At 45.6% G+C, this 72089-nt stretch overlaps 3 protein-coding genes and 1 long non-coding RNA gene across 5 annotated transcripts in view; 3 read left to right on the forward strand and 1 right to left on the reverse strand.

Annotated features, from left to right (window-relative positions):
* Positions 1–351, forward strand: part of LOC139562950 (putative solute carrier family 22 member 31) — a 16145-nt gene extending 15794 nt beyond the window's left edge. For both annotated transcript variants that reach the window (XM_071381146.1, XM_071381145.1), the window contains one exon: positions 1–351. This exon is cut by the window's left edge and continues 2579 nt beyond it. The gene's annotated coding sequence lies outside the window, so the exon portion shown is untranslated.
* Positions 352–21946: 21595 nt separating this feature from the next.
* LOC139563141 (uncharacterized) lies at positions 21947–22586 on the forward strand. Its single transcript, XR_011672498.1, has 2 exons — positions 21947–22107; positions 22209–22586. It is a non-coding gene; the product is annotated as an uncharacterized lncRNA (long non-coding RNA).
* A 2394-nt stretch (positions 22587–24980) lies between these two features.
* LOC139563133 (sulfotransferase 2B1-like) lies at positions 24981–27448 on the forward strand. The gene is made up of 6 exons (XM_071381440.1): positions 24981–25234; positions 25597–25805; positions 25930–26056; positions 26152–26249; positions 26767–26947; positions 27102–27448. Exons 1-6 carry the CDS (start codon positions 25096–25098, stop codon positions 27230–27232), a joined length of 885 nt encoding a protein of 294 aa, XP_071237541.1. The 5' UTR covers positions 24981–25095; the 3' UTR covers positions 27233–27448.
* A 39871-nt stretch (positions 27449–67319) lies between these two features.
* LOC139562754 (haptoglobin-like) lies at positions 67320–70335 on the reverse strand. Its single transcript, XM_071380744.1, has 4 exons — positions 70140–70335; positions 69701–69810; positions 68278–68546; positions 67320–68096 (listed from the first exon to the last, which is right to left on the reverse strand). Exons 1-4 carry the CDS (start codon positions 70142–70144, stop codon positions 67521–67523), a joined length of 960 nt encoding a protein of 319 aa, XP_071236845.1. The 5' UTR covers positions 70145–70335; the 3' UTR covers positions 67320–67520.
* Positions 70336–72089: the final 1754 nt, after the last annotated feature.

Below are 72089 nucleotides of genomic sequence, written 5' to 3' on the forward strand. Positions count from 1 at the left end.
TTGAGCCAGATGGGATAATAGACACTGTTGTTGAATGAAGCACACTGTTCTAGCCTGGCCTTTTTGCATATGTCAAAATGAAGTTAATTGTGCTCATTGGACAGTGTTCCATGAATGTTCTAGGGCTGTATAGGAACAGGGAAAAGAAGAATGAAGTACAGCAGTTGTCTCAGCCAGGGCCTGAGAAAATCACATCTGGAACATTCTGTCAATCATTTGGGATGCTCACTGTTGTCTCTCATCCATGTCTCAACCATAAACCCTCCTCCGTAAGCTTTTCAGTCAGTTTAGTATTTCCTTTGTCACATGTCTCATGGTACAACACTGAAATAAAATCTAATGATTACACAATTTTCCTGATTATTTATTTACTGACGGCTACATTTAACCATTCAATTTAAACTCTACAATGTAAAGTAGCCTGGTCATGGATTTACTTGGTATAAGGTCAACAGTGATGTGTATAACACCATTTCAGAATAACTTACTGGTTTAGTAATGTTAACATTTCTATGTACAAATCTGTCAATCACAGTTCATGGACTCCATCACCAATAGAACTTGTGAAAGATGTGACCACAGAACTCAAGTAGTAAGGTGTTACTATGCCTTGAGCAGCCTACTGCCATAGACAAGGGGTGATAATACCAGCATGGTCTATTTAGAGGGGGCTTATAGAGACCAGGACAGCAGGCTGCTCAGAGTCAGTGTTAGTGCCAGGGCCAGAGTGCTGAGGGGGAGAACTGTCCCAGCACTGTCTGGGTTGGGACAGGGTAGCCATAGCTGGTCTTGTAGTCGTTTTTCACTTCTTCATAATGGATGGGAAGATCAGCTGGCTGTCTCGTACCTGGAAGATAGTTCAGAGTCAGGGAGGGTAACAAAGCACTGGAACAAATAGTGCATTAAAAATGCCTGTAATCTCTGTCTATGCCACTGTATTTTGTATTGCATCAGCCCTTTTTAAATAGATCAAATCAAATATATTTATAAAGCCCTTCTTACATCAGCTGATATCGCAAAGTGCTGTACAGAAACCCAGCCTAAAACCCCAGCAAGCAATGCAGGTGTAGAAGCACTGTGGCTAGGAAAAACTCCATAGAAAGGCCAAAACCTAGGAAGAAATCTAGAGAGGAACCAGGCTATGAGGGGTGGCCAGTCCTCTTCTGGCTGTGCCGAGTGGAGATTATAACAGAACATGGCCAAGATGTTCAAATGTTCATAAATGACCACCATGATCAAATAATAATAATCACAGTAGTTGTCGAGGGTGCAGCAAATCAGCACCTCAGGAGTAAATGTCAGTTGGCTTTTCATAGCCGATAATTAAGAGTATCTCTACCGCTCCTGCGGCCTCTAGAGAGTTGAAAACAGCAGGTCTGGGACAGGTAGCACGTCCGGTGAACAGGTCAGGGTTCCATAGCCGCAGGCAGAACAGTTGAAACTGGAGCAGCAGCACGGCTAGGTGGACTGGGGACAGCAAGGAGTCATCATGCCAGGTAGTCCTGAGGCATGGTCCTAGGGCTCAGGTCCTCCGAGAGAGAGAAAGAAAGAGAGAAAGAGAGAATTAGAGAGAGCATACTTAAATTCACACAGGACACCGGATAAGACAGGAGAAGTACCCCAGATATAACAAACTGACCCTAGCCCCCCGACACATAAACTACTGCAGCATAAATACTGGAGGCTGAGACAGGAGGGGTCAGGAGACACTGTGGCCCCATCCGATGATACCCCCGGACAGGGCCAAACAGGAAGGATATAACCCCACCCACTTTGCCAAAGCACAGCCCCCACACCACTAGAGGGATAACTTCAACCACCAACTTACCATCCTGAGACAAGGCAGAGTATAGCCCACAAAGATCTCCGCCATGGCACAACCCAAGGGGGGGCCCCAACCCAGACAGGAAGATCACGTCAGTGACTCAACCCACTCAAGTGACGCACCCCTCCTAGGGACGGCATGAAAGAGCACCAGTAAGCCAGTGACTCAGCCCCTGTCATAGGGTTAGAGGCAGAGATTCCCAGTGGAGAGAGGGGAACCGGCCAGGCAGAGACAGCAAGGGCGGTTCGTTGCTCCAGAGCCTTTCCGTTCACCTTCACACTCCTGGGCCAGACTACACTCAATCATATGACCCACGGGAGAGATGAGTCTTCTGTAAAGACTTAAAAGTTGAGACCGAGTCTGCGTCTCTCACATGGGTAGGCAGACCATTCCATAAAAATGGAGCTCTATAGGAGAAAGCCCTGCCTCCGGCTGTTTGCTTTGAAATTCTATGGACAATTAGGAGGCCTGCGTCTTGTGACAGTAGCGTACGTGTAGGTATGTACGGCAGGACCAAATCGGAAAGATAGGTAGGAGCAAGCCCATGTAATGCTTTGTAGGTTAGCAGTAAAACCTTGAAATCAGCCCTTGCCTTAACAGGAAGCCAGTGTAGGGAGGCTAGCACTGGAGTAATATGATCAAATTTTTTGATTCTAGCAGCCGTATTTAGCACTAACTGATGTTTATTTAGTGCTTTATCCGGGTAGCCGGAAAGTAGAGCATTGCAGTAGTCTAACCTAGAAGTAACAAAAGCATGGATACATTTTTTGCATCATTTTTGGACAGAAAGTTTCTGATTTTTGCAATGTTACGTAGATGGAAAAAAGCTGTCCTTGAAATAGTCTTGATATGTTCGTCAAAAGAGAGATCAGGGTCCAGAGTAACGCCAAGGTCCTTCACAGTTTTATTTGAGACGACTGTACAACCATCAAGATTAATTGTCAGATTCAACAGAAGATCTCTTTGTTTCTTGGGACCTAGAACAAGCATCTGTTTTGTCCGAGTTTAAAAGTAGAACGTTTGCAGCCATCCACTTCCTTATGTCTGAAACACAGGCTTCTAGCGAGGGCAATTTTGGGGCTTCACCATGTTTCATTGAAATGTACAGCTGTGTGTCATCCGCATAGCAGTGAAAGTTAACATTATGTTTTCGAATGACATCCCCAAGAGATAAAATATATAGTGAAAACAATAGTGGTCCTAAAACGGAACCTTGAGGAACACCGAAATGTACAGTTGATTTGTCAGAGGACAAACCATTCACAGAGACAAACTGATATCTTTCCGACAGATAAGATCTAAACCAGGCCAGAACTTGTCCGTGTAAACCAATTTGGGTTTCCAATCTCTCCAAAAGAATGTGGTGATCGATGGTATCAAAAGCATCACTAAGGTCTAGGAGCACGAGGACAGATGCAGAGCCTCGGTCTGACGCCATTAAAAGGTAATTTACCACCTTCACGAGTGCAGTCTCAGTGCTATGATGGGGTCTAAAACCAGACTGAAGCATTTCGTATACATTGTTAGTCTTCAGGAAGGCAGTGAGTTGCTGTGCAACAGCTTTTTCTAAAAGTGTTGAGAGGAGATCTATAGATCTATGGAGGCTTGTGTGTTGATATCAATCTTGTGGAAATAGTGTGTAACTTTTACTGTAGTACTCACATGCTCCACCTCTCTGAACACACTCAGCAGCTCTGCCACCAGAGCAGGGTCCTTAGACACATCCTCCAGAAACTCCGAGACCCTGACAGACAGCACAGGTAGAGAGGGGTGTGTTTGTGTCAAACTGAAGCCAATATAATGCAATTCTTCTGCACTCCTACCCCAGGAGAATGGGTTTCTTTCCACATAAAACATTTATAAAATGTTTATAGCATTTATTTATAAAAATAAAATAAAAATAAAAATGTTTTACTACTACTACTACTCAGACATGACTTTTGACATTTAAAAAAAAAAATACTACTACTCAGACATATTACTTTAGACTTTTTTACTGGTATATTACAATGAGCAACTTTTACGATAATACACTTTGCTCAATCAAGTTCATTGGTGTTTTATTGTAACTAGGTGAATAACTCCTAGGTCAATTCGCTCTACTCACCTGCCCAATCCATCATAATCCCCACCAAAAGCAATGATACTGTGTCCAGCCACGGTCTTTATGTGGTCAAAGTGATTGCATTCGGAAAATATTCAGACCCCTTCCCCTTTTCCAAATTTTGTTACATTACAGCCTTATTCTAAAATTGATTTGAAAAAATGCTAATTTATACAAAATAAAAAACAGAAATACATTATTTACATAATTATTCAGAATCTTTGCCCTCAGACTCGAAATTGAGTTCAGGTACATCCTGTTTCCATTGAGATGTTTCTACAACTTGATTGGAGTCCACCTGTGATAAATGCAATTGATTGTGGACATGATTTGGAAAGGCACACACCTGTCTATATAAGGTCCCACAGTTGACAGTGCATGTCAGAGCAAAAACCAAGCCATGAGGCCGAAGGAATTGTCCGTAGAGCTCAGAGACAGGATTGTGTTGAGAAGGGCCTTGGTCAGGAAGGTGACCAAGAACCCAATGGTCACTCTGACAGAGCTCCAGAGTTCCTCTGTGGAGATGAGAGAACCTTCCAGAAGGACAACCATCTTTGCAGCACTCCACCAATCAGGTCTTTATGGTGGAGTGGCCAGACGGAAGCCCCTCCTCGGCAAAAGGCACATGAAACCCCTCTAGGAATTTGCCAAAAGGCAACTAAAGGACTCAGACCATGAGAAACACGATTGAACTCTTTGGTGTTAATTCCAAGCGTCACGTCTGGAGGAAACCTGGCACCAACCCTACGGTGAAGCATGGTGGTGGCAGCATCATGCTGTGGGGATGTTTTTCAGGGGCAGGGACTGGGAGACTAGTCAGGAATGAGGCAAAGATGAACGGAGTAAAGTACAGAGAGATCCTTGATGAAAACCTGCTTTTAGTTTGTGTCTGTTTTCCAAAGTATTGGAAAGATCTGATGGCTTTTCTAACTTCCTTTTGATATCATTGTAGTTTTAATATCACTATAGACATTACCACTATTCTTTTGCAGTCTTATTGCTTACTTTTCTTTGTCTTTGCCTAAAACAACCTGTCTCAACCTTCCTCTTAGCCCTTTCTCATCCTCCCCTCAGCCTATATTCCCAGACACCTCCTTTTCACTCTTAAACCCCTTTTCTGTTCTCTGTCTGTTTTCTCAATCCATGTTCTTCCCCTTATCCCCCCTGTCACATACCCCTTCATCCGATCACATGTCCACTCACCACCACTCTCAGGTCCAATTCCTTTATACAACTCACCCTCCTCAGCATCCAATCCCCTCAATCTGCCTGCTCCCCTAGTACGTGTCCTCTCACTACCAGACTCCCAATTCTCTATTCCCTCGTCTCTCACCCTTCTCCCCTGACTCATCACCCTCCTCAGGGAAGGGATGATGTCCAAGGAGAATGAATGACTAAGTTCCTCATATGTATCCTGTAATCCACTATCCCCTTGCCCCTCTCCCCTTTCACTCACCACCTTCCTCAGGACGTTGTCAGGCACGTTCCTCTTGTGTGGGCACACAGTGTAGGCAGAGGAGTGGCTGAAGATGACTGGCGCTTTGGACAGGTCTAGAACCTGGTTCATCACTTTCTCTGACACGTGGGCCAAGTCAATCAACATCCCAATGCGGTTCATCTCAAATATCAGTTGCTGTCGGGTGAAAAACCATTATGAATGTTTCTGCCAGGACTGGGGGAAATGACCCTCTTACTGTGTCACCCTACTGGTGTTATAGAGACAATTATATGTGATTCATTCAGCCTATCAAACCAAATGGTATGGTTTGTAGCTTGGATAGTTTGTCAAGAGAATGTACATGTTTTCATCCAGTGTGTTTTATACAGGTGATTAAAATACTGCTATAACATAAATGAAGGCAAGCTGTAGATGAAAATACGTTTTTGAGGGTAACCCAATAGTTTCTGAGGAAATGCCCATTTGATTAAAACATTTACTTGGAATACCTATGTTTATGACAGGCATTTACATCTGATTTCCAAGTAAACTCAAAAGCAGAAGTATTACAAGCTGCGCCAAATAGTATAGTAGATTTGACCCATGATATAAGTGGGTATTTCCAATGTGTGTGTGTGTGATTCAGTTTGATAGACAAACCTTTCCAAACTCAGAAAGTCCATTGTGCTGCGATGACTTGGCTCCCGAATCCACTAGCCAATTATCTGCCCTGAGGGGAAAACACACACAACCACAGTAAAACACTAGGCCCGCTTCTGGAAGTGATCTTTCTCTTCCACTTTCCTATATCCTGCTAGTATGATATGAATCAGTGAGGGGCTGAGGGATTCTCTAGGCTCTGTCGTAGTCCAGGGCCATGGTTTGATTAGCTAGCCCATCTGTTTAGACGACTCTCCCAGAATATGATACCTCTGAAACAGGTGGCGACAGGAATCCCCTATTTTCCCCATCACAGAATTCAGTGAAATACAGTCTTTTTTTGTCTATTAATAAGCAGTTTCAGCTGTTACCTGTTGTGTCTCATTCATTTATATTCTTGTAATTTCTATCTTAGCTGTATGTGCTCTTTGAGAGAGCATCATATGGTGTGTAAAGCGTTGATATACTTAGGAATCTCAACTATAAAGTGCTACAAAAAAAATGTTGAGCACCTTGTCACTTATTAAGTATAATCTGTGGCACCTAGTCCCCAGACCAGGGTGGCCCTGTCGTCAGCAGGGTAGCAGAGCCTACTCACCATGGTGTGTTGCAGCTGTGGGTAAGGGTGAGGTAGCGGACCCCCGAGTGGTACTTGGTGCGCAGGGTGCCCAGGCTGCTGTCCAAAGAGTGTCCTCCTTCCACCCCGATCAGACTGGCCGTCCTGTTCTGACTAAAGGCATCCATGATATCTGTGGTAAAATAAATGATTGATAATACAGGTGGGAAGTGAATACAACTTTGTTATCTATGGTATTTCACAGTGGAGTATTCTAAAGGGATTTCACTCTCATAACCAAATGTATGGCTCCATTCAATCCGTATTGCGGAAGTTCAGCTCTACAGTGTGATTGAAATTCAGCGGAGACTGCATTCACGGTAAACGCTGCATATGTTTGGCTCAATCGGAAATTACCTTAAAATGTATATTGCGGAATCTACAACACTTCTGCTTTAGATATTGAATAGAGCCCTTACTGTATAACTTTTGATCACCTTTTTTGTCACCTTTGCTGCTGGTAGCAAACATGAAGGCTTCTGGGTATTTCATACACATTCTGTGGATGACGTCAATCTGCTCAAGAATTTGTCTGGCGGCATTTTTGTACTGAGTCTCACATGGTACATATGCTGCCCAGAACTGCAAGAGTACAATAAACATTTGATCAGTTTATTATTATGTTATCATGGAATACAGAGTTCCCCAACTGGCAGTTTTATTTGTCCACCCCAAGTTTTCTGAGAAATTTTTTTTTAAATTGTTGGACATAAAAAACTGTAAAAGTACCATGAAATCAGCTCCAAGTGATTTTAATCTGGGAAATCTGTTCCCAAGTATTCCCACGCATAATAGAGAGAGGCATGTGATCATATACAGATGTAAGCAAGGTTTGGAATGATTATGTTTTAGTCAAATATTGTGTATTATATCTGGGCTTCTTGCAGTCAATTTGCAGTCTACAAATGATTAGTAATCATGTTCCGGACCCGCAACCATCCGCTCAAGAAAAAAAATTGTCCCGTGGCTGAATCTAGTTGATGATCCCTGATGTAATACATGTACTATTATCAACCACCCTCACATACACCTTTTTGTGAGTCCTTGTCGGTTTGTGTGTGTGTGTGTGTGCGTTCGTGCGTGTGTGCGTGGGTGCATGCGTGTGTGTATCTGTGCTGCCAGTCGTCCCTCCCTGATCTTGGGGATATTGGTGTGTGTGTTGTTGAGGGTGTACAGATCCACTGTATTCAGCTGGTTGTTAAACTTCATCCTCATCTGCCAGGGCAGGTCATATTTGGTGTTCACTGTGTTCCCTTCCTCTGTCCCCAAAGTGTCTCTTTGTGGGTCAGGCTCAAATACAGAGAGAGTTTATTATGCCTCCTCAGTTCCTCTGTCATTATCACTTTGGTTGTAAAGTAAACACATGAAGTTAAGCATATTGGTTAATGTCTAACGTTCAGTACAACTCCCTCCAGTAATGATATAGATGTGGATTAACGTTGGACACTGCCCGATACCCAATGATGGCATGACTGGTGGAACCAGTCATGATTAAGCATCTTTAGTGTCAGCTATATAAAAACGCCTTGCGAGGGCATCTGGCTGGGTGAAGTTCAAATTATAATGTGGAATGTTTTGATAAAATGTTTGATAAATGAGGTAAACCGGTATGCACTGGGTTACTATTGTAAAGTGTTATTGTGAGTGTTTTGTTGGATTTTTTTGTGACCGTGTTACATAGTTAGATAGGAGACATGGGTACTCTGTAGGTAGTTTTGCACATTTGGATAGACGTAAGATAATCTATACCATAGTAATCGCAGTAGGCGATATCCCAGTGTGGATACAACACCCCGTTGTGGGACCACTAATTAGACAATATTTTGATAATGGTATGGTATTCCCTGTTCATATAGACAGGGTTTAAAATGTAAATAACAGCGCTGACCGATTTTTCCTCTTCCTCTAAACGGGAGTCACTACCTGGATTTGTCCAACAGGATGTGCTCATTTTAGTTTCTACAGATGGTGCTATGGGGATGGAAATGGTTATTTCTACCATGCCGACCATTTGGAGTAGTATTAACATGATGAGTTGTTTCATACTGATGAAAAATGTACTCTGATTTAGATTGCTGAGAATTTCTTAAAGATGTCTTTTTAAACCTTGGAATTTTTCTTTTAAATTGAGAGAAATCTCAAAATGGGAGAATGTGATAGAACAATTACATATTTACCTGATTTGTTTGATATTAATAGTTAATTTAATAGATGATATACTAATAGATGATATACTTAATTAACTAATAGTACAACATTTATGTTCTATTAAATGTCTGTGTGAACTGAGATGAACCTAAAAACCTACAGCTGGCATTCCATAGATAAGATGTGTTGGGTGTAACTGAGATAAAGAGAGCCTGGAGGAATAGAACAAACCCCTTATTGTGTCTAATCATTCTTGCATCTGAGAAACAACACCAGAGGCAGATTGCAACAGGATGAACCCAAAACTGCATTGTCTGTAAAGGTTAGGCTACTGGGCCCAAAGGTCCGTTGACTGTTGGGTTGACTAGTCTCATTATTGCAGTAATTAATCGATATTAAATAAAGATATTAAATAAAGATGATTGTTTGAAGAAATGACAAAGTCTTTCTCAGTATGAATTTCCACGACACAATGCAACAGGTACAGTAGCCTAGCGGTTAAGAGTGTTGGGCCAGTAACCGAAAGGTTGCTGGTTTGAATCCCTGAGCCAACTACGTGAAAATTCGGTCAATATGCACTTTAGCAAGGCACTTAACCCTAATTGGTCTAGATAAGGGCATCTGCTAAATTGCAAAATAAAATAAAAATAAACATAGGTAAAAATATAAATGTGATTGGCTCAGTGTTCTGTCACTCATGGGGACTCTATGTCACTGCCAAACCTAAGGGTAGAGCTCGAAAATTCAAGCCCCTTGGGTGCTGCCATAGAGTTACATTAGAAGTGCCCATCCAAGAAGGCTCAAGGTCATTGGCCACAGATAAAATTACGTCAAATCACGTTATATGTACAGTAGCTTTGATTGGACTGATTATGTCATCATCATACTTTCTAAATCTTAGCTAGCAGTCATCATGAATCAAGTCAACAATCTACTGGCAAATCCTTTTCAATCCTTGTCATTATGAAGAGAAATAATGTAGATAAATTATAGATTAAACATATCGGTGCTCATCGGCCATTGGACAAACATTACACAACAAGTTGGAAATCGCTAATTCAACAATGAGTGGTTTGGAAGGAATCAGTGACGAACTGCAAGCATTGCAAAGCAATCACTAGCCTGCTATTCAGTGGAATATGTGTGTGGTCCCAATTCTGGGTTTAAGGGCTTTTCCAAGCTTAAAATGATAAACATTCAGCATTGGCCATGCTGTCAATCCAGCATGATTTCTGCCGCACTCAAAACAAACTGTTAACTCAGAACTGGGAAATCTGACTTCAGTGAGTTCAAGACAACTGGGAAGTTGGTAAAAAACAAGCTCTGACTGGGAAAATACATTTTAACGGTCATCCAACTCGGAATTGTAAGTCGGGAACTCGGGCCTCTTTCTAGAGCTACGACCTGAAGATCACTGACGTAATCATGATTGGACCGTGTTTTTTCTCAGTTCCCATTTATCTTGAAAGCAGCATAAATCCAGAGAATGACAAATTTTGATGACAAAATTTGCCCACAAAGGACTGCCGCACCACCTTCCTGTTCAAGTGAGAACAGCACAACAAGAGTCCAAAAATGTCTTGTACGCTGCTGCATAAATGATGTAATATGCCAGGGAAGATATGTATACTGTAGCTAAGAAAGTAATACTAAGTATATGTTGTGCAGTAAGCTGTTAGTAGCCCATGTGACTCACCCTATGTAACGGCAGCCTTCCTCCTCTTCGTCTGAAGAGGAGGTGTAACAGGGATCGGACCAAGACGCAGCGTAGCTTGTGCTCAACATGTTTAATTACGAAAGAATAAACGTGAACACTTAACACAATACAAAATAACAAACGTGGCAAACCGATACAGCCCTATCTGGTGCAGAGAAAACACAGAGACAGGAAACAACCACCCACAAAATCCCAACACAAAACAAGCCACCTATATATGATTCCCAATCAGAGACAACACAACATCTGCCTCTGATTGAGAACCATATTAGGCCAAACATAGAAACAGACAAACTAGACACACAACATAGAATGCCCACCCAGCTCACGTCCTGACCAACACTAAAACAAGCAAAACACACAAGAACTATGGTCAGAACTTGACAGTACTCCCCTCCTGAGGTGCGGACTCCGAACGCACCCCCTAAAACTCAAGGGGAGGGTCTGGGTGGGCATCTGTCCGCGGTGGCGGCTCCGGCGCAGGACGAGGCCACCACTCCACCATTGTCTTTGTCCCCCTCCTTAGTGTCCTTTGAGTGGCGACCCTCGCCCCCGACCTTGGCCTAGGAACCTTCATAAAGGTCCCCCTAGATTGAGGAGACAGCTCAGGACAGAGAGGTAGCTCAGGACAGAGAGGTAGCTCAGGACAGAGAGGTAGCTCAGGACAGAGAGGTAGCTCAGGACAGAGAGGTAGCTCAGGACTGAAGGGCAGCTCAGGCTCGGGACAGACGGGCGGCTCTGACGGCGCTGGGCAGGCGGCGTTGGACAGACGGCCGACTCTGACCTGCTGAGGTGCACAGTAGGCCTGGTGCGTGGTGCCGGAACTGGTGGTACTGGACTGGAGACACGCACCTCAAGGCTAGTGCGGGGAGCAGGAACAGGGCACACTGGACTCTCGAGGCGCACTATAGGCCTGGTGCTTGGTACCGGCACTGGTGTTACCGGGCTGAGGGCACGCACCTCAGGGCGAGTGCGGGGAGAAGGAACAGTGCGTACAGGGCTCTGGAGACGCACAGGAGGCTTGGTGCGTGGTGCCGGAACTGGAGGTACTGGGCTGGAGACACGCACCACAGGGAGAGTGTGTGGAGGAGGAACAGGGCTCTGGAGACGCACTGGAAGCCTGGTGCGTGGTGTAGGCACTGGTGGTACTGGGCTGGGGCGGGGAGGTCGCGCCGGATAGACCGGACCGTGAAGGCGTACAGGAGCTCTTAAGCACCGAGCCTGCCCAACCTTACCTGCTTTAATGCTCCCCATAGCCCGACCAGTGCGGGGAGGTGGAATAACCCGCACTGGGCTGTGTTGGCTAACCGGGGACACCATGCGTAAGGCTGGTGCCATGTATGCCGGCCCGAGGAGACGCACTGGAGACCAGACGTGTTGAGCCGGCTTCATGGCACCTGGCTCAATGCTCAATCTAGCCCGGCCGATACGTGGAGCAGGAATGTACCGCACCGGGCTATGCACACGTACAGGAGACACCGTGCGCTTTTCCGCATAACACGGTGTCTGCCCGTACTCCCGCTCTCCACGGTAAGCACAGGAAGTGGGTGCAGGTTTCCTACCTGACTTCGCCACACTCCTCTTTAGCCCCCCCCCCCAAGAAATTTTTGGGGTTTCTTCTCGGGCTTCCAGCCACGCTTCCGTGCTGCCTCCTCATACCACCGCTCCTGGGCTTTAGCTGCCTCCATCGTTTCACGAGAGCGGCGATTTTCCCCAACCTTAGCCCAGGGTCCCTTACCCTCCAGAATTTCCTCCCATGTCCAGGAGTCCTGTGTAATGGGCCGCTGCTGCTGCTGCTGCTGCCCGTAGCCACGCTGCTTGGTCCGAGATTGGTGGGTGGTTCTGTAACAGCAGCCTTCCTCCTCTTCGTCTGAAGAGAAGGTGTAACAGGGATCGGACCAAGACGCAGCGTAGCTTGTGCTCAACATGTTTAATTACGAAAGAATAAACGTGAACACTTAACACAATACAAAATAACAAACGTGGCAAACCGATACAGCCCTATCTGGTGCAGAGAAAACACAGAGACAGGAAACAACCACCCACAAAATCCCAACACAAAACAAGCCACCTATATATGATTCCCAATCAGAGACAACACAACATCTGCCTCTGATTGAGAACCATATTAGGCCAAACATAGAAACAGACAAACTAGACACACAACATAGAATGCCCACCCAGCTCACGTCCTGACCAACACTAAAACAAGCAAAACACACAAGAACTATGGTCAGAACTTGACAGTACTCCCCTCCTGAGGTGCGGACTCCGAACGCACCCCCTAAAACTCAAGGGGAGGGTCTGGGTGGGCATCTGTCCGCGGTGGCGGCTCCGGCGCAGGACAAACTAGACACACAACATAGAATGCCCACCCAGCTCACGTCCTGACCAACACTAAAACAAGCAAAACACACAAGAACTATGGTCAGAACGTGACACCCTAATAATTTGGCCTTTTTTCCCCTCTTAATTTTGCCTAGTGTTCTGACTTGATGGTGCACATGTAGCCTATAACTTGTTTTAGAGAAATGTAGTCATTGAAATATTGTAAGAGCTTTCATTGTCTGTTTATATGCCCCCTTTATTTATCCTACGGTTCTGACTTGGTGTACAAGTCAGAACGGCCCATGTTCTGAATTCTGTTGCTGTACATTTTCAAAAGTGCTGAACAAATAGTTATATAGACTACGTCCGTCCTAGCTCACTCATTAATGTCTTAATCGAAATTACTGATGACCTCTTATACACTTGTCTTCCTCTTATGCCATAGTTTGTACATCTCAATTGTCAGTAGAAACCACATTTGTTTAAGCAAGTCAGCCATATCAGCTATGTTTTTTTTAAAGGCTGAATGAACTGTTTCGCTGCCAGACAACGCTCCGCTGATATCCAGGTGTAGCAGTGGTAATGTGTTGGGACTGCTGTTGGGACTCTGCTGTTGGGACAGCTTTATGTAGGCCCTAACAGTTTGTGGTCAAACTTTGTCACCGTTAAAGTGCAATTAATGTACTGTTTAGTGTTGTGTTGTGTAGTGGCTTTGCTGGCATGCATCCCCCAACATGTTTTTTTGTTTGCCTCACCAAGATTTACATAGACTATAGCTGTAGGATCTTAATTTAACCACCCTGTTGTTGCAGGAAATGCCCAGCACAGCAGGAAATTCAAACTTTATTCAAGGTTTAAAAAGGCTTATAAAGTTTTTAATTTCCACTTAAAAATGTCAGACTTGATTTGTCCTTACTAAAACTTTATCAACCCCTACAAAAATGTCCATAAATTATAGTCCAGACAATAATTCACATTTCCTGTTGCTGCAGGATTATTTTCCTACTGTGAGAAACTGGTCACATTAAGATCCTTTATCTGTACCTTATAGCAAGTCCCTTGTGGATCCTTGGCTGTATAAGTGCTCATCTAGACCACTCGTGTTCACAGATGATTGTGGCCCGTGTTGAGCAGAGTGGTCTGTGTACGTCCATGTTTCTGGAGCCCCACTCTGAATTAAGGCATAATGAACGGTTGACTCAGCTAATCCAGGCTTTTCCGTGGTATTTTCGAGACCTTTTCTCTCATCCTCTCACTGTTCTACATTGTTAGGCCTATATGGGATCTGGAAGATTGGGGGTTCAGGTCAGGAACATTCAGACATGTTGAGTTTACACCTGGAAACTTTTGCTGCTAAATAGCATATGATACATTACAGGTATTCCTAATAATCCTAAATGGTAAGCCTTAGACAAGTAAGCCTTATCCAAGCCAGAACGACACATAGGGGCAGGAGCAAGAACACCCCATGGACATGACACTAGTCGGTCGCAGGACCTCAACCCCAATCCATTTCCTTAATGCAGAGTGCCAAGCAGAGAGGCATGAGGTTCAATCCCTGGTATGACTCGACCAGAGATGGAACCCCCAATCTTCCAATCTCAGTGTAGACACTAAACACAAGGCCACGGTGTTGGTTTATTCATTTATGACTGAATTAATCGTTTTATGGGTACCATTAGCTTATCTTCCTGACTATTGTGAGGACCATCCCATAGCGTCAATGCCATACAACACTCATTTCCGTGGCCTCCAACTGCTATTAAATGTTAGTAAAATGCTAGTAAAACTAAGTGCATGCTCTTCAACCGATTGCTGCCCGCACCCTCCCGCCGGACTAGCATCACTACTCTGGACGGTTCTGACTTAGAGTATGTGGACAACTACAAATACCTAGGCGTCTGGTTAGACTGCAAACTCTCCTTCCAGACTCACATTAAGCATCTCCAATCCAAAATTAAATCTAGAGTCTGCTTCCTATTTCGCAACAAAGCCTCCTTCACTCATCCTGCCAAACATACCCTCGTAAAACTGACTATCCTACCGATCCTTGACTTCGGCAATGTCATTTACAAAATATCCCCCAACACTCTACTCAGCAAACTGGATGTAGTCTATCACAGTGCCATCCGTTTTGTCACCAAAGCCCCATATACTACCCACCACTGCGACCTGTATGCTCTCGTTGGCTGGCCCTCACTACATATTCGTCGCCAAACCCACTGGCTCCAGGTCATCTATAAGTCTTTGCTAGATAAAGCCCCGCCTTATCTCAGCTCACTGGTCACCATAGCAACACCCACCCGTAGTACGCACTCCAGCAGGTATATTTCACTGGTCATCCCCAAAGCCAACACTTCCTTTGGGCGCCTTTTCTTCCAGTTCTCTGCTGCCAATGACTGGAATGAATTGCAAAAATCACTGAAGCTGGAGTCTTATATCTCCCTCTCTAACTTTAAGCATCAGCTGTCTGAGCAGCTTACCGATCACTGTACCTGTACACAGCCAATCTGTAAATAGCACACCCAACTACCTCATTCCCATATTATTACTTACCCTCTTGCTCTTTTGCACCCCAGTATCTCCCAGTATCTCTCTATCTCTCCAGTGTTAATGCTAAATTGTAATTATTTCGCCTCTTGGGCCTATTTATTGCCTACCTCCCTACTCTTCTACATTTGCACACACTGTCCATAGATTTTTCTATTTTTCTATTCTTTTGTGTTATTGACTGTACGCTTGTTTATGTGTAACTCTGTGTTGTTGTTTTTGTCGCACTGCTTTGCTTTATCTTGGCCAGGTCGCAGTTGTAAATGAGAACTTGTTCTCAACTGACCTACCTGGTTAAATAAAGGTGAAATATAACAATAATAGCCTCTTATGAATGGTTACTTAGAAGTCTATTCTTAAAATAACAGTGTTTGGAGGTAAAATGTTAATTTGAATCAGATTACAGTCAGCTCTCTATCAGGAGCAGGAAAAAGTGCCTTGCGAAGGTCACGACTTGTTTGCATTATGATAATCAACTCTTTGATAAAACATCCTTAGAGCACCCTCAGGACTCTTCGCTCATCATCAACAACTCTCGTCCTTGAGTCAATTAAACAGTGGCAAAAATATAACTCAACACTGTAGGACTCCAGTCACCCTCGTCATGAATCAGGAAAATCCTTCAGTCTGGCAGAGAGTACTGTAGTATTAAAGCTAGAATCCTTACTTGAAACAATAACAAAGTGGCCACCCTGCCTGTGTTTTGGTAAAAAGCTGAGGGATGGGTTTGGAGAAATGTAACCACTCTCAAACTCATAGACAGAGCTATGGATGCAAGGACGGACCATCCATGATATCAAAATTATAGTTTTGGGCTCAATTCAATCTGTATCGCTAAAGCATTACAGAGTGCACAATATAAATGTAAAGGTAATTTCCGAGTGAGCCAACATACGCAGTGTTTACCGTGAATGCTGTCACCGCTAACGCAGTAACATCGCCTTTAAATTTCAATCATTCTGTAACCCTGAATTTCCAAAGAGGAGCCCTTAAAAACGTCTTAGGGCTGCAATCCCGGTAACGGGATCGATATGACAACAGCCAATGAAAGTGCAGGGCGCCAAATTCAAAAAACTGAAATCGCATAATTAAAATTCCTCAGACATACATGTGTCTTATACCAAGTTGTCTACGCTGACATTTCTGGGTATGTCTCGCATGTAACATAATAATACTAAAGATTCTAATCATTTTTATATTACTTTTTATAATAATACAAATCTGTCAACCAAATATATTTCTGAAAACCCCTTTTTGCATCTTCAATAGTTGTCACATTGTGTTTTACAGATACCCTGTCTATAAAATCTAAGACCTATCAACACTCAGGAGTCAATGTTCTATCTCTTGTCTTTTTCATAGCCTGAGAGAGAGAGAGAGAGAGAGAGAGAGAGAGAGTATATTACCTAAAGTTGTCGCAGCTGCACACTATGTAACACATTATATCGATAATTGCCTAAAATTGTATTTCATTGTCTTTCATAAATGTTGCATTACCTGATGTTGAAACGTTGTTAAATATTTGCTACTTTGGTATACATTGAGTGGAAGGGTATACTTTGAGAGAGAGAGAGAGAGAGAGAGAGAGAGAGAGAGAGAGAGAGAGAGAGAGAGAGAGAGAGAGAGAGAGAGAGAGAGAGAGAGAGAGAGAGAGAGAGAGAGAGAGAGAGAGAGAGTAATATTACACACTTAAATAATAGCTCATCATTCACACACATACAGCCCTGTCTTTATAGTTGTTCATAGTTTATTATCATAGTTTGATCATAGTTTTGTCATAGCTTCTAATTATCGTTTCTAATCACAGATTGAATATAGTTGGCCATGGTTTCTAATCATACTTTCTGGTCTGAGAGGTCTGATTTAATAAGCGGTTCAAGTGTAAGAAATGCTGTCTTCATTGACCTTAACACATAGCTATAATACTGTTATAATGCCTTCCTTATTAAAGCAGACTTTGTTGCAAATATCTTGCTACACCCCACATTTCAACACCATCTGCCCGTAACAGATACAAACCTCACTCCCCCACGCAGGGGAGGATGGCTGACTCAGACCTTTTATTACCACTGATAAGGGAGGCATGCCATTATACGAGCACGCACACGCACACGCACACGCACATGCACACACACACACACACACACCCTTGCTTTAGGCTGGGTTTCCAGGAACAAAGAACAGTGCCAGGAACCAATGAGGCATATATAAGAATATTTTACTAATCTTACCTAAGTCATTATTAAGAGTAGGTAAGGTTGATACCTGGCCAGAGCCAGGTATCAAACGGGAGAGGGGTACATTGTGGTCTAGGATAGGATGGGGCCTATTGGAGAATAAACTAATTTAAAATTTAAAATTACTAGCTAACAAATAGGCATAGAAGTTAAATATATAATCAGATAGAACAAATGAGAAACTGTTTGTTAGCCAAACCTGTATGTCCAGGATGTTATGCGTTACAGGTGAATTAAAGGAGAAGGTGTTTCACTCGACCTGGGGGCATATCGCACTTGGAGGGTGAGACACACTGACACTGCCGAATGATCACAGAGTTAAGGAGAAGAACCGTTGCTAATAGAGCTCGGGGATCAACTCCTTAATGAAGAATCCCTGACCCCGACCTCTCAACACTGTGTACGTTCATAGAAGTGAAAGTGTTGCTTGATCTCTGGCTGATGATGTGTTCTCTGGGAGAGGGTGGGGTTTTTACAGGACTGCTTGTAGTCCTGAGCTGTCTGATTAGGATACGATGGGGATGTTACCATCACAGTGCTGCCAGAACCACCACCAGTTCCAACGGACCAGGGTTCAGCCGGCCTCCTCCACCACTTCAAGACCAAGTCCCACGCCATCACCTAAGCTCTCCAATCTGGTACAGGTAATAAATGTAAAAGACATCTCAGATAGTGAACAATTGGGGACTGAAACTGGTTATGAGGAAAGGGAGAATATGTGGTTGGCCTATATGAGATACACAGCCAAAACACTTAATAGAAAGGACTGTGTCGTATGTGGACATGCCAGACCTATTCTGGCTGCTCACCCATTTGCCCTAAGCAATGGGAAAGGTTGGATGTGCATATTGGAAAGTTTCTATTATAATAAGCCAAATTCAACCCTGTGTAAAACTCTGAGTCTTGTGTTCCCAGAAGTCCCTCCCACAAGACACCATGGGGGGTTAAGGCATATGGGGGATATTACAGCTGTATCACTGGTACAGGTAGAGGTATAGACTATGGGAGGCTCCCTACTACTGCCTGCATCACTAATGTCACTATTAACTAGAGGTGTTGCTGATGTATGGTGGATGTGTGGACCTGCCAGGCGGTTGACCCCACATTTTGAAAGGAGATTGTCAGGGCACATGTGCTTTGGCCAGTCTGATAACACCATTGACTATTATTGAGGTTGCAGCTAACCACCTCCTGGGATCTGCACATGACACAAAGGCTCGGGGCCAACCCAGGAGACGCCAGAAACGTGACGCTCCTTGGTCCGAGAGTACAGATAACATCCACACCAACCTGTTGGGGTCCCAATAGGGGTCCCCCACGAATTCCAGACATTAAACAGGAATGATGGCCTGTGGCATTTATTGCCCATTATTGGCCCAGCTATTGTTGATGCTAAGCAGAATGCCTGAATCAATTATATCTACTATAATCAACAATGATTTGTTAACTACACCCACACAGCACTTACGGGGATGGCTGAACAATTGGATGCTACCTCTCAAACCAGTAGCAGTGCTAGTCTACATGTCCAGTGCTAGTCTATTTTGACTAGCACTGGACATGATTCTGGCCAACCAGGGAGGTGTATGTAAAATGATTGTAGAACAGTGTTGCACGTTTGTCCCTAACAATACTAGTCCGGATGGGAGCATTTCAAAAGCTCTGAGTGGGTTGGCAAGGTTATCAGTGGAGATGAAGGGTCTTGCAGGTGTGGAGGAGAGTGGACTGTTCCCCTGGCTGGGTGGTTGGTTTGGTAAGTACACTACAATGATGGTTACTGGATTTCTGACTCTAGTTGTTGTTTTTCTTATGCTCATGTGCTGTGCTGCCTGTATCATACCTTGTTTGAAGAAGTCTGTTACAGATGTGGCAAGGAGGCTGATACGGAATCAAGCTTTCGCAGGAGAGTGGGCCTGACAGAGGAGGACCCTTGGTTTGCTGTAGTAGAGGTTGTCGAATGAATAAAAAGTGATGTTTGTCCTCCCTGTTGTGAAGGTTTGATGTTCCCGGGTGGCGACGAGCCCACCTGGTACAGGTTGTATAGAGGGATGGACCTGAGGGTTTAACATTTTCTCGTTTTTTGGTTAATAATGTGTGATTTTGGACTCAACAAGGCTTCGAGGCGGTCCATGGCCAATTGGCAGCTACATCCCTGATGGCATTTCAGAATAGAATCGCGGTAGATATGTTGTTGGCTGAACGCGGAGGTGTTTGTGCCATGTTTGGGGAGCAATGTTGTACTTTCATTCCCAATAATACAGCGAATGATGGTAGTCTTACCGTCGCCCTAGAGGGTCTTCGCACGCTTAATGAGAAGATGAAACAACACTCCGGAGTTGACACTACTATGTGAGACTCCTGGATGGATGCGTTTGGTAACTACAAGACCCTGATCTCCTCTGTCCTAGTGTCCGTTGCTGTTTTTGTGGCTATCCTAACCCTTTGTGGTTGCTGTTGCATTCCATGCGCTCGCACTCTGATTACTGGAGTCATTACCTCTGCTATTGACCCAAAGCAGGTCGATAGGGGTCAGATGTACCCACTCCTTGCTATTGAGGAAGCTGAGCCTGAGTATCAATTTGATGACTAGTGATGGCTAGATGGTTTACTATTGTCACGTCTCTGGTGAGACGTGAAGAGGGGGAATAAAAAATTTGTCTACTGACAAATTTTCCCCGGTTTGTATTACTATGTTTTACTATTGTCACGTCTCTGGTGAGACGTGAAGAGGGGGAATCAAAAATTTGTCTACTGACAAATTTTACTGCTACACCCCACATTTAAACACCATCTGCCCGTAACAGATACAAACCTCACTCCCCCACGCAGGGGAGGATGGCTGACTCAGACCTTTTATTACCACTGATAAGGGAGGCATGCCATTATACGAGCACGCACACGCACACGCACATGCACACACACACACACACCCTTGCTTTAGGCTGGGTTTCCAGGAACAAAGAACAGTGCCAGGAACCAATGAGGCATGGACACCAGCGTGGAGGGAACGGGCCTCCACTTACAGCGACCAGTCAGGAGCACGAACTACAAGAATCTACCTACGTCATTTACTGTATAACTTGAACTGCACAATATGTTTCGGGTCTCTTCTTCCGATAGTTCCCTAAGAACTAGACGAACGGGGCCGTGCAGCACGCTTTGCCAGATATTTTTACCTCTGAATAAACTGTCTTTATAATACCTTATCCACCTCGTCCAGCGTCTCAACTTGGTCTCATTTCTCAAGTAACGAATCATCAACACAAGTAGACCCTAAGGGGGCAGAAGCTATTGTTTACATACAGTATGAATAAAAACAATGTTTCATTGTATAAATAGCCTTCATTTTTAAAAACATACATGTAAATGCCTAGAATTAATGCCTATCATTCTTAGATAATATATATACAAACATCACCTCTAATATTCAACTCCCCTTCAAAAAAGTTCCATGAGGAAGGAAAGATTCACCGATTATTGTTTTATCTGTCCTGGGCTGCTGGCTTGTGTTTGGAGTTAGGTTAAGGCCTTCAGTACAAGCCCGCAGATTTGTCTCTGTTTCATCTGCTCTTCCGTAGTCGGGAGGGGGGGGGGGGGGGATTTACGCCGAAAATAGTGTATTAGTGAATGGGCTACGTAAAGGACCGGGCGCAGTTTGCTTCTGAGAATCCCCGTCTAACTCTGTCGGTTCCCAATCCATTATGCCCTGTAGCCTCTGGGTATCATACAGACGTTCGATAATGTTAACCTGTATTTATACGAAATAGATACATTTTAACTTATAAGAATACGTCCATTTAACATATTGCCTAAAAAATATATTTAAAAAACAAATTATCTCGTAAAATTCTGTGTCCATCCGTTGCTCTTCGGAATTCCATTCTAATGAAGGCGGTTCCATATCATTTATCCCCGGGATGCAGTTGGCTTAATGTTGCATATCCTGCGAACGTTAGATAATATTAACATGTTATATACATTTTTAAATTACATGAATATGTGCATTTGACTTAAATAAAATAATAATTGTTGTCATCGGTTTAAAACACATATAACTCCTGTTTAATATTACTATAACATCCACAATGTTCAAGGGGGCTAGCACCTCGATGCTGGGGGGGTCGGTCTAGACATAGCTATTATTTCTGGGCTGTTTGACTTTTTAGCCCCCACATCCTCTGGGGGGTGGGCTAAATTAGGTTTTGAAAGGCTGTTAATGAAGCGTAAGTGTCCATAAGACACAGACACACTTTTTTTTGTTTTGGGGGGTAGGCCTCTGTTTTGCAGGATATTGTAAAGAGAGAGAGAGCCTTGAGCGCAGCCGCATAGCCATTTATGAACACACACCCCGCCCCTTTTTCTTTGTTTTGAAACACACACACATCCACTACCGCACACGCGCGCACATGGCTTTTTCCGCAAGTTTTTTTCTCCGGGGGCATGCTTGGTGATAGATGGAAAGGACATATTCCTATCGTTAAAAGGTGAGATACAATTTTAAAACCATTTATTTAATTCAAAATATTTAGTACATACAGTTTATAGCCGTTCATAATTAATGTATTTTACTATGCCTTTCTTACAGATATAAGTCCTGGTTAGCCCTGACCATTATTCGTTTCCAATTCACGATCGCTAAGACGCTTGCACACTCCATCAAAGCTCCGTAAATTTTCCCTCCATGGCTAGATAATCCGTCCGGCATGTAAATCCTGGGGTATGCCCACAGCATTAATGAATAAGATGGGTAGAAAATGAATCTGTTTAAGTCATAAGTAAAGGCCTTTCATAAAGAGGCTGTCATGATTGACTGTGGCCCATATTTAACACGTATTGCTTGTTACCTAAGTCGATTGTTGTACATTGATTATCCACTAGCAGATTTGTGTAGCATGCATCTCCACTATATCTGTCATGTTACTGTGGTCTTTTTAAAAGTCAATAAACATGTGTGTAAAATGTACACTTTTGTTTCACTGTAGATTTGTTTAAGCCCACCTAGAAACACCTGATTTATCCCACAGCATTAATAAATAAGCTGGGTATAAAATTATTCTGTTTAAGTCATAAGTAAAGGCCTTTTGAAAAAAGGGGCTGTCATGATTGACTGTGGCCCATATTTAACACGTATTGCTTGTTACAGAAGACCACTGTTGTACATTGAATATCCATTCATCCCTGTTACACCTTTATGTGTTGGCTCTCTATATCTGTACATAGTGTGAAATGCGGTTTCACTAAAGTTATTATACCCTAAACCTAAACCTGAAATTACCTTTAGGATCTTTCTTTGGGGTTCTAATCTCCCCGGTGTACATGCACCGAACAACCATAGGCTGGAGCCACCTGGAAGCTCGGTGCATGTACATATAAAGACAACTAAATAGGAAACTCAACAGTGTGTTAGGCCTAGAAACATTATTTAGATGGCTGTTTTATTGTTGTTGAAAGCTTGAAATGTACACAATACGAAGGGACCTTGTTTCTAACACACACACACACCCACGCGCGCACATGGCTTTTTCTCAGGGACAGACTGTGGTAAGAGTGAAAAACGAGAGAGTACAGGACGTGGTGAGATACTGCTTTTAAAAACATCTTTATTTCATTCAAAAAATCATGTACATACAATTTATAGCCGTTCATAATTAAGGTCTTTTACTATGCCTTTCTTACAGATACAGGGGCCTGTAATAGCCACCCCCCATTATCTGTGTCCAATTCCCCATCAAACTGCCTGGCTCTCTTGCACGGTCCATCAAAACTCCGTAAGTTTTCACTCCAGGGGTATATAATCCGTCGGGCCTTTAGGTCCTGGCTCTGTCTCAAGGATAGCCGCGGCCAGCGCTGTAATTGTTCACGATTTTGGAAAAGACTGTCCAGCTTACTCATAAGTGTTATGAAAATTGGATAATCCACCCATTTAAAACTAAACACAGGAATAAAAAAGTTTACATCTTTGCATGCTGTGGAAGATACAGGAGAATTGACAGACTTTGTCGCATTAGCACCATCATAAAGTTCACAGGCTAAAATTGTCACTTTGGCGTCAGGGCTATAGGCCATTGAAGCGATTCTTAGGGCCTTCAGATCACTGCGGTCGCAGACCTGTTCTTCCAACGCATATCCGGGCACATTTGTACCACTCAGGGCCTGTTCAATTTTACAGAGCGCCAGCCTAATCTTTAGCCATTCTCTCATCTGCAGAGCAGGAGAAAAACTCCCAGGTTTTGCCTGATAAAGGGGTTTGGGGCCACTGTCTGTTAATATCTTTACCGTAGAATCTTCCGGCTGGAATATGTACGACATATGTCCCTCACTCGTACCCCAAAATCCTTTAAAACATTCTGGAGCTTCACACAGAACTTCCTCAATGCTTTGGTCACTGGGTTCATGACAAGACGCGCATAACATACCGAAAATTGGCATAGGTGTCATTTTTGTTTAATATTCCGGGGGTTATCATGTACAGTCTTACGCATGTATTGTTCTGGGGCTTTATAAGGCGTCTGCAAAGCCCAATACCCCAGGACATTCGTGTTTCATAGACAACAACCCGGAGGGCAATAAAATAGGCCTTACTCTTTGAAATGTCCCCCCACCTCGTTCAACCTGGACACTAGACATCAAACATCATGACAACTTCAAAAACATCATAAAACTCTTTTCGCACTCTAAGCCGTGAGAACCAGGAACAGGATGCCCAAACACATGGTCACTTCCTCCCCCCCGCCCCACCAGGATGTCCTGACCGGAAGCCCAAATATGGGCATGCACACGTCAGCAGGACATAGGGTCATAAATCAACATTTTGACATGTGACATCTACTTTATTCTCTCTGGCCTTTAACCATGTTTTGAGGCTATACAGTGTCTGTTTACAATTACATTGTTCACAATCATTGGAGTAAATCAAGCTTGTATTTTGGGTTCTGATGGAGTAGGACAGTTGAACTAAGCTCATGAGACATTTATAAAGTTATATTCCTTAAGCATCAATGAGTATATATCATTAATTTATAAGTCCAAAAATGGATGTATCAACTAAGGATTCCAGCTTTTTTACGACCCAGACCAACAGGCTCAGAGACAGTTTTTATGTACAGGCAGTGCGGATAATTTTACTCAGCCCCAACCTCATCTGTACAAAAGAAAATGATCTCTATACAAATGGTAATTCCCATAGCTACAGTACCTACCATTCATTTCCTCCTGGGAAATCCCCCTCCATCCAGACAACGTTAAACGGTTTCTACAGCTACAGCTACACCCACTCAGCTTTCCTCCAATGAGTTCCTCTTACAGTTCCTGTTGTATCTTACTGCTTCGCTATTTAAGGTCTGTAGCAAGCCAGATCATCTCATACTTCCTCACAGATAGTCAGTCAGACAGAGAGACAGGCACAGGCAGACCAAAAGGTAGACCGTCAGTTAAGTAGACAAGCAGTCAGACAGGCAGGCAGACAGACAGACATGGCCAGGCTGGACGTGACAGAGACCTTCCATCACATCTCATTCCCTGGGCACATTCACACCCAGGACTCCCTGAACTATGCCCGCCACTTCAAGTTCCAGGACAGGGACACCGTCATCGCCACCTACCCCAAATCAGGTAAGGACGGGACAGCTCTGTCACACCTCTGCTCTGTGTCACAACACATTAGACATGCTGCAACACTAGCCAACTATAGTACTTCTCCCTCTTTCACACACTTTGCAGTTGAAGAAAACGGTCAGGGCTTTAATAACTGTATATGTACAGACTACAGTAGGTTATTGTATTGTCACGGTTGGTTTTACTTGTCATTAATGAATTGTTTTCAACATCCACTTCTCTCAGACCACCTGTCTTTATGGAAGTAGTGGTTTAGGGAGGGATTCAATGAAGACAGAGTTATTAGATGTACAGTTCTCTCTTATCTCTCTCTCTCTTTAACTCTCTTCTTTCTTTCCCTCTGTGATCTCTGGTTAAAGGGACTACCTGGATGCAGGAGATTGTCACTCTTGTGAAAAACAGTGGGGACCCACAACTCTCCAAAACTGTTCCCAACTGGGCCCGAGCCCCCTGGCTGGAACAGTATTACAGTGCAAAGGTGCTGGGGGCCACCCAAGGGCCCCGAATCATCACCACTCACCTGCCCTACAACCTGCTGGCTTCTGCACTCCAGGGCTCCAAAGCTAAGGTAGGATGTGGTTATGTTGAAGAAACTATTCTCAATGCTGTGAGACATTTCCTTTTTTTCTAAATCAACTCTATGGAAATAATATATTGATAGCAAGTGACACTATCTCTACCCTGTCTCTTAGGTCATCTATGTAACCAGAAACCCCAAAGATGTTGTTGTGTCATATTACCACTTCCATAAAATGGCCAAATTCCTCCCAGAACCCAACTCATTTGATGAGTTTCTGGATAGTTTTCTGGAGGGATCAGGTGAGTTGACACTAATGATTTGTACCTCAAGCAATTCTGGGATGTAATCCTTCTGTTAACAGTCAGATCTAATCCAACGTTTACCCTTTTTACAGTGAGTTATGGGTCGTGGTTCGATCATTTGAAAGGATGGACGAGACAAGCAGAAGTCTTGGCAAATGTTCTTTATATCTCTTATGAGGAGATGTGGCTGGTAGGAGAAGTCTTGTCTATTACTGTCTGCTATTTATTGTGGTTGTCATAAATTGCAAACACCCCATTACATTCTCTCTTCCTCATGGCAGTTGTGTCACCCCTAACCATATTGTAGACATGTCCATTTATGGGCATCAAAACACAACACTTGTATCACAGCAGTTGTATTACAGTCTCATGAGTCTCTGAGGTTGTGTCAACTACAGAAATAGGCTATCCTTCAGACATGAAAATATTAGTCATAGATTATAAATAGACCTTTGTGAGATGCTATTTTAAGTGACATTATGATTTATTCTTGGCGAACAGGTGCACATAAAATACCACATGAACATTGTTTTAGGAAAAATAATTGCTTGCATTACAGATATTCACTGTATCTGACCTAATGAGCGTTTGATCTCTTAGTATGCCACAAATGTTGTTGATAGACTAGACATAGAAGATCAATTCAGCCTCTTGTGAAAACAACCCTCTTTGTCCGTATCTAAAGTAAGAGCATTGACTTTTCTCAGGACCTGCGAGGCTCGATGGAGAAGATCAGCACTTTCCTGCAGTGCCCCCTAGTGGGCGAGGAGTTAACCAGCTCCATGAGACACTGCAGCTTTAGCAGCATGAGAGACAACACCATGGTGAACTACACCCTAGTCCCACAGGAGATCATGGACCACAGCAAAGGCAAATTCATGCGGAAAGGTGAGGCTCCATTGCTCAACAGGAGTACAATCCTGACTAGAGATATGTGTCAGTCAGTGCCAGAAGGATAGAACAGTACCGTAGGCCTCCCCTGCACTCACAGTGCTGTGGAGAGAGATGGGCCATAATAATGAAGACCTTGTTCTGTTTGCAGGTAAAATTGGTGACTGGAGAAACACTTTCACAGAGGACCAGATTTGTCTTTTCGACACCGTCTACAGCTACCAGATGCAAGACTGTCCTCAGACCTTTCTGTGGGAGTGTCCTGAGGGGGAGGAGGAGTAGGAGGAGTAGGAGGAGTAGGAGGAGTAGGAGGACAGGCCTCTGGGGATCAGGGGAGGGCCCTTATCCTCCATGCCGCCGGAGATTGATGGATACGGTTCATACAAGTCCTGGGATTCTCCCACGGATGTTCTCCGTGTTTTTGTGAATGTAAATGTAATGTACATAAGCTAATATAGTAAAATAATATAATAAAACTGATACGCTAATATAAACAAATATTGTGTGTGACCTATTTGTTGTTGTAGTTAGGTTTTTCCACCTCTAAAGAAATCTAAATGTTACAGTTAACTGAATGAGAGTGAAGTTTCTCCTGCATCTTGGCTTGTGCTGCAATAGCTAGATGAATAAACCATGTCTCCTCCCTAGCTAACGCTGTCAGCCGGTCCCTCTCATTAGCCTGCTGATGGGATCCGAGAGGGACACATTTAACTCCCTGACATTGACACTTTGGAAATCCTCCCAGTGTGTGGCAGTGCATCAAGCAGAAGGGCTCATATATTAACTCCAGAAAGGCTGACGTGTACATAAAAAGCTGTTGTTACGTCAGTCACATAGCTTGACTCCGAACAACCTGGATTTCCCATATATTTCCCATATACGTCTTGTACTTCCATCAGTACGGTTGTTGGAAAACGATGTGACAGATGTTAACAAATAGGCGGATATCATCGTTAGGCCTACCTAATCCCAGATTCTATGGGCTGCTCATCTAAAATAATGTGAAGGATGGTGAGTTGTGTATTGAAAGCATTTGTGACAGTAAGGATACTGTCTCATCCACCAGAGACTGTGGTCATGTGTCTTTATCATAGTGCTCCGGTTGTCTCATTGATGCTGCTAAAATATACAACCACATACAGTATGTCCACCTAATGCGTGTCATGTTATTCAGTCTGGGTTGGTTGTTGAAGTTGTCTTTGCGGGGCTTGTGTGTCATGGGTCTTGTGTTCAGCTGTCAGTGACGTCAGGGTTCACCACTGGATTCCATTACAAAGTGGTGTGCCAGAGCTATTTCTGGGTGTCAGCATGAACTCTGTCCCTGTGTGACATATATTCAACCTCTCTTTCGTATCGTCTGAGATCCCCAAAGATTGGAAAGCTGCCGCGGTCATCCCCCTCTTCAAAGGGGGAGACACTCTAGACCCAAACTGTTATAGACCTATATCCATCCTACCCTGCCTTTCTAAAATCTTCTAAGGCCAAGTTAATAAACAGATCACTGACCATTTCAAATCCCACCGTACGTTCTCCACTATGCAATCTGGTTTCCGAGCTGGTCATGGGAGCACCTCAGCCACGCTCAAGGTCCTAAACAATATCATAACCGCCATCGATAAAAGACAGTACTGTGCAGCTGTCTTCATCGACCTGGCTAAGGCTTTCGACTCTGTCAATCACTGTATTCTAATCGACAGACTCAATAGCCTTTGCTTCTCAAATGACTGCCTCGCCTGGTTCACCAACTACTTCTCAGACAGAGTTCAGTGTGTCAAATCGGAGGGCCTGTTGTCCGGACCTCTGGCAGTCTTTATGGGGGTGCCACAGGGTTCAATTCTCGGGCCGACTCTTTTCTCTGTATACATCAAGGATGTCGCTCTTGCTGCTGGTGATTCTCTGATCCACCTCTACGCAGACGACACCATTCTGTATACATCTGGCCCTTCTTTGGACACTGTGCTAACAAACCTCCAATCGAGCTTCAAAGCCATACAGCACTCCTTCCGTGGCCTCCAACTGCTTTTAAATGCTAGTAAAACTAAGTGCATGCTCTTCAACTGATTGTGGCCACACCCTCCCGTCCAACTAGCATCACTACTCTGGACGGTTCTGATTTATAATATGTGGACAACTACAAATACCTAGGTGTCTGGTTAGACTGTAAACTCTCCTTCCAGACTCACATTAAGCATCTCGAATCCAAAATGAAATCTAGATTCGGCTTCCTATTTCGCAACAAAGCCTCCTTCACTCATGCTGCCAAACATACCCTCGTAAAACTGACTATCCTACCGATCCTTGACTTCGGCAATGTCATTTACAAAATATCCCCCAACACTCTACTCAGCAAACTGGATGTAGTCTATCACAGTGCCATCCATTTTGTCGCACTGCTTTGCTTTATCTTGGCCAGGTCACAGTTGTAAATGAGAACTTGTTCTCAACTGACCTACCTGGTTAAATAAAATAAAGGTGAAATAAAAAAATAAAAAAAATAAAAATGTATCAGCAACACAAGTACAGGAAGTGGTTTACTCAAAGAGGAAGTGGTCTATTCTTTCACTGGTGGTAAGTTCCAAGTCACATGTGTCCCCATACCCCTTGGGCCTGTCAACCTGTCAGCTCTAGTGGGAACATTATGGTGAAGTTATGCGAACACTAACAAAGGTCATAATCCTCCCGATAACAGTTTATATCAATGAGAGGCAGTGTGTCAAGCTGATTCAACGAGTGTCCCCTCAGCAACTAATGACATCGATCTTCATCTGCTGCTCTCAGACTCCGGCTGCTTGATTAGTACTTACACGGCAAGACAAGTGGTAGTTCAGAGAGCGCATATCTGACAGGAATGTTTCTTTGATGAGAAGTGTTGTTTATCAGGGGAAGTGCTGTTTATTAGGGGAAGGGGCCAGAGCTAGAGTACTGCACCTGGCCACCAGGAGGGTGGCATGTGGTTGTGTTGCCAGACAGACTCCACTGTGGAGACCTGCTGCCGACCTCATACACCACCCAAATATAACTCTATGATTCCATATTTCAGAATAGGGCATGGTGATGGGTCTTTGGAAGAGTATACACTACATTTTTATGCGCTACGCGATTCAGCCCTCGATGGTCCTGTTCTGTGAGCTTGTGTGTTCTACCACTTCGCAGCTGAGCCGTTTTTGCTCCTGGACATTTCCACTTCACAATAACAGAACTTGACCGTGGCAGGTCTAGTAGGGCAGAAATGTTTACTAACTGACTTATTGGAAAGGTGGCATCCTATGCCGGTGCCACAATGAAAGTCACTGAGCTCTTCAGTAAGGCCATTCTACTGCCAGTGTTTGTCTGTGGAGATTGCATGGCTGTGTGCTTGATTTTATACACCTGTCAGCAAAGGGTGTGGCTGAAATTAGCCGAATCCACTCATTTGAATGGGTGTCCAAATACTTATGTCTATAGTGTATGTTGAATTTGCATTTCTACACCAGAGATAATTATGATGTTTTGGATGAAAGAATGTGAAGACATTTAGCTATTCTTAATCTAAACATTACTCATATTTTAAATGACACCAAGACTGACTTTGTAGCATCTACAGACTCATCGTTGTAGTGTCACAAATTTCAAAATTTTAAGCAATTATTTCTCAATAGGTATTCGAAACATCCTTCCCCCAAAGGGCCTTTATATGGTTGTACTACAGAAAAATCCAAAACATCATAAATATCTTTGGGCCAACCTGTCGTGGAATTGCACCTAGCAAACAGGTAGAACTGAGTGAGGAGTAGGGCAGCAAAGGGCTAAAATCATCACAATAGCTGTCCTCACATTCACTTCATAGAATTATCATAGCTATGCTAATGCACACTGTGCAGTGCATGTGTTATTGTAACAACTGCTAATTAAGTTATGCAGAGTGAAACAATGAATGGAAACACAGGCTAAGAGGAGAAAACACAGTCTGTTGTGATAAGGTACTCTGGAGTCCTGTTGTCCAGAGACCACCTCGGTTTTACTAGGCTCTGACTGAGACACCCACAGCGCTCGTGGGGATCCTCTTCATACCACTCCGCCTGTACACTGGGCTAAGAGGAGAAATAATTGTCACTGTGAATATCTGTCGCAACATTTGGTGAATATAGGTACTGGTCTGCTCTGAAGTTTTACAGCTTTCGCTGTATGAGAGTCCACGAGTCACTTTCTTCTTTGATTAAGTAACAGAGTGAAGTCAGACAACTCTCAGCAGACCTTTAGATGAGAAAACATTTGAATGTGTAGCATGACAATAGTCTCTCTAGACAGACGGGTTGCCTCTCACAATGTACCAACTTTCCTGAATACGCGTCTGTAGAAGTAGAATCTCGTGATTTGTGTGAAACCTCCTCGGTTTCAGAGACTAGCATGACACTGATTGTTGTGTGACCAAGGTGTTTAGTCACGGTGCACTATACTGTATATGCAGTCCATTATAATTATTCATCATGGTTGAATCAAGAGCTTATTTCTCACATCCAAGAGCCCTATATGCCCTACTGAGGTCCACATGTCACCCATGCCATTATATACCAGACCTGGCTCCACCCATCTTAATATCATCATTTCACATGGATTTTGAGCAATTATATGTGCTAAATGACTACAGCTGTGGGAGTCACATAATCATTCCTCCTTCAAATCCAGCAGCAACACATGGCTGTGGCTCAAGCCAGACTGTGGTATCAGAGACACGGTGACATAAGGACACAGAGCTGCACCCCTCTGGGGACATGGGGGAGGGGATGGACAGACAGACAGACAGACAGACAGACAGACAGACAGACAGACAGACAGACAGACAGACAGACAGACAGACAGACAGACAGACAGACAGACAGACAGACAGACAGACAGACAGACAGACAGACAGACAGACAGACAGACAGACAGACAGACAGACAGATAGACAGACAGACAGACAGACAGACAGACAGACAGACAGACAGACAGACAGACAGACAGAGAGCCAGAGAGCCAGAGAGCCAGAGAGCCAGAGAGCCAGAGAGCCAGAACGTTTCTCAGTGTAGTCTCATACAGTGAAGCTGTAAAACTTCAGAGCAGACCATTACCTATAGTGACTGCCATCAAAAGGAACATAAAATTTGACTAAAAGTACTTGAATCAGTTATAGAACTCAGTGCCCTTTATGGTTGTGAGGTCTGGGGTCCGCTCACCAACCAAGAATTCACAAAATGGTACAAACACCAAATTGAGACTCTGCATGCAGAATTCAGCAAAAATATTCTCGGTGTACAACGTAAAACACCAAATAATGCATACAGAGCAGAATTAGGCCGATACCCGCTAATTATCAAAATCCTGAAAAGAGCTATTCAATTCTACAACCACCTAAAAGGAAGCGATTCCCAAACCTTCCATAACAAAGCCATCACCTATAGAGAAATGAACCTGGAGAAGAGTCCCCTAAGCAAGCTGGTCCTGGGCCTCTGTTCACAAACACAAACAGACCCCACAGAGCCCCAAGACAGCAACACAATTAGACCCAACCAAATCATGAGAACACAAAAAGATAATTACTTGACACATTGGAAAGAATTAACAAAAAAACTGAGCAAACTAGAATGCTATTTGGCCCTATACAGAGAGTACACAGTGGCAGAATACCTGACCACTTTGACTGACCCAAACTTAAGGAAAGCTTTGACTATGTACAGACTCAGTGAGCATAGCCTTGCTATTGAGAAAGGCTGCCATAGGCAGACATGGCACTCAAGAGTAGACAGGCTATGTCACGTTCTGACCTTTATTTCCTTTGTTTTGTCTTTTTTTAGTATGGTCAGGGCGTGAGTTGGGTTGGGCTGTCTATGTGAGTTTTTCTATGTTGGGGTTTTGTGTTCGGCCTGGTATGATTCTCAATCAGAGGCAGCTGTCAATCGTTGTCCCTGATTGAGAATCATAGTTAGGCAGCCTGGGTTTCACTTTTGGTTTGTGGGTGTTTGTTGCCGTGTCAGTGTTTGTTCGCCACACGGTACTGTTTCATTCGTTTGTTCTCTTCGTTTGTTGTTTTGTATTTTGTTAGTGTTCTGTTTTGTTGAATTAGCATTAAAATTCATCATCATGAACATTTACCACGCTGCGCCTTGGTCCTCCTCTCTTCCACCTAACGACGAGCGTTACAGGCTATGTGCACACTGCCCACAAAAGGAGGTGGAAATTGAGCTGCACTTCCTAACCTCCTGCAAAATGTATGACCATATTAGAGACACATATTTCCCTCAGATTACCAGATCTACAAAGAATTTGAAAGCAAACCTGATTTTGATAAACTCCCCTATCTACTGGGTGAAATACCACAGTGTGCCATCACAGCAGCAAGATGTGTGACCTGTTGCCACAAGAAAAGGGCAACCAGTAAAGAACAAACACCATTGTAAATACAACCCATATTTATGTTTATTTATTTTCCCTTTTGTACTTTAACCGTTTGCACATCGTTACAACACTGTATATATACATAATATGACATTTGTAATGTCTTTATTATTTTGGAACTTCTGTTAGTGTAATGTTTACTGTTCATTTTTATTGTTTATTTCACTTTTGTATATTATCTACTTCACTTGCTTTGGCAATATTAACATATGTTTCCCATGCCAAAAAAGCCCCTTTAATTGAATTGAAGAGATGATTGTGGCCACCTGAGCACTCCCTCTACCCATGGTACAACTGCCTCTCCTGTAAGTAAGTCTGTGTGAGTACAAGGGTGAGGACAAGAGCGAGAACTTACAGTATATTTACAACATACAAGACAAATGCATGCACACATGCATGTGTACATGCATATTATATGCATGCGCTAACACGCACACACAGTGTTGAGTGTCTCTGGAATACTGAATAGAACATAGTGTTAGAATTAGCTGCTGGTTCATGTCGTTCAGTCACAGAGACAGAGGCCATGCAACAGAATGAGTTTCCTCTGCAATGGAGTGTGAGTGACGGTGTTGGGTACCGCGTGTGTCACAGCAGCTCCTTACTCCATAGTCCTGTCTCAATGCTGATGACCAGGAGAAATACACACACACACACACACACACACAGTGTCTCGGACCGGCACACCCTGGTTGTGATGGGCCAGCTGTTTAGAGCCTGGCCTGAGGCAGTTATGAGCGTTTCATTCCTGAGTGGAGGGGGTGTCTTGGAAGAGCCACTGAGACAGTCAGGCTTCCTGTGCCATCTGGGACCGACGCCTGCCTGTCTGCATCCCTGTCTGTTTGTCTGTCTGTTTGTCCAAATGATTATCATCATCATCACCCGGTTCTCACACACCAGAGCTTTTAACCAGAGAAACATGTTTAAATAAAATGACTATGCACATTTTTAAGGCTTTCTGTGAGGACCTCAATATGAAAAATATATAATTTACAATTGGGTAAAAACAGACTAGCGTGAGATTTGGGATGCTCTAGGGTAGTAATATGAATCATCGGCTGTTTCCAATTCCGAATCAAGTTCCTGTAAATTGCATCAATTTATTGAAAATGTTCCGTAAGAGGTAAGATGGGATGCCTGGAACGTTTAAAAAATGTGAATTAGGGGAAATATTCATTTGAATCTCTAAAATGTATCAGGAATAGTGGTTAAGGGGAGACCAGCAGAATAATGAGTATTTTGATCTTCCCTAAAAAAGTCAACCTCGTTGGCTGTGCTACTCACTTCAGCATACAAAGGGACTAGAGGTAAGTGTCGCATGTAAGTTGCCTTTCCCCTCTGTGCCCAATTACAACCTCATCTCATCCACTTCTCAGGAAGTTAAGCCTTGGCCTTTTTGTGCAATCAAACTCTGTCAGCCGGAACCTTGTTAATCGGGAATTCATTCCCAAATGACATCAAAGCCAATGAGAGTGAAGCAGTTGAGGTTGTGCACAGTGGCTGCTGATCAGTTGAGGTTGTGCACAGTGGCTGCTGATCAGTTGAGGTTGTGCACAGTGGCTGCTGATCAGTTGAGGTTGTGCACAGTGGCTGCTGATCAGTTGAAACAGAACCACAACGTTTCCCCTAAGCGATTCAGACCGTCAAAAAACATCATTTCATGCCTGATCGTTTCAGCCAATTGGCTTCAATATCGTATTTGAACTTGTTTTCCCTCTTTTCTTATTATGTCTCCTGAGTCAATAACTAATCATGTCCTTCATCTGAATGTAAAATGGATTCTCAAACATAATCAAGCAGCTGAAAGTCAGAAGGGAAAATAATTTGTGGATTCTGCTAATAATAGCTAAACAACGTGCTTATCCTTATTCAATCAATCAATTTTATTTTATATAGCCCTTCGTACATCAGCTAATATCTCGAAGTGCTGTACAGAAACCCAGCCTAAAACCCCAAACAGCTAGTAATGCAGGTGTAGAAGCACGGTGGCTAGGAAAAACTCCCTAGAAAGGCCAAAACCTAGGAAGAAACCTAGAGAGGAACCAGGCTATGAGGGGTGGCCAGTCCTCTTCTGGCTGTGCCGGGTGGAGATTATAACAAAACTATGCCAAGATGTTCAAAAATGTTCATAAGTGACAAGCATGGTCAAATAATAATCATGAATAATTTTCAGTTGGCTTTTCATAGCTGATCATTAAGAGTTGAAAAACAACAGGTCTGGGACAGGTGGCGGTTCCATAACCGCAGGCAGAACAGCTGAAACTGGAATAGCAGCAAGGCCAGGCGGACTGGGGACAGCAAGGAGTCACCACGGGCGGCAGTCCCGACGCATGGTCCTAGGGCCCAGGTCCTCCGAGAGAAGGAAAGAGAGAAGGAGAAAATTAGAGAGAGCCAAGATTTTCAAAATGTTCATAAATGACAAGCATGGTCAAATAATAATCAGGAATAAATCTCAGTTGGCTTTTCATAGCCGATCATTAAGAGTTGAAAACAGCAGGTCTGGGACAGGTAGGGGTTCCGTAACCGCAGGCAGAACAGTTGAAACTGGAATAGCAGCAAGGCCAGGCGGACTGGGGACAGCAAGGTGTCATCATGCCCGGTAGTCCTGACGTATGGTCCTAGGGCTCAGGTTCTCAGAGAGAAAGAGAGAACGAGAGAATTAGAGAGAGCATACTTAAATTCACACAGGACACTGGATAGGACAGGAGAAGTACTCCAGGTATAACCAACTGACCCTAGCCCCCCGACACATAAACTACTGCAGCATAAATACTGGAGGCTGAGACAGGAGCGGTCAGGAGACACTGTGGCCCCATCCGAAGAAACCCCCGGACAGGGCCAAACAGGAAGGATATAACCCCACCCACTTTGCCAAAGCACAGCCCCCGCACCACTAGAGGGATATCCTCAACCACCAACTTACAATCCTGAGACAAGGCCGAGTATAGCCCACAAAGATCTCCACCACAGCACAAACCAAGGGGGGGGCGCCAACCCAGACAGGAAGATCACGTCAGTAACTCAACCCACTCAAGTGACGCACCCCTCCTAGGGACGGCATGAAAGAGCACCAGCAAGCCAGTGACTCAGCCCCTGTAACAGGGTTAGAGGCAGAGAATCCCAGTGGAGAGAGGGGAACCGGCCTGGCAGAGACAGCAAGGGCGGTTCGTTGCTCCAGAGCCTTTCCGTTCACCTTCACACTCCTGGGCCAGACTACACTCAATCATATGACCTACTGAAGAGATAAGTCTTCAGTAAAGACTTAAAGGTTGAGACCGAGTCTGCGTCTCTCACATGGGTAGGCAGACTGTTCCATAAAAATGGAGATCTATAGGAGAAAGCCCTGCCTCCCGCTGTTTGCTTAGAAATTCTAGGGACAATTAGGAGGCCTGCGTCTTGTGACCGTAGCGTACGTATTGGTATGTACGGCAGGACCAACTCGGAAAGATAGGTAGGAGCAAGCCCATGTAACGCTTTATAGGTTAACAGTAAAACCTTGAAATCAGCCCTTGCCTTAACAGGAAGCCAGGGTAGGGAAGCTAGCACTGGAGTAATATGATCAAATTTCTTGGTTCTAGTCAGGATTCTAGCAGCCGTATTTAGCACTAACTGAAGTTTATTTAGTGCTTTATCCGGGTAGCCGGAAAGTAGAGCATTGCAGTAGTCTAACCTAGAAGTAACAAATGCATGGATTAATTTTTCTGCATCATTTTTGGACAGAAAATTTCTGATTTTTGCAATGTTACGTAGATGGAAAAAAGCTGTCCTTGAAACAGTCTTGATATGTTCGTCAAAAGAGAGATCAGGGTCAAGAGTAACGCCGAGGTCCTTCACAGTTTTATTTGAGACGACTTTACAACCATCAAGATGAATTGTCAGATTTAACAGAAGATCTCTTTGTTTCTTGGGACCTAGAACAAGCATCTCTGTTTTGTCCGAGTTTAAAAGTAGAACGTTTTCAGCCATCCACTTCCTTATGTCTGAAACACAGGCTTCTAGCGAGGGCAATTTTGGGGCTTCACCATGTTTCATTGAAATGTACAGCTGTGTGTCATCCGCATAGCAGTGAAAGTTAACATTATGTTTTCGAATAACATCCCCAAGAGGTAAAATATATAGTGAAAACAATAGTGGTCCTAAAACGGAACCTTGAGGAACACCGAAATGTACAGTTGATTTGTCAGAGGACAGACCATTCACAGAGACAAACTGATATCTTTCCGACAGGTAAGATCTAAACCAGGCCAGAACTTGTCCGTGTAGACCAATTTGGGTTTCCAGTCTCTCCAAAAGAATTTTGTGATCGATGGTGTCAAAGGCAGCACTAAGGTCTAGTAGCACGAGGACAGATGCAGAGCCTCGGTCTGACGCCATTAAAAGGTCATTTACCACCTTCACAAGTGCAGTCTCAGTGCTATGATGGGGTCTAAAACCAGACTGAAGCATTTCGTACACATTGTTTGTCTTCAGAAAGGCAGTGAGTTGCTGTGCAACAGCTTTTTCAAAATTTTTTGAGAGGAATGGAAGATTCGATATAGGCCGATAGTTTTTTATATTTTCCGGGTCAAGGTTTGGCTTTTTCAAGAGAGGCTTTATCACTGCCACTTTTAGTGAGTTTGGTACACATCCAGTGGATAGAGAGCTGTTTATTATGTTCAACATAGGAGGGCCAAGCACAGGAAGCAGCTCCTTCAGCAGTTTAGTAGGAATAGGATCCAGTATGCAGCTTGAAGGTTTAGAGGCCATGATTATTTTCATCATTGTGTCAAGAGATATAGTACTAAAACACTTAAGTGTCTCTCCCGATCCCAGGCCCTCGCAGAGCTGTGCAGATCCAGGACAGCTAAGCCCTGGAGGAATACGCAGATTCAAAGAGGAGTCCGTAATTTGCTTTCTAATGGTCATGATCTTTTCCTCAAAGAAGTTCATGAATTTATTACTGCTGAAGTGAAAGCCATCCTCTCTTGGGGAATGCTGCTTTTTAGTTAGCTTTGCAACAGTATCAAAAAGAAATTTTGGATTGTTCTTATTTTCCTCGATTAAGTTGGAAAAGTAGGATGATCGAGCAGCAGTGAGGGCTCTTCGGTACTGCACGGTACTGTCTTTCCAAGCTAGTCGGAAGACTTCCAGTTTGGTGTGGCGCCATTTCCGTTCCAATTTCCTGGAAGCTTGCTTCAAAGCTCGGGTATTTTCTGTATACCAGGGAGCTAGTTTCTTATGACAAATGTTTTTCGTTTTTAGGGGTGCAACTGCATCTAGGGTATTGCGCAAGGTTAAATTGAGTTCCTCAGTTAAGTGGTTAACTGATTTTTGTCCTCTGACGTCCTTGGGTAGGCAGAAGGAGTCTGGAAGGGCATCAAGGAATTTTTGTGTTGTCTGAGAATTTATAGCACGACTTTTGATGCTTCTTGGTTGCGGTCTGAGCAGATTATTTGTTGCGATTGCAAACGTAATAAAATGGTGGTCCGATAGTCCAGGATTATGTGGAAAAACATTAAGATCTACAACATTTATTCCATGGGACAAAACTAGGTCCAGAGTATGACTGTGGCAGTGAGTAGGTCCAGAGACATGTTGGACAAAACCCACTGAGTCGATGATGGCTCCGAAAGACTTTTGGAGTGGGTCTGTGGACTTCTCCATGTGAATATTAAAATCACCAAAAATTAGAATATGATCTGCTATGACTACAAGGTCTGATAGGAATTCAGGAAACTCAGAGAGGAATGCTGTATATGGCCCAGGAGGCCTGTAAACAGTAGCTATAAAAAGTGATTGAGTAGGCTGCATAGATTTCATGACTAGAAGCTCAAAAGACGAAAACGCCATATTTTTTTTTGTAAATTGAAATTTGCTATCGTAAATGTTAGCAACACCTCCGCCTTTGCGGGATGCACGGGGGATATGGTCACTAGTGTAACCAGGAGGTGAGGCCTCATTTAACACAGTAAATTCATCAGGCTTAAGCCATGTTTCAGTCAGGCCAATCACATCAAGATTATGATCAGTGATTAGTTCATTGACTATGACTGCCTTTGAAGTGAGGGATCTAACATTAAGTAACCCTATTTTGAGATGTGAGGTATCACGATCTCTTTCAATAATGGCAGGAATGGAGGAGGTCTTTATCCTAATAAGATTGCTAAGGCGAACACCGCCATGTTTAGTTTTGCCCAACCTAGGTCGAGGCACAGACACAGTCTCAATGGGTATGGCTGAGCTGACTACACTGACTGTGCTATTGGCAGACTCCACTAAGCTGGCAGGTTGGCTAACAGCCTGCTGCCTGGCCTGCACCCTATTTCATTGTGGGGCTAGAGGAGTTAGAGCCCTATCTATGTTGGTAGATAAGATGAGAGCACCCCTCCAGCTAGGATGGAGTCCGTCACTCCTCAGCAGGTCAGGCTCGGTCCTGTTTGTGGGTGAGTCCCAGAAAGAGGGCCAATTATCTACAAATTCTATCTTTTGGGAGGGGCAGAAAACAGTTTTCAACCAGCGATTGAGTGCTGAGACTCTGCTGTAGAGCTCGTCACTCCCCCTAACTGGGAGGGGGCCAGAGACAATTACTCGATGCCGACACATCTTTCTAGCTGATTTACACGCTGAAGCTATGTTGCACTTGGTGACCTCTGACTGTTTCATTCTAACATCGTTGGTGCCGACGTGGATAACAATATCTCTATACTCTCTACACTCGCCAGATTTAGCTTTAGCCAGCACCATCTTTAGATTAGCCTTAACGTCGGTAGCCCTGCCCCCTGGTAAACAGTGTATGATCGCTGGGTGATTCGTTTTAAGTCTAATACTGCGGGTAATGGAGTCGCCAATGACTAGGGTTTTCAATTTGTCAGAGCTAATGGTGGGAGCCTTCGGCGTCTCAGACCCCGTAACGGGAGGAGTAGAGACAAGAGAAGACTCAGACTCAGACTCCGACTCGCTACATAATGGGGAGAACCGGTTGAAAGTTTCTGTCGGCTGAATGAGCGACACCGGTTGAGCATTCCAACAGCATTTCCCTCCAGAAGCCATGAGAAAGTTGTCCGGCTGCGGGGACTGTGCGGGGGGGTTTATACTAACGTTACTATCTGTACTTACTGGTGGCACAGACGCTGTTTCTTCCTTTCCTACACTGAAATTACCCTTGCCTAACGATTGCGTCTGAAGCTGGGCTTGTAGCACAGCTATTCTCGCCGTAAGGCGATCGTTCTCCTGTATATTATGAGTACAGCGACTGCAATTAGAAGACATCATGTTAATGTTACTACTTAGCTTCGGCTGTTGAAGGTGTTGACGAACCATGTCCAGATAAAGCGTCCGGAGTGAAAAAGTTGAATGAGGGAAAAAAGTTGCGATGGAAAAACTAAAAATATAAACGGTAATTAAAAAACAAATTATTCCGACAGGTACAGACAAAACTAATAGTGAATGCTTATCCTTATTACATTATTCCGACAGGTACAGACAAAACTAATAGTGAATGCTTGTTATTATTTGATGTGATTTGATGGAATTTTCTTTGCTGCTTATCTTTCTTATCTATGTTTTGATCATGTAATGTTATATAACCTCATCTGCAAACTCAATGAGAATGGATGACAAAGGCAGCGAAACCACAGAAGGACAGATTAAATATGTCACACATTGTCACGTTCCTGACCTATTTTATGTTATTTTTGTATATGTTTAGTTGGTCAGGGCGTGAATTGGGGATGGGCATTGTATGTTTTGTGTTTAGATCACTGTTAATCAGCCTTGTATGGTTCTCAATCAGAGACAGGTGGTTTACGTTTTCCTCTGATTGGGAACCATATATAGGCTGGCTGTTCACACTGTTTGTTTGTGGGTGATTGTCTCCTGTGTTTGTGTCTGCGCACCACACGGGATTGTTTCGGCGTGTTATTTCGTTTATGTAGTCTGTTTCCTGCTCGTGCGTTCTCGTGGTTTATGTGAGTCCTTCGTTCAGATCTGTCTACATCGTTTATTTGTTTTGTTAGTGTATTAGTCGTGTTCGTGTTTTCGTTAAATAAAATATGTCTGTTCTCTACGCTGCGCCTTGGTTCCCTCAATACTCCTCCTCTTCCGAAGATGAAGAGGAGGAGGAATGCCGTTACACACATACACAGTGCTGCTGCAACACTGAATGGTAAATCTATTTAAATCCATTAACTTTCAGAGGAAGGTTTGCTCAGTGTCACGATCGTCAAAGGGAGAGAGAGAGGACCAAGGCGCAGCGCGTGAAAAATACATCTTCTTTTTATTATAAGAAGGAAAAACGAAACAAAACAACAAACAGACGACCGTGAAGCTATATATACAGTGGGGAGAACAAGTATTTGATACACTGCCGATTTTGCAGGTTTTCCTACTTACAAAGCATGTAGAGGTCTGTCATTTTTATCATAGGTACACTTCAACTGTGAGAGACGGAATCTAAAACAAAAATCCAGAAACTCACATTGTATGATTTTTAAGTAATTCATTTGCATTTTATTGCATGACATAAGTATTTGATCACCTACCAACCAGTAAGAATTCCGGCTCTCACAGACCTGTTAGTTTTTCTTTAAGAAGCCCTCCTGTTCTCCACTCATTACCTGTATTAACTGCACCTGTTTGAACTCGTTACCTGTATAAAAGACACCTGTCCACACACTCAATCAAACAGACTCCAACCTCTCCACAATGGCCAAGACCAGAGAGCTGTGTAAGGACATCAGGGATAAAATTGTAGACCTGCACAAGGCTGGGATGGGCTACAGGACAATAGGCAAGCAGCTTGGTGAGAAGGCAACAACTGTTGGCGCAATTATTAGAAAATGGAAGAAGTTCAAGATGACGGTCAATCACCCTCGGTCTGGGGCTCCATGCAAGATCTCACCTCGTGGGGCATCAATGATCATGAGGAAGGTGAGGGATCAGCCCAGAACTACACGGCAGGACCTGGTCAATGACCTGAAGAGAGCTGGGACCACAGTCTCAAAGAAAACCATTAGTAACACACTACGCCGTCATGGATTAAAATCCTGCAGCGCACGCAAGGTCCCCCTGCTTAAGCCAGTGCATGTCCAGGCCTGTCTGAAGTTTGCCAATGACCATCTGGATGATCCAGAGGAGGAATGGGAGAAGGTCATGTGGTCTGATGAGACAAAAATAGAGCTTTTTGGTCTAAACTCCACTCGCCGTGTTTGGAGGAAGAAGAAGGATGAGTACAACCCCAAGAACACCATCCCAACCGTGAAGCATGGAGGTGGAAACATCATTCTTTGGGGATGCTTTTCTGCAAAGGGGACAGGACGACTGCACCGTATTGAGGGGAGGATGGATGGGGCCATGTATCGCGAGATCTTGGCCAACAACCTCCTTCCCTCAGTAAGAGCATTGAAGATGGGTCGTGGCTGGGTCTTCCAGCATGACAACGACACGAAGCACACAGCCATGGCAACTAAGGAGTGGCTCCGTAAGAAGCATCTCAAGGTCCTGGAGTGGCCTAGCCAGTCTCCAGACCTGAACCCATTAGAAAATCTTTGGAGGGAGCTGAAACTCCGTATTGCCCAGCGACAGCCCCGAAACCTGAAGGATCTGGAGAAGATCTGTAGGGAGGAGTGGGCCAAAATCCCTGCTGCAGTGTGTGCAAACCTAGTCAAGAACTACAGGAAACGTATGATCTCTGTAATTGCAAACAAAGGTTTCTGTACCAAATATTAAGTTCTGCTTTTCTGATGTATCAAATACTTATGTCATGCAATAAAATGCAAATGAATTACTTAAAAATCATACAATGTGATTTTCTGGATTTTTGTTTTAGATTCCGTCTCTCATAGTTGAAGTGTACCTATGATAAAAATTACAGACCTCTACATGCTTTGTAAGTAGGAAAACCTGCAAAATCGGCAGTGTATCAAATACTTGTTCTCCCCACTGTATATATATACAGATAGTGCTGACACAAACACTACACATAGACATAGACAATTCCCCACAAACAACTAAAGCCTATGGTTGCCTTAAATATGGCTCCCAATCAGAGACAACAATAACCAGCTGTCTCTAATTGAGACCCAATTCAGGCAACCATAGACTTTCCTAGATACCTACACTCAACCATAGACACAGCTAGACTTCTATACTAAACATAAACCCAACTACTCTAATAAACCCCCTAAACCTTACAACCACCCTAGACACTACAAAAAACACATACATTCCCCATGTCACACCCTGACCTAACTAAAATAATAAAGAAAACAAAGAATACTAAGGCCAGGGCGTGACATAACCCCCCCCTTAAGGTGCGAACTCCGGGCGCACCAGCACATAGTCTAGGGGAGGGTCTGGGTGGGCTTCCGTCCACGGCGGCGGCTCCGGCACTGGTCGTGGTCCCCACCCCACCATAGTCACTACCCGCTTACGTAGCCTCCTCCAAATGGCCACCCTCCACATTAACCCCACTGGATTAAGGGGCAGCACCGGACTAAGGGGCAGCACCGGACTAAGGGGCAGCACCGGACTAAGGGGCAGCACCGGACTAAGGGGCAGCACCGGACTAAGGGGCAGCACCGGACTAAGGGGCAGCACCAGGATAAGGGGCAGCACCAGGATAAGGGGCAGCACCAGGATAAGGGGCAGCACCAGGATAAGGGGCAGCACCAGGATAAGGGGAAGCACCAGGATAAGGGGCAGCTCCGGACTGAGGGACGGCAGCTCCGGACTGAGGGACGGCACCGGACTGAAGGGCAGCACCGGACTGAAGGGCAGCACCGGACTGAATGGCGGATCCTGGCTGGCTGGCTCTGGCGGATCCTGGCTGGCTGGCGGATCCTGGCTGGCTGGCTCTGGCGAATCCTGGCTGGACGGCTCTGGCGAATCCTGGCTGGACGGCTCTGGCGAATCCTGGCTGGACGGCTCTGGCGGATCCTGGCTGGACGGCTCTGGCGGATCCTGGCTGGACGGCTCTGGCGGATCCTGGCTGGACGGCTCTGGCGAATCCTGGCTGGACGGCTCTGGCGGATCCTGGCTGGACGGCTCATGGCTGGCTGACGGATCTGGCTGCTCATGGCTGGCTGACGGATCTGGCCGCTCATGGCTGGCTGACGGATCTGGCCGCTCATGGCTGGCTGACGGCTCTGGACGCTCATGGCTGGCTGACGGCTCTGGACGCTCATGGCTGGCTGACGGCTCTGGACGCTCATGGCTGGCTGACGGCTCTGGACGCTCATGGCTCGCTGACGGCTCTGGACGCTCATGGCTCGCTGACGGCTCTGGACGCTCATGGCTCGCTGACGGCTCTGGCAGATCCTGTCTGGTTGGCGGCTCTGGCAGATCCTGTCTGGTTGGCGGCTCTGGCAGATCCTGTCTGGTTGGCGGCTCTGGCAGATCCTGTCTGGTTGGCGGCTCTGGCAGATCCTGTCTGGTTGGCGGCTCTGGCAGATCCTGTCTGGTTGGCGGCTCTGGCAGATCCTGTCTGGTTGGCGGCTCTGGCAGATCCTGTCTGGTTGGCGGCTCTGGCAGATCCTGTCTGGTTGGCGGCTCTGGCAGATCCTGACTGACGAATGGCTCTAGCGGCTCCTGACTGACTAATGGCTCTGACGGCTCGGGACAGACGGGCGGCTCTAATGGCTCGGGACAGACGGATGGCTCAGACGGCGCTGGGGAGACGGATGGCTCAGATGGCGCTGGGGAGACGGATGGCTCAGATGGCGCTGGGGAGACGGATGGCTCAGATGGCGCTGGGGAGACGGATGGCTCAGATGGCGCTGGGGAGACGGATGGCTCAGATGGCGCTGGGGAGACGGATGGCTCAGATGGCGCTGGGGAGACGGATGGCTCAGATGGCGCTGGGGAGACGGATGGCTTTGGCTGATCCTGTCTGGCGGAAGGCTTTGGCTGCTCCTGTCTGGCGGAAGGCTCTGGCGGCTCCTGTCTGGCGGAAGGCTCTGGCGGCTCCTGTCTGGCGGAAGGCTCTGTAGGCTCATGGCAGACGGGCGGCTTTGCAGGCTCATGGCAGACGGGCGGCTTTGAAGGCTCAATACAGACGGGCAGTTCATGCGGCGCTTGGCAGACGGACAGTTCAGGCCGGCTGAGACGCACTGTAGGCCTGGTGCGTGGTGCCGGAACTGGAGGCACCGGGCTAAGGACACGCACCTTCAGGCTAGTGCGGGGAACAACAACAGGGCACACTGAACTCTCAAAGCGTACTATAGGCCTGGTGCGTGGTACCGGCACTGGTGGTACCGGGCTGAGGGCACGCACATCAGGGCGAGTACGGGGAGAAGGAACAGTGCATACTGGACCCTGGAGACGCACATTTGGCCTATTGCGTGGTGCCGGAACTGGTGGTACCGGGCTGGGGACACGCATCTCAGGGCTAGTGCGGGGAGGAGGAACAGGGCATACTGGACCCTGGAGACGCACATTAGGCCTAGTGCGTGGTGCCGGAACTGGTGGTACCGGGCTGGGGACACGCATCTCAGGGCTAGTGCGGGGAGGAGGAACAGGGCATACTGGACCCTGGAGACACACAGGAGGCTTGGTGCGTGGTGTAGGCACTGGTGGTAATGGGCTGGAGACACGCACCACAGGGTTAGTGCGTGGCGGAGGAACAGGGCTCTGTTGACACACAGGAAGCTTGGTGCGTGGTACCGGACTGGAGACACGCACCATAGGGCTAGTACGTGGAAGAGGAACAGGGCACACTGGACTCTCGAGGCGCACTATAGGCCTGGTGCGTGGTACCGTTACTGGTGGTACCGGGCTGAGGGCACGCACCTCAGGAAGAGTGCGGGGAGAAGGAACAGTGCGTACAGGGCTCAGGAGACGCACAGGAGGCTTCCCAACCTTACCTGGTTGTATGCTCCCCCATATCAACATCTCTCTCTCTTCGCTCTCCTCCAATAACACCAACAACTCCTCAAATGTCTCATAATCTCCCATCCTTTCACTTTCCTCCAATCTGTCCAATAACTCCTCCACATTCTCCGACTCATACCTTAGTTTAGCCAACTGCTCCTGATGGTAAGCACGGGGAACTGGCTCAATTCTCCCACTTGACCCAGCCACACTCCCCATGTGCCCTCCCCCAAGAAATTTTTGGGGGAGCCTCTCGGGCTTCCAGCCACTCTGCCTTGATTTACGCTGCTTGGTCCGATGTTGGTGGGTAATTCTGTCACGATCGTCTTTAGGAGAGAGAGAGGACCAAGGCGCAGCGCGTGAAAAATACATCTTCTCTTTATTATAAGAAGGAAAAAAACGAAACAAACAACAAACAGACGACCGTGAAGCTATAAATACAAATAGTGCTGACACAAACACTACACATAGACAATTACCCACAAAACATCTAAAGCCTATGGTTGCCTTAAATATGGCTCCCAATCAGAGACAACCATAACCAGCTGTCTCTAATTGAGACCCAATTCAGGCAACCATAGACTTTCCTAGACACCTACACTGAACACTAAACCATCTACTCTACTAAACCCCCTAAACCATACAACACCCTAGACAATACCAAAAACACACAAACTTCCCCATGTCACACCCTGACCTAACTAAAATAATAATGAAAACAAAGATAACTAAGGCCAGGGTGTGACAGGATTACCCTGTGTTAAATCGGTGGCCAATTGTGGTTGCAAAAGGCGTTTGAACAATATTTCCTCTTCACTTCAGTTTGCGCCTCAATTCATCATCTTTGGTTGTAGAGCGAGGTAGCAGCACATTCCTTTCCCTAAACACTGGACAGGATACATGTGTATTTTTGTACATGGGGTTTGTTGTTTTTAATGTTTTTGCATAGCATGTTGACCACAGTGTAGGTTGGTGGGTGGAGCTATAGGAGAATGGGCTCATTGTATTGGCTGGAATGGTGTCAATGGAACGGAGTCAAACATGGTTCCCATATGTCTGATCGATTTGATACCATTCCATTTATTCCACTCCAGCCATTACAATGAGCCTGTCCTCCTATAGCTCCCCCCACAAGCCTCCGCTGGTTAACCAATTGAATTTTCCTGCCTATAGTATAATAATGTTCACTACTGTCTGTGTTTAGAGGAAGTAAGGTGCCTTCAGAAAGTATTCACACCCCTTGACTTTTTCCACATTTTGTTGTGTTACATCCTGAATTGAATTGGATTAAATTGAGATTTTGTGTCACTGGCCTACACACAATACCCCATAATGTCAAAGTATTATATATTCTTTACATTTTTATTACATTTTATTAAATTAATAAAACATTTTAAACTGAAATGTCTTGAGTCAATAAGTATTCAACCTCTTTGTTATGGCAAGTCAAAGTAAGTTCAGGAGTAAAAATTAGCTTAACAAGTCACATAATACACTACATGAACAAAGGTATGTGGACACCTGCAATTGGAACATCTCATTCCAAAATCATGGGCATTAATAAGGAGTTTGCTGCTATAACAGCCTCCACTCTTATGGGAAGGCATTCCACTAGAAGTTGAAACATTCCTGTGGGAATTTGCTTCTAGTCAGCCACAGGAGCATTAGTGAGGTCGGGCACTGATGTTATGCGATTAGGCCTGACTAGGCTGATTAGGTCGGGGCTCAGGTCTCTAGGTCGGGGCTCTGTTCTTCCAAACTGATCTTGACAAAGCATTTCTGTATGGACCTCGCTTTGTGGACGGGGCATTGTCATGCTAAAATAGGAAAGGGCCTTCCTCAAACTGTTGACACAAAGTTGGAAGCACATATTCGTATAGAATGCCATTGTATGCTGTAGCCAGGACCATGAAAAACAGCCCCAGACCACTATTCCTCCTCCTCCAAACTTTACAGTTGGCACTATGCATTGGGGCAGGTAGTGTTCTCCTGGCATCCGCCAAACCCAGATTATTAGGCTTGTGTGCGGCTGCTCGGCCATTGAACCCCATTTTATGATGCTCCTGTCAAACAGTTATTGTGCTGACGTTGCTTCCAGAGGCAGTTTGGAACTCAGGAGTGAGTGTTGCAACCGAGGACAGACTATTTTTACACGCTACGTGCTTCAGCATTCAGCGGTCCCGTTCTGTGAGCTTGTGTGGCCTACATCTTTGCGGCTGAGCCATTGTTACTCCTTGACGTTTCCACTTCACAATAACAGCACTTACAGTTGACTGGGGAAGCTCTAGCAGGGCAGATATTTGACTTGTTGGAAAGGTGGCATCCTATGACGGTGCCACGTTGAAAGTCACTGAGCTCTTCAGTAAGGCCATTCTACTGCCAATGTTTGTCTATGGAGATTGCAGCATTGATGTGTGCTCAATTTTATACACCTGTCAGCTACGGGTGTGGCAAAATTTGCCAAATACACTCATTTGAAGGGGTGTCCACATACTTCTATATATATACTGTAGTGTAATTTGCATGGACTCACTGTGCAATAATAGTGTTTAACATGATTTTTTAATGAATACCTCATCTCTGTATCCCACACATACAAATGATCTGTAAGGCCCCTCTGTCGAGCAGTGAATTTCAAACACAAAAACAGGGAGGTTTTCCAACGTCTCACAAAGAAGGGCACTTATAAAAATGTAAATTAAAACTTAAACTGCAAAAAATGTGGCAAAGAAATTAACTTCATGTCCTGAATACAAAGCATTATGTTTGGGGCAAATCCAGCACACCACTTAGTACCACTCTTCATATTTTCAAGCATGGTGGTGGCTGCATCATGTTATGGGTATGCTTGTCATCGAAGGACTAGGAATTTTTTTAGGATGAAAAGAAAAGTAATAGACATGACAATAACCTAAAACACAAGGCCAAATATAGACTGCAGTTGCTTACCAAGACGGCATTGAATGTTCCTGAGTGGCCTAGTCACAGTTTTGACATAAATCGGATTGTAAATCTATGCCAAGAATTGGAAATGGCTGTCTAGCAATGATCAACAATCAACTTGACAGAGGTTGAATCATTTTTTAAGAATAATGTTGTAACGACCTGGGTGTCGGGGGGGGTGCGAAGTCAAACGCAGGAAACAGCAGAGCTTCAATAAGTTGAGTCTTTAATCCCCAACTGTTCAACACAATGTCCAACACGGACGAACTGGGTGAACATACACGGTTCGGTCCAACGACACGAGCCACAATCCCAGTCCACAAATACAATCTCCACTCCCGAAATCCAAAAGGTTACAAAGTAATAATCCCGCACAAAGACGCCTACGGGCTGGCTGACAAATAAAGCCATACTAATTACCCACTTAACTGAACACAGGTGTAACAAATAAACACATAAGGAGGGGGAGGAAAAAGAGTCAGTGGCAGCTAGTAGGCCGGTGACGACGACCGCCGAGCGCCACCCGAACGGGAAGGAGAGCCTGCCTCGGTTGAAGTCGTGACAGTACCCCCCCTCTGACGCGCGGCTCCCGCAGCGCGCCGACACCGGCCTCGAGGTCGACCCGGAGGACGAGGCGCGGGGCGATCCGGATGGAGGCGATGGAAATCCCTTAACATAGATGGATCCAAAATGTCCTCCACCGGTACCCAGCACCTCTCCTCCGGACCGTACCTCTCCCAGTCCACGAGGTACTGCAGGCCCCTCACCCGGCGTCTCGAGTCCAGAATGGCCCGTATCGTGTACGCCGGGGACCCCTCGATGTCCAGAGGGGGAGGAGGGACCTCCGGCACCTCACCGTCCTGCAGGGGACCAGCTACCACCGGCCTGAGGAGAGACACATGAAACGAGGGGTTAATACGATAATAGGAAGGGAGTTTTAATCGATAACACACCTCGTTTATTCTCCTCAGGACTTTGAAGGGCCCTACACACTGCGGCCTCAGCTTCCGGCAGGGCAAGCGGAGGGGTAGGTTTCGGGTCGAGAGCCAGACCCTTTCCCCCGGTACAAACACGGGAGCCTCACTGCGGTGGCGGTCAGCGCTCCTCTTCTGCCTCCTAGTAGCTTGTTGAAGGGACTCCTGGACGGACCTCCAGGTCTCTTTGGAGCGCTGTACCCACTCCTCCACCGCAGGAGCCTCGGTCTGGCTCGGATGCCATGGTGCCAGGACCGGCTGGTACCCCAACACACACTGAAAGGGGGACACATTAGTAGAGGAGTGGCGTAGTGAGTTCTGGGCCATCTCGGCCCAGGGAATGTATCTCGCCCACTCCCCTGGCCGGTCCTGGCAATAGGACCGCAGAAACCTACCCACCTCCTGGTTCACTCTCTCCACCTGCCCATTACTCTCGGGGTGAAAACCGGAAGTCAAGCTGACCGTGACCCCCAGACGCTCCATGAACGCCCTCCATACTCGGGACGTGAACAGGGGGCCCCGATCAGAAACGATGTCCTCCGGCACCCCGTAGTGCCGGAAGACGTGAGTGAATAAGGCCTCCGCAGTCTGTAGGGCAGTAGGGATACCGGGCAACGGGAGGAGACGACAGGACTTAGAAAACCGATCCACAATTACCAGAACCGTAGTGTTTCCCTGAGAAGGGGGGAGATCGGTCAGGAAGTCCACGGACAGATGAGACCATGGCCGTTGTGGAACGGGGAGGGGTTGCAACTTCCCTCTAGGAAGGTGCCTAGGAGCCTTACTCTGGGCGCATACCGAACAGGAGGAGACATAAACCCTAACATCCCGAGCTAAGGTAGGCCACCAATACCTTCCCCGAAGGCTCCCCACTGTCCTCGTCACCCCAGGGTGACCCGAGGAGGGTAGGACATGAGCCCACCGAATCAGTCGGTCCCGAACACCAAGCGGTACGTACTTACGGCCCGCCGGGCACTGAGGAGGCGCGGGTTCCGCCCGTAACGCCCGCTCGATGTCCGAGTCCACCTCCCATACCACTGGCGCTATCAGCCTCGAGGCGGGGATGATGGGAGTGGGCTCGGTGGTCCTATCCTCCGTGTCGTAAAGGCGAGACAGTGCGTCAGCCTTTACGTTTTGGGAGCCGGGTCTGTAGGACAACGTGAACCTAAACCGGGTGAAAAACATGGCCCACCTTGCCTGACGCGGGTTCAGTCTCCGAGCTGCCCGAATATACTCCAGATTCTGGTGGTCGGTCCAGATGAGAAAGGGGTGTTTAGCCCCCTCAAGCCAGTGTCTCCACACCTTCAGAGCCCTGACCACCGCTAACAACTCCCGATCCCCCACATCATAGTTACGCTCCGCTGCACTGAGCTTACTAGAGAAGAAAGCGCAGGGGCAGAGTTTTGGTGGCGTACCCGAGCGCTGTGATAGCACGGCACCCACCCCAGCCTCGGACGCGTCCACCTCCACTATGAATGCTAAAGAGGGATCCGGATGCGCCAACACGGGAGCATCCGTGAACAGAGCCTTCAACCTGTTGAAAGCTCCGTCCGCCGCCGCTGACCACCGCAACCGCACCGGGCCCCCCTTTAGCAGTGAGGTAATGGGAGCCGCTACCTGACCAAAACCCCGGATAAATCTCCGGTAGTAGTTGGCAAAACCCAAAAACCGCTGCACCTCTTTCACCGTGGTTGGAGTCGGCCAATTACGCACGGCCTTTATGCGGTCACTCTCCACCACCACCCCCGAGGTGGAAATGCGATAACCCAGGAATGAGACGGCTTGTTTGGAGAACACACACTTCTCAGCCTTGACGTATAGGTCATGCTCCAGCAGTCTGCCAAGCACTTTGCGCACCAGAGATACATGCGCGGCTTGAGTAGTTGAGTAGATCAGAATGTCATCGATATACACAACTACCCCCTGCACGTGCAGGTCCCTGAGAATGTCGTCTACAAAGGATTGGAAAACAGCTGGAGCATTCTTTAACCCATACGGCATGACGCAGTACTCATAATGGCCCGATGTGGTACTAAATGCGGTTTTCCACTCGTCCCCCTCCCGAATACGCACCAGACTGTACGCGCTCCTGAGGTCCAGTTTTGTAAAGAACTGCGCTCCGTGAAATGATTCCACCGCCGAAGCGATGAGAGGTAGTGGGTAACTAAACCCCACTGTGATGGCATTTAGACCTCTATAATCAATACACGGACGCAAACCTCCCTCCTTCTTCTTCACAAAAAAGAAACTCGAGGAGACGGGTGAGATGGAGGGCCGAATGTACCCCTGTCCCAGAGACTCCGCGACATATGTCTCCATAGCCAACGTCTCCTCTTGGGACAAAGGGTACACGTGACTCTTGGGAAGCGCAGCGTTAACCTGGAGATCTATCGCACAATCCCTACCCGGTCGATGTGGTGGTAATTTCGTCGCTTTCTTTTTACAGAAAGCGATTGCCAAATCGGCATACTCGGGGGGAATGCGCACCGTGGAACCCTGGTCTGGACTCTCCACCGACGTGGCACCAATGGAAACTCCCAGACACCTTCCAGAACACTCCTCTGACCACCCCTGGAGAACCCCCTGTCTCCACGAAATATTGGGATTGTGCCGGGCCAACCAGGGAATACCCAGCACCACTGGAAACGCAGGCGAATCAATAATAAAGAGACTGATACGTTCCCTATGATTCCCCTGCGTCACCATGTCCAGGGGAACTGTGGCCTCCCTGACCACCCCTGACCCTAATGGCCGGCTATCTAGGGAGTGCACGGGAAAGGGAGAATCTATCGGCACAAGCGGAACGCCCAACTCTCGGGCGAGTCCGCGATCCATAAAGTTCCCAGCTGCACCTGAATCTACTAGTGCCCTATGCTGGGAAGAGGGGGAAAAATAAAGGAAAAAAATTGAGACAAACATGTGACCAACAGGGGGTTCTGAGTGAGTTTGGTGCTGACTCACCTGGGGTGATCGAGAAGCGTTCCGCCTGACATCTCGACTCCCAGACAGACCCCCCCAGCACCGATCGGCCGTGTGTCCTCTCCGACCACAGCTGGTGCAGGGGAGGCCTCCTCCTCCGGTACCCCTAGGCGCGGCTCCTCCCAATTCCATTGGGATGGGAGCCGGGGCGCTGGGTGGTGGAACGCACAGGACCCTCTCCGAACGCCCGCGGGCAGCCAGCAGATTGTCCAGTCGGATGGACATGTCGATAAGCTCATCCAAAGAAAGAGCGATGTCCCGACACGCTAGCTCCCTGCGGACGTCCTCCCGGAGACTACACCGGTAGTGGTCAATAAGGGCCCTGTCGTTCCACCCTGATCCCGCGGCCAAGGTCCGGAACTCCAGCGCGAAATCCTGTGCGCTCCTCTTCTCCTGCCTAAGATGAAACAGTCTCTCAACCGCCGCTCGGCCCTCTGGGGGGTGGTCGAACACGGCACGAAAGCGACGGGTAAACTCCGGGTAGTGCTCCTTCGCTGAGTCCGGGCCATTCCAGACTGCGTTGGCCCACTCCAGAGCACGACCCGTTAGGCAGGAGACGAGGACACTCACCCTCTCCGCTCCCGAGGGAGTAGGGCGAACAGTGGCCAGGTATAGCTCCAGCTGGAGTAAAAAACCCTGGCACCCTGCCGCCGCTCCATCATAATCCCTCGGGAGCGTAAGACGGAGCGCGCTGGAGCCGGGGGATGAAGAGTCCTGAGGAAGGGGAGCTGAAGGTGGAGAGAGGAGCCCACTCCTCTCCCATCGCTCCATTCTCTCCATCATCTGGTCCATGGCGGATCCGATTCGATGGAGGACGGTGGTGTGGTGGAGAACCCGTTCCTCCATCGATGGGAGAGGGTTGGCTGCTGCTCCTGCTGACTCCATTGCAGGTGCGGGATTCTGTAACGACCTGGGTGTCGGGGGGGGTGCGAAGTCAAACGCAGGAAACAGCAGAGCTTCAATAAGTTGAGTCTTTAATCCCCAACTGTTCAACACAATGTCCAACACGGACGAACTGGGTGAACATACACGGTTCGGTCCAACGACACGAGCCACAATCCCAGTCCACAAATACAATCTCCACTCCCGAAATCCAAAAGGTTACAAAGTAATAATCCCGCACAAAGACGCCTACGGGCTGGCTGACAAATAAAGCCATACTAATTACCCACTTAACTGAACACAGGTGTAACAAATAAACACATAAGGAGGGGGAGGAAAAAGAGTCAGTGGCAGCTAGTAGGCCGGTGACGACGACCGCCGAGCGCCACCCGAACGGGAAGGAGAGCCTGCCTCGGTTGAAGTCGTGACAAATGTGCGAATGTTGCACAGTCCAGGTGTGCAAAGCTCTTAGAGACTAACAGCTCTAATCGCTGCCAAAGGTGATTCTAACATTTATTGACTCAGAATACTATGTAAATGAAATATTTCTGTACTTAATTCTCAATAAATTTGCAAACATTTCTAAAAACATGCGTTCACTTTGTCATTATGGGGTATTGTGTGTAGATGGGGGAGAATTATAATTTTTCTAATTCATTTGGGGACAAAATGTGCTACAAGTCAAGGTGTATGAATACTTTCTGAAGGCACTGTATATACACTTGGTGAACTATTCTCGACCCTCAAAACTCACCATTCAGGGTCTAAAAGAAAAACAAAAGGATGTCAAAAAAATGTCAGGGCCAAATTGTCAGTGGCTTAACACAGAGGAAATCTCTTGGTTGCTTAGCCTCTGATTGTATATCTAAATCAAATCAAATCAAATTTTATTTGTCACATACACATGGTTAGCAGATGTTAATGCGAGTGTAGCGAAATGCTTGTGCTTCTAGTTCCGACAATGCAGTAATAACCAACAAGTAATCTAACCTAACAATTCCACAACTACTACCTTATACACACAAGTGTAAAGGGATAAAGAATATGTACATAAAGATATATGAATGAGTGATGGTACAGAACGGCATAGGCAAGATGCAGTAGATGGTATAGTGTACAGTCTATACATATGAGATGAGTAATGTAGGGTATGTAAACATAAAGTGGCATAGTTTAAAGTGGCTAGTGATACATGTATTACATAAAGATGGCAAGATGCAGTGGATGATATACAGTACAGTATATACATATACATATGAGATGAGTAATGTAGGGTATGTAAACATTATATTAAGTGGCATTGTTTAAAGTGGCTAGTGATACATTTTTACATAATTTCCATCAATTCCCATTATTAAAGTGGCTGGAGTTGAGTCAGTATGTTGGCAGCGGCCACTAAATGTTAGTGGTGGCTGTTTAACAGTCTGATGGCCTTGAGATAGAAGCTGTTTTTCAGTCTCTCGGTCCCTGCTTTGATGCACCTGTACTGACCTCGCCTTCTGGATGATAGCGGGGTGAACAGGCAGTGGCTCGGGTGGTTGTTGTCCTTGATGATCTTTATGGCCTTCCTGTGACATCGGGTGGTGTAGGTGTCCTGGAGGGCAGGTAGTTTGCCCCCGGTGATGCGTTGTGCAGACCTCACGCGCTGCTGCGCCTTCTTCACAACGCTGTCTGTGTTGGTGGACCAATTCAGTTTGTCCGTGATGTGTACACCGAGGAACTTAAAACTTTCCACCTTCTCCACTACTGTCCCGTCGATGTGGATAGGGGGGTGCTCCCTCTGCTGTTTCCTGAAGTCCACAATCATCTCCTTTGTTTTGTTGACGTTGAGTGTGAGGTTATTTTCCTGACACCACACTCCGAGGGCCCTCACCTCATCCCTGTAGGCCGTCTCGTCGTTGTTGGTAATCAAGCCTACCACTGTAGTGTCGTCCGCAAACTTGATGATTGAGTTGGAGGCGTGCATGGCCACGCAGTCGTGGGTGAACAGGGAGTACAGGAGAGGGCTCAGAACGCACCCTTGTGGGGCCCCAGTGTTGAGGATCAGCGGGGTGGAGATGTTGTTACCTACCCTCACCACCTGGGGGCGACCCGTCAGGAAGTCCAGGACCCAGTTGCACAGGGCGGGGCCGAGACCCAGGGTCTCGAGTTGATGACGAGTTTGGAGGGTACTATGGTGTTAAATGCTGAGCTGTAGTCGATGAACAGCATTCTCACATAGGTATTCCTCTTGTCCAGATGGGTTAGGGCAGTGTGCAGTGTGGTTGCGATTGCGTCGTCTGTGGACCTATTGGGTCGGTAAGCAAATTGGAGTGGGTCTAGGGTGTCAGGTAGGGTGGAGGTGATATGGTCCTTGACTAGTCTCTCAAAGCACTTCATGATAACGGAAGTGAGTGCTACGGGGCGGTAGTCGTTTAGCTCAGTTACCTTAGCTTTCTTGGGAACAGGAACAATGGTGGCCCTCTTGAAGCATGTGGGAACAGCAGACTGGGATAAGGATGGATTGAATATGTCCTTAAACACACCAGCCAGCTGGTCTGTGCATGTTCTGAGGACGCGGCTGGGAATGCCGTCTGGGCCTGCAGCCTTGCGAGGGTTAACACGTTTAAATGTTTTACTCACCTCGGCTGCAGTGAAGGAGAGCCCGCAGGTTTTGGTAGCGGGCCGTGTCAGTGGCACTGTATTGTCCTCAAAGCGAGCAAAAAAGTTATTTAGTCTGTCTGGGAGCAAGACATCCTGGTCCGCGACGGGGCTGGTTTTCTTTTTGTAATCCGTGATTGACTGTAGACCCTGCCACATACCTCTTGTGTCTGAGCTGTTGAATTGCGACTCTACTTTGTCTCTATACTGGGACTTAGCTTGTTTGATTGCCTTGCGTAGGGAATAGCTACACTGTTTGTATTCGGTCATGTTTCCGGTCACCTTGCCCTGGTTAAAAGCAGTGGTTCGCGCTTTCAGTTTCACGCGAATGCTGCCATCAATCCACGGTTTCTGGTTTGGGAATGTTTTAATCGTTGCTGTGGGTACGACATCGTCAATGCACTTTCTAATGAACTCGCTCACCAAATCAGCGTATTCGTCAATGTTGTTGTTGGACGCAATGCGGAACATATCCCAATCCACGTGATCGAAGCAGTCTTGAAGTGTGGAATCAGATTGGTCGGACCAGCGTTGAACAGACCTGAGCGTGGGAGCTTGCTGTTTTAGTTTCTGTTTGTAGGCTGGAAGCAACAAAATGGAGTCGTGGTCAGCTTTTCCGAAAGGAGGGCGGGGGAGGGCCTTATATGCGTCGCGGAAGTTAGTATAACAATGATCCAAGGTTTTACCAGCCCTGGTAGCACAATCGATATGCTGATAGAATTTAGGGAGTTTTGTTTTCAGATTAGTATAAGGGGATATGCTGGTATTGTAACCTTTATTGAACTAGGCAAGTCAGTTAAGAACAAATTCTTATTTACAATGACAGCCTACCGGGGAACAGTGGGTTAGCTGCCTTGTTCAGGGGCATTTTTACCTTGTCAGTTCGTGGATTCCATCCAGCAATCTTTCGGTTACTGGCCCAACGCTCTAACCACTAGGCTACCTGCTCTAACCACGAGGCTACCTGCTCTAACCACTAGGCTACCTGCCGTATTGAAACTAGTGTGAGTGTCAGTAGCCTTTATACCCACTCTCCTCTCTCTATCATCTTGGTCCCTCTAGGTTGTGTAAGGTTATAGAGGCCAGTTAGTGGATCAGAGGTGTAGGAGGAAGTGCTTTCAACTGTGTGCGAGAGGGCAATAGTGCATGAAATGTAATGCATGGAACTGTAAACCTTCCTCAAAGAGTTGCATACAAGCAGGGGTGAACTTAGTGATTTGAAGGCTCCAGGCAGAGTCCAGTCTGAGGTCTGACATGCCATGCTCGTCTTGGCCAGACAGCATCAAACAGCATCAGATAGGTGGGCAGCATCAGACACATGGCCTCTGCCTCGACGACGATGACAGCATTATCAGCAGCACCTGTCTTTTTAATGAAGAACTTAACTTAGGTCAGCAGATATTTTATTTATTTATTTATCACTAGTTATAATTTTTTAAATTATGCCCAGCTCACCCCTGATGATACAGTATATTAGGCCTGAGGCAATTGCCTCTTCTGCCTAATGGTAAGCCAACCACTGCACACAAGGGCTCTACTGTTGACCATGAAGGAGATCAGAGTTGTTCAGAAGACTGTGATTATATCAGAACTTGCTGTCTGTGTTTAAATGTGTATTTAAAATAGGTACAAACATTAACACATAAAGTACTAATTATGCCTGATGTTCTCTTCATAATAGTTTGCAGTTGTTTGTCTGTAACGGCTTTCTTCTGTGGACGAAGGAGAGGACCAAAGCGCAGCGTGGTTAGTGTTCATCATGTTTAATAAAGACAATAAATGTGAACACTACAAAATACAAAAAAAACAAATGTGAAAAACCGAAAGAGTTCTGTCTGGTGCAGACACACGAAGACAAAAGACAACCACCCACAAAACCCAACACAAAACAGGCTACCTAAAAACATAGATAAACAAACATAGACTGCCCACCCCAACTCACGCCCTGACCATACTAAATAAAGACAAAAACAAAGGAAATAAAGGTCAGAACGTGACAGTACCCCCCCCCCCCCAAGGTGCGGACTCCGGCCGCAAAACCTGAACCTATAGGGGAGGGTCTGGGTGGGCATCTGTCCGCGATGGTGGCTCTGGCGCAGGACGTGGACCCCACTCCACCATAGTCTTTGTCCGCTTTAGTGTCCTCCTAGGAATGGCGACCCTCGCCGCCGACCTAGGATTGGCAACCCTACTAAATGGCCCCACTGGACTGAGGGGCAGCTCCGGACTGAGGGGCAGCTTCGGACTGAGGGGCAACTCCGGACTGAGGGGCAACTCCGGACTGAGGGGCAACTCCGGACTGAGGGGCGGCTCCGGACTGAGGGGCGGCTCCGGACTGAGGGGCAGCTCCGGACTGAGGGGCGGCTCCGGACTGAAGGGCGGCTCCGGACTGAAGGGCGGCTCCGGACTGAAGGGCGGCTCCGGACTGAAGGGCGGCTCCTGACTGGCGGGCGGCTCTGGCGGCTCCTGACTGGCGGGCGGCTCTGGCGGCTCCTGACTGGCGGGCGGCTCTGGCGTCTCCTGACTTGCGGGTGGCTCTAGCGGCTCCTGATTGACGGGCGGCTCTAGCGGCTCAGGACAGACGGGCGGCTCTTGCGGCTCAGGACAGACGGGCGGCTCTAGCGGCTCTGGACAGACGGGCGGCTCTAGCGGCTCTGGACAGACGGGCGGCTCAGATGGCGCTGGGCAGACGGGCGGCTCAGATGGCGCTGGGCAGACGGGCGGCTCAGATGGCGCTGGGCAGACGGGCAGCTCAGATGGCGCTGGGCAGAAAAAGACAGGAAAAGACAACACAATTTCAAAAGCTCACACAGATGTCAAGTGTACACATCAAGTCTCGAGTAACAATGATGAGGGAGAGCACTTTATCAGTAGTCCCCTGAGGAACCCGGCCTAGGCTAGACTATGTGTTGGATAAGGTGATGAAACAAACGAGCTGCTGAGTCTAAGCCCCAATGTGTTGCAAGAAACCATGAGGACTAGCCCTCGATACCTCCCCTCAATACGGGGGTGAGGGACTTTATGTAACTCTGTCAGCACAGCAGGAACACCAGTCTTAGCGAGGGTGCACACACTGAGACTAGCAGAGTGTAATGACCCCTGACAGGGACATTCATATTTTAGCTTGACAGAGGTGCACCCACTACTTCACTCTTACCAATTGTTTAAAAAAATGCCTACTTAATCCTCAAATACGAAGGTCGTGTTTTCATCGGAAAATGACGTAGAAATCGTGTTGAGTCATTCTGGTAGTGTAATAGGATTGGTTAACCATTTCCTGTTGCTATGCGCACTCACTTGTAATTAAATAGCTACATTATAGAAGAGTGACTAATGTCAATTTTTAATGATCAAGTCGGAATTGAATCTTCCCACCTGTCATAACAGCCTCTGGGTTGATATCTTAGGTAATCTACTATATTCTCCTGAGCTCAATAGTTCTGCCCCCCCCCTACACTGTTTTATTTAGGGAATTGGACATCCTTCCTGTCAACAGAGGTGGGTGTTGAAGTACCAAGAACCACAGCGCGTCATCTTTGTACATGTGGCAACGGAAGAGCGCTCCTCGTTCTTGGAATTTCATTATCTCAAAATGGCCCTCTCCTCGTTCTTGGAATTTCATTATCTCAAAATGGCCCTCTCCTCTGTTCTCCTCAGTTCTCAACACTAGGTGGTGATGAGTTTACAGAATGTTATGTCCTACTGTGTAGTCACATGGACATCTTCATATTGCACCTACTGTGTCTTGCTTATCAGATCCCACTAGACTAACATCGAGAAGCTCAATTTAGTTCAGAATTTGATGTCTCACAATAGTAGCCTAAATGCTGTCACTTGTATATTGTTAAACAAGGAGGAGGTATATCAAGCTAGGCTTTTGAGACATTTTGGTGGAAACCTGAACATACCAGTTGAGTGATAATGTTCTCTTTTCTGGGACCTGCAGTTTTTTTATATGAAGAACAAATAAAATTAATCATATCCTTACAGTACAATTTACAATACAATTTACAGTACAATTTACAGTACGTTGGTTGAGGATTGAAGATCTGTATCTATCACCTGTTGCCTCTAACTGTGGCTCTGAAAATGGACAGACAGAATGACATGAAACCAGGGCAGAACCAGAGGCCCATAGGGGGCACAGGGGCACATGCCTCCTCAGATTTATCCTGTTTAATAATAATACAAACAATAATTATGAAGTTGGCTTTAGCTAGCCCAGATAGGTTCCTAATCTCCCAACCTCACAACTAGCTACCAATAAGCCATTTCAGGATGTCAATCAAGTTAGAGTAGCTAGCTTGTCTAACTATCTTAGCTGGCATGCCTTCTGGCAAGGCTGGTAGACTTTCAGAATACAAGCAATAACTAAATATACTGAATAAGACTCACATTCTTTTAAATCCTTTACTCAGATTTGAACAGAAATGCAGAGAAGCATATTTAGTTTCTTTAAAAAAAGAACCAGCAGGATACAGACAGCTCAAGAAGGTATGCTTAGATATGCTGAAAAATATACATATATATTATTTTACATACCTGTAGAAGTCATACCCAAGATGGCATAGCAGTTCAGACGTCTTTTTTGTCCTCGTCTTGTCGTGTCCTGTATATATATATATTTACACCTTTCTTCGCATATCTTTATATATTTTATTATCCAAGAACTCAACTACAAAAGCTTTCCTGCAACCCGCCTCACCAATTACAAAAAAAAGTATTATTTACCTCAAATCTGAAAATCCACAGTGGAAGCTAGCCAGGGGCTAGCCAGAGGCTAACCAGAAGCCGGCCGAAACTAGACAAAAGCTACCCAGAAGCTAACTAGAAGCTAGCCAGTAGCTGATCTGAAGCTGCCCATAAGTTAGCCGGTTTGCTGGCTAGCGTTGGTGTTTCAGCTGCCCACGTTTGTGGTCTTCAGCTATTCATTTAGCTCGATAATCTATCGGCACTTTTGTGCAACGCGACTCGGACTGGAGCATACCGGGACTATTTTTCTCAGTGTCCCCGGATTTCAGCCGCAGGCTCTGGACGCTTGCACCTTGATTTCGCAGCTAGCTAGCTGCAAACCGTGTGACTATTGGCTTACGTCGATCCCGGAGCAAACTTAAATTATTCCGGAGCTAGCCAGCTGAGGAGTTCCATCAGCCACTCCTGGGCTACAGTCACCTATCCGGACCCGTTTTTTTTTTTTTGTTGTTGCTGCAGATGCGGAGCCCCATCGGGCCTTCACGACTGACTGCCGAAATTATCTGCCCGAGGGAGTTATCCAACTGGCACCTCCGTCGCAACGTTACCTGAACGCTCATCTGGGGCCCGCTAATCGTTAGCTGTCTTATCGGCTGCTATCTGAATAAGTATATCGGACAATTTTTCTTGGTCACTATATCTATTTTGCCAATTGGATTGATCCCCTCTACCACACGGAACCCCACTAATCTACCGACGGAAACGCACGAGGTGTCTAAAAATAGACTTCCATCCTATGCTAACTTGCTACCGATAGCCATCTACCCGGCCAGCTGTCTGGATCGCCGTGACCCCAACCAACCTCTACTCACTGGACCCTTATGATCACTCGATTAAGCATGCCTCTCCTTAATGTAAATATGCCTTGTCCATTGCTGTTCTGGTTAGTGTTTATTGGCTTATTTCACTGTAGAGCCTCTAGCCCTGTTCACTATACCATATCCAACCTTTCAGTTCCACCACCCACATATGCGATGACATCACCTGGTTTCAATGATGTTTCTAGAGACAATATCTCTCTCATCATCACTCAATACCTAGGTTTACCTCCACTGTATTCACATCCTGCCATACCTTTGTCTGTACATTATTCCTTGAAGCTATTTTATCGCCCCCAGAAACTTCCTTTTACTCTCTGTTCTAGACGTTCTAGACGACCAATTCTCATAGCTTTTAGCCGTACCCTTATCCTACTCCTCCGCTGTTCCTCTGGTGATGTAGAGGTGAACCCAGGCCCTGCAGTACCTAGCTCCACTCCTATTCCCCAGGCGCTCTCTTTTGATGACTTCTGTAACCGTAATAGCCTTGGTTTCATGCATGTTAACATTAGAAGCCTCCTCCCTAAGTTTGTTTTGTTCACTGCTTTAGCACACTCTGCCAACCCGGATGTTTTAGCCGTGTCTAAATCCTGGCTTAGGAAGACCACCAAAAATTCTGACATTTTCATCCCTAATTACAACATTTTCAGACAAGATAGAACGGCCAAAGGGGGCGGTGTTGCAATCTACTGCAAAGATTGCCTGCAGAGTTCTGTTTTACTATCCAGGTCTGTTCCCAAACAATTTGAACTTCTACTTTTAAAAATCCACCTCTCTAAAAACAAGTCTCTCACCGTTGCCGCCTGCTATAGACCACCCTCTGCCCCCAGCTGTGCTCTGGACACCATATGTGAACTGATTGCCCCCCATCTATCTTCAGAGCTCGTGCTGCTAGGCGACCTAAATTGGAACATGCTTAACACCCCAGCCATCCTACAATCTAAGCTTGATGCCCTCAATCTGACACAAATTATCAATGAACCTACCAGGTACCACCCCAATTCCGTAAACACGGGTACCCTCATAGATATCATCCTAACCAACTTGCCCTCCAAATACACCTCTGCTGTTTTCAACCAAGATCTCAGCGATCACTGCCTCATTGCCTGCATCCGTAATGGGTCAGCGGTCAAACGACCTCCACTCATCACTGTCAAACGCTCCCTGAAACACTTCAGCGAGCAGGCCTTTCTAATCGACCTGGCCGAGGTATCCTGGAAGGATATTGATCTTATCCCGTCAGTAGAGGATGCCTGGATATTTTTTTAAAATGCCTTCCTCACCATCTTGAATAAGCATGCCCCATTCAAGAAATTTAGAACCAGGAACAGATATAGCCCTTGGTTCTCTCCTGACCTGACTGCCCTTAACCAACAGAAAAATATCCTATGGCGTTCTGCATTAGCATCGAACAGCCCCCGTGATATGCAACTTTTCAGGGAAGCTAGGAACCAATATACACAGGCAGTTAGAAAAGCCAAGGCTAGCTTTTTCAAGCAGAAATTTGCTTCCTGCAACACAAACTCCAAAAAGTTCTGGGACACTGTAAAGTCCATGGAGAATAAGAACACCTCCTCCCAGCTTCCAACTGCACTGAAGATAGGAAACACTGTCACCACCGACAAATCCACTATAATTGAGAATTTCAATAAGCATTTTTCTACGGCTGGTCATGCTTTCCACCTGGCTACCCCTACCCTGGTCAACAGCACTGCACCCGCCACAGCAACTCGCCCAAGCCTTCCCCATTTCTCTTTCTCCCAAATACAGTCAGCTGATGTTCTGAAAGAGCTGCAAAATCTGGACCCTTACAAATCAGCCGGGCTAGATAATCTTGACCCTTTCTTTCTAAAACTATCTGCTGAAATTGTTGCCACCCCTATTACTAGCCTCTTCAACCTCTCTTTCGTGTCGTCTGAGATTCCCAAAGATTGGAAAGCAGCTGTGGTTATCCCCCTCTTCAAAGGGGGGGGACACTCTTGACCCAAACAGCTACAGACCCATATCTATCCTACCCTGCCTTTCTAAGGTCTTCGAAAGCCAAGTTAACAAACAGATTACCGACCATTTCGAATCCCACCATACCTTCTCCGCTATGCAATCTGGTTTCAGAGCTGGTCATGGGTGCACCTCAGCCACGCTCAAGGTCATAAACGATATCTTAACCGCCATCGATAGGAAACAATACTGTGCAGCCGTATTCATTGACCTGGCCAAGGCTTTTGACTCTGTCAATCACCACATCCTCATCGGCAGACTCGACAGCCTTGGTTTCTCTAATGATTGCCTCGCCTGGTTCCCCAACTACTTCTCTGATCGAGTTCAGTGTGTCAAATCGGAGGGTCTGTTGTCCGGGCCTCTGGCAGTCTCTATGGGGGTGCCACAGGTTTCAATTCTTGGACCGACTCTCTTCTCTGTATACATCAATGATGTCGCTCTTGCTGCTGGTGAGTCTCTGATCCACCTCTACGCAGACGACACTATTCTGTATACTTCTGGCCCTTCTTTTGACACTGTGTTAACAACCCTCCAGGCGAGCTTCAATGCCATACAACTCTCCTTCCGTGGCCTCCAATTGCTCTTAAATACAAGTAAAACTAAATGCATGCTCTTCAACCGATCGCTGCCTGCACCTGCCCGCCTGTCCAACATCACTACTCTAGACGGCTTTGACTTAGAATATGTGGACAACTACAAATACCTAGGTGTCTGGTTAGACTGTAAACTCTCCTTCCAGACTCACATCAAACATCTCCAATCCAAAGTTAAATCTAGAATTAGCTTCCTATTCCGCAACAAAGCATCCTTCACTCATGCTGCCAAACATACCCTTGTAAAACTGACCATCCTACCAATCCTCGACTTTGGTGATGTCATTTACAAAATAGCCTCCAATACCCTACTCAATAAATTGGATGCAGTCTATCACAGTGCCATCCGTTTTGTCACCAAAGCCCCTTACACTACCCACCACTGCGACCTGTACACTCTCGTTGGCTGGCCCTCGCTTCATACTCGTCGCCAAACCCACTGGCTCCAGGTCATCTACAAGACCCTGCTCGGTAAAGTCCCCCCTTATCTCAGCTCGCTGGTCACCATAGCAGCACCTACCTGTAGCACGCGCTCCAGCAGGTATATCTCTCTGGTCACCCCCAAAACCAATTCTTCCTTTGGCCGCCTCTCCTTCCAGTTCTCTGCTGCCAATGACTGGAACAAGCTACAAAAATCTCTGAAACTGGAAACACTTATCTCCCTCACTAGCTTTAAGCACCAGCTGTCAGAGCAGCTCATAGATTACTGCACCTGTACATAGCCCATCTATAATTTAGCCCAAACAACTACCTCTTTACCTACTGTATTCATTTATTTATTTTTGCTCCTTTGCACCCCATTATCTCTATCTCTACTTTGCACTTTCTTCCACTGCAAACCAACCATTCCAGTGTTTTATTTTACTTGCTATATTGTATTTACTTCGCCACCATGGCCTTTTTATATTTTTATTTATTTTTATATATATTTTGTTTGCCTTCACCTCCCTTATCTCACCTCACTTGCTCACATTGTATATTGACTTATTTTTCACTGTATTATTGACTGTATGTTTGTTTTACTCCATGTGTAACTATGTGTTGTTGTATGTATCGAACTGCTTTGCTTTATCTTGGCCAGGTCGCAATTGTAAATGAGAACGTGTTCTCAATTTGCCTACCTGGTTAAATAAAGGTGAAAAAAAATAAAAATAAATTTAAAAAAAGTAAGCATAATCATTATGCCTCTAGATTGCAGGTAAAAGCTGTTTCAGGTGTTTAAAAAATCACAAATGCTCCAACTTCCGGATGGGGGGGGGGGCATTGCCCCACTCCGGACCAGCCCCCAGTCATCCTCACATACTCTGAGGAACCACCGCTCACTAACTTCACAGCGACAAACGACATGACAAAGAGCTCCCACTGTTTAATGGATAAAAGATAGCTCAATCTGTCTGTCCCTCCGATGTAATGCAGAAACGATTCAAACACTCTCAGGTTCTTGGATTTACAGACAGAAGGGATAGTAATTGCGCAACAATCGATTCTCTCTCTCTTCTTCTTCTCCCTCTCACTCTCTCTGTCCCTTCTTCTGTGCAACACATGGACACACATGAAAGCAGTTTCTCGTGACTGGCAGAAGCTAGAATATTTCATGGAACTGTATATGTGTGTTATTATGCAATTCAGGTTTGACAAGGAGTTTGAAACATTTTCACTTTCAGTTTTTTATGGGGGCTAGATGTCATATTCCATTATACGTATAGGCTATGCTATGTCAAGGCTATGATACGTCAGGGCTATGCTACGTCAAGGCTGTGATATGTCAGGGCTATGCTACGTCAAGGCTGTGATATGTCAGTGCTATGCTACGCTATGTCAAGCTGGCACCTCTACAATACTTCAACTCAAGAGATCAGGGTTGGGGAAAGTACCGTAAGGTACCATTTATCATCAAAGAGGATTTTTCAATTTTCTAAATGGAATTTCAATTAACTTCCTTCATTGAAATGAAATGTATATGGTTGAGATTATCATCACGTTATGCATGTGATATCTGAGATATATCTTGTTGAAACTGAACAAATTGAGGCACAGCAAGCTGCTCCAAAGCAAGAAAGCTATTAACTAGAGTTATGATGACAAGCTTTTTGTCATCTGTATTTAAATGATTCACTAACCAGGAGTTAGTGACTCATTCCCCTGCTGGGAGGGAATCTAGACCCTCGTTTATGCAGCTCTATTTTAGAACAAGTTATTTCCTTCTTGGGTGGTTTTCATTAAAAATCCACTTAAAAATCCTTCCTGGTTGACAAAGGCCGTAGAAATCTAGTGGCTAGAATCTCATCACAATATCCTCCTTGACCAGATAACATCTTGTCCTTAATAATTCCATCCACCACTTAAATGAACCACTTAAATGAACTTTAAAATCATCTCAAGTCCTAGCTGTAGCCTACTTGTTTTAATGGCTCTAACATGCTCTCATCTTACAGCTTGTGAGATTATCTAAAACATGTTTCCCAGCATTCTAATATGAGTTGAAGAAAATGTGAATAAAAGTTGTAAGGTGAAACATCGGAAACCAAACTTCTTAAGAGAGATTAATTTATTGAAAATCCTTTGAAATCAACATCGGAAGACATACTCGATCAGGCGGGGACACACACTCAATGAAAGTCATAACTTGAGAGAGTTTTACAAGATCAAGGCAGAAAATGACTTTGTTAGCAAAGGCATAATGGAGATTATAAGCCCCGGCTCTCATATCTGAAACTGTGCTGAGTGGAGGCTACAACTGCCTCGAATACATCTCAGACATTACACTGGAGCGGAGACTGGCTGATGTCTCACTGTCACCCCTGAGGACACTGTTGATCCAAGGCATGTAGGCAGAGAGCTTCATGTAGACAGCGTATTTCTCCCTGGCACAGGCCTTATCGAAGGACAGGATCCCTGCAGCATACACTCTGCTGTCTTTGGGGTCCTGGACTGCCAGGGCACTGCCTGCATCCCCAGAGCACACATTCTCCTGGTACTTGCTGGCTCCAGTACAGAACATGTTGTCGTCTATGGTTGGAGTCCCGCTCAGCACTTGGCCACCGCGGTTGTACTCCGCCTTACAGAAGCCGTGCGATACCACAGGCAACACCAGGTGTTTCAGTGACTCAGCGGGGGTGAAGTGGACCCCCCAGCCCCAGCCTGTGATGATGCCTTTCTCCTGGGCTGCCTCAGCTAGGTCCTCACCCCTCTCAGGCAGAGGGATGGGCATCACATCCTCGCTCAGTGTGAATGGCTCCTTCAGCTGAATCAGAGCCAGGTTGTTGTCCCAGTCTGACACGTTCTGGAAGCCTGGGTGCAGAACCACCTAGAAGGGGGAAGGGAATAATACATAGGACCTCTTTTTGATGATCTACTGTATTTGTGCTCTGACTACCTGTAAGACTGAGAGAGCCCAGTGATGAGAGCCCAGTGCAGTTCTGCTTGCTGAAAATAGTGAATTGTCTGAATATTGTTTGAAAGAGATGGTAATGGGCATACTAGCTCACCTTTTCTACAGCAACTTCTTTGGAGGCATTGGCTTGGGAGCGTCGCGTGATGCCTAGGTACACCTTGGGGATGATTGGTTCTTTCCCCTGGGTGTCCTGCCTACTCTTCCTGACAAACAAGTTCCTGCCAGCGGTCAGGACCCAGCGGTCAGAGATTAGAGCTCCCCCAGCGAAGCCCCCGTTCATGACGTTTTTACTCAGGTAGACCATGGCCTGCCAGGGGACATGAGGGGCCAGAGTGCCCCCAACCATACGCCTGAAGCGCAGGTCTGGGCAAGAAACACAACAACATTATTTGTATACAATCTATACATTTAAAACACTCCCATCTCCATCGCACCACCTAGCACATACTGCTGTGCAACTCAAACACAACTGTAAAAGATTATTGCAGAAAAATGAAATGTGCCTCAATTCAATTCCAGCCTTAGTTTCAGTTTGAGTTTGAGTTTGCTAAAATCAGCACTATTCACTTGAATACACACAGCATTTGGTAATAGCTTTGTGGAACCTTGACCTGAAGCAAAGTAAATTCATGAATCCTGAAGCTCAGTAAATTCATGAATCATCGACTATTATCTGAAAAAGTAAGTGTTGTCATGACTTGAGCCAGACAAGGCTAGCTTTCACAGAATTACCTTGGGGGTCACAATACGCAGAAACCTAAATGAGGATGGAATTAGTGTCGTTTTTCTTCTCAAACATTTTCCTTGAAACCCTAGATTTCATGCTCTGTAGATTTTCCTAATGACATATCTTCCCATTCTGCTTGGAGGAAGCTGAGACTGAGGATCTCTCCTTTCTTTCCTCCTTGCTTCCCTTCTCTTTGATCCCTGTCATCTCATGTGTGTCGCTGCTGAATCGATTTTTAAGATAATCAGGATAACAGCTGTGAGCCGTGAGACTTAACAAGGTTCTCACTTGAAAGTGATGGTGACATCCTCATTTTGGCCACAGCTACTGTATTCTCTTCCTCTTACAGAGGCCAACAGGCTGAATAGAAACAGCTTGTGTCTGCTAAGCTCAGAGTAGCCTGAGGGGAGCCATAGTGAATATTGGCTTCAGAACATCCGATGAGAGTGACAGTGTAATTGAAATGTGAGTGATATCCTTACACGAACCAGTCACAATGGGCCAGCAAATATAATATGTTTTGGAAATAGAAGAATTGCACGTGTATATCCAATGTTTTTGGCGATATTCTGCGTCAATGGAGTAACCAGTACCCACCTTAACATAGACATGGGATAAGAAAGGGTGTCAATGCTCCTTGGTCTTGTTTTTGTTTGAAAGCGTTTCCTCTCTCCATTCAGAACATTTAATCCCTCTCACTTTGTTGACATTTCAATCTAAATCAGAAGAAGTAAGCCTGTATTGGCATAAAGCAGGGAGTTGGTTATGTTTCAGTTAGATAGATAGTTACCTGAATCGCCTGAGATCTCATCAATTGCATGTGATTCTTGGGTTTTGATTTTGATTCTGACCTGAGCCAGACAGACACAGGAGGCTGCGAGGAGCACTGCCAGGGATGACCTGTGGACAGAAGGAACACATGAGTACAGTACACACACACAGAGCCAACTGACAGACAGAGCCCAAACACTCACCAGTACCACAGCTAACTGTTCCTTTACTTAGGGCTTCTCGGGGTTTGCATGTTTACCTATATTTAGAAAATGTCTCTAGCTAGAGCAGTTTGAATGTTTTTTTGAAAGATTTAAGTAGCTGCATTTCCCTGCCATATTACAAAGATCCTTTGTTCAAAGACATTTCAGAGATTTATTTGGATTGGTACTGCAACAACAACAATTGCCAGGCAACTAGGGTTTTGTTGAGGAAAGAATATGAAAGGTATAACATACCACATTTTGATGGAAATATCAGTATATCAGTTTGTATGTTGAGCTGTGTCTCCTCTGTAAAGACGATGTACTCTGTGAGAAGTTATGGGACCAAGGCCTTATATCTGCTGAGGAGAGAACTCACCCCCTGTCTGCCCACCCCTGGGAATTCTGCTGGACACAGCTTCAGTTCTGATTCCCGAAAATCTGAGAGATTGCAACATCTCTGTTCAGCGCCAACCCATTATTGGGACCGTGTCTAAACCCTAACCCTGACCCCATCTGGAGCCCAGCCACAACCAACGAGTATCAGAGAAGACCATCTGAGGGATAAATCATTTCACAGGGTAGGAATTATGAAACCAGAACAGAACACAGCACATCTATAATGTGTGTGTCAGTTTGGTTTATTGAAAGTTAATGAGGTGCATATAAATGCCGCGTCAGAGTGTGTTATTTAAAAAAATGTGGTTACCATCAGAATCCCCAAAACTTTTTCTTGATTATGTTATTTGGAAAACTCCAATTAAAAAGTTGTTGTTGAAGTTATTGTTGACTCACATTTGCTGTTTATGACTCACTTTGGTAACACTTTACTTGACATCCAGCGTCATAACACGTTATGACACAGATATAACCAGGTTATAATACGTCATAACAGCTGACATAACTTGTCATAACCTGTTATAATATGGTCATAACACTGTCATGACACATATTTAGACCTGTTGTGACATGTATTGTGTTATTTCATGGCTGGTTATGACACCTACATAAGAGTGTCAAAACCCACAAAACCTACCACACAAGGCAAAACATTCCATTATACCATAGCCTACATGTCAACAGTATGTTCATGTTATATATATTAACCCCAATTCTTTGTGGCTGATGACTGATTTCAGGAGCAGGACAAGACACCCTCTTTTTTACTGATATAAGGGCATGTACAGTTGAAGTCGGAAGTTTACATACACCTTAGTCAAAGTACGTTCATCTCTAGGAGACAGAACGCATCTCCTTCCTGAGCGGTATGACGGCTGCGTGGTCCCATGGTGTTTATACTTGCGTACTATTGTTTGTACAGATGAAAGTGGTACCTTCAGGCGTTTGGAAATTGTTCCGAAGGATGAACCAGACTTGTGGAGGTCTTGGCTGATTTCTTTTGATTTTCCCATGATGTCAAGCAACGAGGCACTGAGTTTGAAGGTAGGCTTTGAAATACATCCACAGGTACACCTCCAATTGACTCAAATTATGTCAATTAGCCTATCAGAAGCTCCTAAAGCCATGACATAATTTTCTGGAATTTTCCAAGCTGTTTAAAGGCACAGTCAACTTAGTGTATGTAAACTTCTGACCCACTGGAATTGTGATACAGTGAATTATAAGTGAAATAATCTGTCTGTAAACAATTGTTGGAAAAATGACTTGTGTCATGCACAAAGTAGATGTCCTAACCGACTTGCCAAAACTATAGTTTGTTAACAAGACATGTGTGGAGTGATTGAAAAACAAGTTTTAATGACTCCAACCTAAGTGTATGTAAACTTCTGACTTCAACTGTACGTGATAAGCATATCTGGCTTATATGATTGTGATGGTCATAATGCTTCTTGACAGTGTCATAAAGTGTATTTTCTTAGTCCAAGTGAAGTGACACAGGATGGTCATAATGCTTCATGACAGTGTCAGAAAGTGTATTTTCTACAAGGTATTTAAAAGATGATGAAAAAACATAACTGTAAAGAATTCATTACAACAACAACAAAGTATTTAAGAAACAAACTTTTAAATGAAAAACGTTATTTGAATAAATGTGCATGTTGACACTCTTATGTCTTAACCAGCCATAAAATAACACAATATATGTCACAACAGGCATAAATATATGGGTCATGACAGTGGTATGACCATGTTATGACAAGTTGTGTCAGCTGTTACAACATATTATGACATGGTTATGACACT

The sequence above is a fragment of the Salvelinus alpinus genome, chromosome 33 (genome assembly GCF_045679555.1).
Source record: "Salvelinus alpinus chromosome 33, SLU_Salpinus.1, whole genome shotgun sequence".
Taxonomy (NCBI): Eukaryota; Metazoa; Chordata; class Actinopteri; order Salmoniformes; family Salmonidae; genus Salvelinus; species Salvelinus alpinus.

Excerpts from the sequence above, each read along its gene's own strand:
- LOC139563133 (XM_071381440.1), top strand. The coding sequence starts at position 25,096 with ATGGCCAGGCTGGACGTGACAGAGACCTTCCATCACATCTCATTCCCT. Across the intron at positions 25,235-25,596 it reads CGCCACCTACCCCAAATCAG|GGACTACCTGGATGCAGGAG; the intron begins GTAAGGACGGGA and ends CTCTGGTTAAAG. Across the intron at positions 25,806-25,929 it reads TCCAGGGCTCCAAAGCTAAG|GTCATCTATGTAACCAGAAA; the intron begins GTAGGATGTGGT and ends CCTGTCTCTTAG.
- LOC139562754 (XM_071380744.1), bottom strand. Across the intron at positions 68,547-69,700 it reads TGAGATCTCAGGCGATTCAG|ACCTGCGCTTCAGGCGTATG; the intron begins GTAACTATCTAT and ends TTTCTTGCCCAG. Across the intron at positions 68,097-68,277 it reads AAGAAGTTGCTGTAGAAAAG|GTGGTTCTGCACCCAGGCTT; the intron begins GTGAGCTAGTAT and ends TCCCCCTTCTAG.